Here is a 71846-nt window from a genome sequence, read left to right as displayed (position 1 = left end):
TGTAACACCTTTCAAGTTTAATAAAAGTTTTATTTAACTTGAAGTTTGTTTCACAATTTTATTCCGCATTTTATTCGAAGAAACGGTATTGTTTGCATTCAACCCCCCTTCTACAAACAAATTGGGACCTAACAGTGTCTTCACCATAGTGCGAGTACACAAAGTGCACTTTACTCTAAATACTTTGCCCATATAACATTCAGACTAAGCTGCCAGTTTTGTATGTTTAATGGTGTGAATTTTAAGGCTCCAGAGCCTAGTTGAAGTTTATTTGAGTATTATATCTGCAACATATTGTTATTCCCTTGTCAGATATTTACTCCAATCAAAGTTTCAAGCCTGTTAAACCACAATAGTTATGAGCAATTATCTATAGCTTAAATAGAGAACTCAGGATAAGTTGGAGCAGTGCTCTAACATCATTATCTTTTTTCAGTTTTTTGTTTTAAAAGTTCTTTCAAGTTGATAGTCTGTTGTTTGAGCTCAGTATGATGCTCTTTTTTAATGGTGCACTGGTACGAGAATGGGATTTTGAACTACTGTCCAAAGGTAAACCTTATTAGTTAGTTTCCTAACCATAAATATGCAAACTTTAATTTGCTTGATTATTATGTATCGCTGTAGATTTGGTGCAATCTACCACTCTTTTTAGGAGAGCTGCTGGAGTTTATCACCACTTGGCGAATGAGGTTCTTCCCTCTTTACAGCCTGCTCTGCCTCTAGAAAGGACACCAGAAGTTACATCATCCGTGTATTCTGTTATGGGCCTTCTTTGCTTGGCTGAGTCTCAGGTGAAAGTCTGCTTTCTCAAGTTTATTAGTTTGAAAACTTAAACTTTTTTGATAGTTTTATTTGCGGAGATAACAATGAACCAAAATTTTCTTTCAGGCTGTAATCATAAGGAAATCTGAGGAGAAACAAAACACACAAACTCTATTAACAAAGTTGCATTATGGTGATGTACAGATACTAGATGAAGCGATTGTTTCATTACAGTCAGTAACTGAAGATAAAATAAATATTTCAGTACGCTTTGTGGTATATATTCAATATGCATATCCATTCTTGTATTGGTTAATTGGTTAATTGGTTATTTTTTGTTTTTAATATCGTGGCCGTATCTATATAATATGGCTTGTCACTTTTCATGTCATTTATACTAGTTGATTTTTACCTACTACTGTTGAAGGAAATAATGGAAACTAAACATAGTTTCTAGTCGTTAGTCCATCTTTTGAAGAAATCTATCTATTTATAAAATTAGATGTTGAAGAAATCTATCAAATAGTTCAATTGGGGTTTTCGGAAAGTGCCCGGAATCCAGCTAGATATTTTTTTTAAACCTGGAAATACAAACTTACGACGCTTGTCCATCACATATTCCGTCGTAAATAGGTCCTAATTCCTAAAATACGACATTTTTTCTGTCGGAAATTTCTAACTTACAACACATTTTTATGTCGTAAATTATGTTTTATCTTATTAAAAGTGGGTCCTGTAAAGTAATATCCGACGTTTTTTCCGTCGTAAGTTATGTACTTACGACGTTATTTTCCGTCGTATTTTGATATCTTACGACGATATATTCCGTCGTAAGTAGATTTATTATTTTATTAAATATGTGGGCCCCTACTTCGTAACTTGCGACGCAATTTTATCTTGTGACGGAAAAACGAAGTTACTACTCGACGAAAAACGACGATTTTTTTCCGTCGTAAAAGGCTCAATTACGACGATTTCAGTTCAAAAAAACGGTAGTAAATGGCCAGATTTGTTGTAGTGTCTATGAAACACTTACTTGGCAAAAGAAAACGTTACGTACTCCCGATGAAAATTAAACTACTCAACTCATTATATGCACATTTCACTGATTATAGTTAGAAACACACGAAAATGACCTATGACCACGAGTTACTCTTGATATAGGCCAAAGTTCTATGGACATGGAGTAGTTTTTAAATAGAGTATTAATAGAAATACTATATGTTCTGCAACATTGTTTGCTTTAAAATATTGTAAAAGTATTCACTGAACTATATTGATATCTTTATCTCCGTCATTCTAAGATATAGTATATGCACATCGATGGGGACCTCTGAAATTAAGCAAACTGAATAGTCGTTCTATTTACCGAGCTATGTTACTGACGTGTCTTATTGTATAGGGTGTCAAAATTTTTAATGCCGTGTTACCGGGAGATCACCCTACCAGAAGTACATTTCTTTTGCATTTGAGTAGGAGTAGCTAAATTGCTGCAATCGAGCCTAGAGTGAAAAGTATAACCTGGTTGCTACTCGAGTACTTGCTAAGTTATAAAAGTTATCTGACATTATTTTAGGATCTTAGAGCGTCCCCGATGCTCCAAGACCATTTTTTCCTTTTAATGATCTCCATTTGTGCTACCTCACTGAAAAATGGACAATGGCCAAGTTCATATAATATAGGAGACTATTTACTAGTATATAAAATATTAAAAACAAACAGGAAAATACATCGGGGAGAAAACGAATTAAATTATATTAAAATATTAGTAGGAAATGAAATGGACAGTGGTACTGAAGTAGCCTTGTCCAATTTTATCAGATATTATATAATGTTATTTTTGTTAAAAATAGGTGGACAAGTCATTTTGACAGTGACAAGGCACGAAAATGACTTTCCGCCTTCTCAACTTTTAAGGAAATTTTGCAACTAAAATTATGTACAGATAGTGTACAATAATAATATCACTTGCAAGGTTTTATATCACTTTTTCTATAATGTACATATATATTTCGCTACAAGAAACATAGTATTTTGACCAACTCTTGTATGGAACTAAACCTGAATTATATCATAACGGTCGGATTAATCCTCTTATCAACTGTAACAAGAAGAAAATTGGAATAACATTAATAAAACAGAGTTTACTAACCAATTAAATTAGTAATAATTTTTGGAGATTATCGTGGGAGAAGGAAAAAAAGTTCAAAATCGACAGGTTACGAACTCTCTTAAATTATCAATGTACTAAAATTTTATAAATCAAAACTTCTTTGGAATCGAAGCACTGGGTGTTGACAATTTATACGTTGTCTCGTTTCAATGTACTAGCTAGTTGGTTGAAAGTTGTATCTTTTTTCAATTGATTTCTCAACAGAAATTTGGCTAATGACATGTATATTGAATTGATAGACTATTTGGCCAAGTTGGTTTTCAACATAAAAATCCAAGCAATCCCCGAAATTGTGTGATACGTAGTCTGCGTAGGGCAAACCAATGCGGTTTTTATATATGTGTTAATGTTATACAGGGAATTTACATTATAAATTGTTGTGAACGTGAACTTTACAAGTAAATAATTTTGCTTTACAACGTGAACATTCAAATGTTTATCCGTAATTGATATATTTTGATCAGGAAATTTTTCACGCCACATGAAAATTGAACCCTGAAGTTTAAATTTGATGGCAGCGCTGAAGCGCTTTACGTGATTAATCAAGATATTAGATACGTTTAAACTGTACTGAATACCTGATTAACAAGAAAAAAATTAAAAATGACTTGAAAGCCTTGGTGAGTTGAAAGCGTGGGTGGACATAGGATTGACGGATTTAAAAGTGTGTTGTTAACCCTCTATGTGATTAGTCCAGGAGCGTGTAAATTGGACCACACATAGGCTTAACAAAAGAAATAAAAAAAGGTGTTGAAAGCCTTTGGTGGACATAAGGTTTACGAATTCAATGGTAAAGTCTTGCAGTTTGAAATAAAGCCCTCGATTGAATTAAACTATATATCAAGGTTGCTCTTTATTCATCTATGGAATAGAATTAGACACATAATTTGATCAAATCCTCCATCCCTTCTCTGAGCGCAGCTGTAAGAATCTTTTAATACCGTGTTGTTTTTCTTCATTTAATAAGCGCATCTTAAATCTTATCATCTTATCTCGGAGTCAATATGTTTAGCAGAAACTAGAATGAAAAATATAACAATTGAGCCTGAATCGAAGTTTAATCTACGGGAGGAGATGCTTTTAGCAAATGGACTAACTGCTTTTATGTAGTTGATATTTCTTTTGGCTTGAAAGCACATTACTATATACAAAGATTTATAAAAACAAATTGATCAGAAGACACGAATCGAGCTAACTATAATAAATTCTACAAGGTCGATCGAACTTACAAATGAGTGTGCGAGTTTCTGTAATGTTTTTTTTAGTTAACCATTGCTATTTATACAAGTCCCGATCCTTTTTATCTATTTCCACCACAAGAATCTTGTGTTTGGCTAACCCAACACCTCTTAGTGTAGCAGTATCTTACTCGTTTTACAAGTCTTGACAAGATGCCCATTCCTGAAACACCTGCCTTTCTTTCCCACTTCCTTTAAAAAGTTTACCACACGTACACACTGATATGAATGCTTCTGTCCATTTCTTTACTAGTTTTGGAAACTACCAACACATTTATTATCGTCTGCAAGGAACATTATATAGAAAGGCAAAATATTGAGATTTAACTAATAACCGACCTTTTCAGAGTTGATTTTAGGAGACTATATGGCTAGGTTGAACTCAGTTTTCTATCTGAAGTCTGAACATAGTAGTATAGTACTGTCGGTATCAATTTTTCATGTACTATATATGTAGGGACTAGGGTTCATGTTCTCGGTCTCAACTCTCAAGTGACTTATGAACGAGATGTGACCACGTTAAATTTAGGCTTGTACTCAGTTAACACTTCGACAGTTCTGACTTTTTTCGAGTTTTAAAAATATTTTAACGCTGTCCAAATTTGACATAGTCCGATCTTGATATTTACTCACGTAGGCGAAAAAAATTATACTATACATGATCAAAAATTAATTAATCAGATATAGAACTGTATGTACTGGTGGGCTGGTAGCATAATAGAACATGGACATGCATGCTTAGAATATAGTGTGTGTGTATATAAAATAGAACACCGTCTTATAACTCTCATTCAAGAAAAAAATTAAGTAACGTTAACTGCACTCACACTCCAAATCTCACATGATACTGTTGACTTTGTAACATTTAACTTCTTTTCTAAACCTATCTGTAACTCTATTCACACTGCTCTGCAATACATATGACCTCCTACGACAGAATGTTTATACTAGTTCGGTTGTATGATAGAAAATTTCTTTAGTTTATAGTCTAGTTGAAACTTCGATATCTACCTTTACAGTATGTTAAGAATTCGAATCTTGTTGAAACAAGCAGGATGTGTGACTGTGTGAGTAACTAGAAAAAGTGAACAGACTCGGATAAGAAGACAAGGACGAAAAGGGAAAAGTAATTAATTGTTAATATAACAAGGAGATGAACAAACTTGAAAAAAAAGTTGAGCATTTCATCAAGATTTGAAGCTATTTTAGCTAGTTATGTCCAGAGAGACTCTCTCTTGGGAGGATCCTGCATTACAATATTGCTAGTAGTCGAACCAAAATTAAGGTACTGTTGTTGAAGAAGGTTATAGTCGAAGTTACTAGTCGATAAAAGAAGCGATTTCTCGTCCGGGCTCATCATCTGTTGGGTACTAACTGGTATGTTAGGTTGCTGATGATCTTGTTGTTGCTGTTGCTGCTGCTGCTGCTGCATCTGAAAGCATAGTATCTCTGCTTGAGCAACTGCAAGCTGCATTTGTAACTGAGAAACTTGGTTTTGCAAGTAGGATATTGCACCAACACAACCGTAAACCGGGTCTCGAGATCTTGCGTTGGCTTCAAACACCAAACTGCTCACTGCATCTCCCCTTTGTTGAACTGGAATCTCCTGCAACAAATAGCACTACATAACATTAATATTTAACAAAATAGTCACGTGTTAACCGATCATATATTTTCGATTGGTCAAAGCCTGTTTTATTGCAGTGTACAATAAAAAAAGAGGCCATAGAGGGAAACCTGCAACATCTTGCTGACATTGCTAGCACCAAAGATTTTATGAACAATTGCAAACTTATGAGGATCATCAGGAGGGAAATACGGGGCAAAGATGCAGTCCTTAGCACAACGACGACGCAACAACTTACACGAGGCGCACGGAGTGGCTCCTACCATGTCTGCAGGTTTAAATCAACACAAGCAGGTGAAATGAGAGAAAACAAGAGAAACTGGTAGAACAAAAGTAAGATTTATAAGGAGAATAACAAGATTGTATAGGTGTATTTATAAGGGTATTAAAGTATAAATTTGGATCCATAGGAATAGAAAAAATTATTAAAAAGAAGCTCATTAAACAAATAGTTATGTACAAGTAACAAGGTTGTGGGGAAGTTCTCTAAGAAAAACTGTTACACATTTGAAAGTTACAATTTTAGACATTGAAGTTGGTAAAGTGAATGTTATTAATGTGTGCTATAATTTATTGCCAATAAGAAAAAATTTAAAGCAGTGAATTAAGGGGGATATACAACGGGGCATTCCGGATTCAAAAAATTATCAATAATAAATCTGTCGCAAAAATTATAACAGACAGATAATCAACAATTGGATCCCTTTCGAATACATAACATCAAAGTTCTCATGTAAGGCTTGTAATTCGGGCCGAGCGAGCTGAGTTTTGAGTAGGACACAATTCTAATCGAAGTTAAACGAGTCGGACGAGTCGGCTCGTTAATCCTAATCGAGCCGGGCAGAAAACTTGGTTCGAACTTGACTCGTATCATCATGCCGAGCCGGGCCGTCATAAACGAGTTGGAGTTACAGCCCAAATACAGCCCTTCTCAGAGAAGCCGGCAAGGGTAGTTTGGTGAAGAAACAATAAAATGAACATGCACGTATAGAGTAGCATTGTGAACAATCAAGGTTAAAGTTGACCACCGCTTTGGCGCGTGATAGGTTGGCTAATTATCTATTTACAATATTATATGTCCCCACGTTCATGTTTGACTCTTATGGTAGTTGTGTATTTGTCTTTCAATCTGTGTGCTAATTAATTAAGACTGCTAGGCTTAGTTGTTAACTACTGTATGAATGTAACAGAAACAATATTAAATATATGCTTACACTACTAATTAAAGAACATATATATCTAAATCTCACTTCACAAGAGTTAAAGTCTCATTTGACTTTAAATTCCATTTTTATAGTATAATGTACAATTAGAATTTTAAAAGTATTTCTTATAATACAATAGTTATATTAACAGAGAGCTAGCTTCCACAATATCTAAAAGCAGATGAATGTTGACATTTTATCAAGCGCATTAGTTTTGACCAAATTTTTATGCATGTGTAGTTATAGAAAATTGTACTTTAAAAACAAGTTGAGGAGTGCATAATGTATTTTATAAACAAAATTTTATTATTCGTTCAAGTTTCTGTATATTAATATTTGAAATCTTAGAAAGAGAAAGAGGAAGACGAAGAGGAGTGGATCGATGAGGTGTAGATAACAAGGTGTAGCATAGGATGATGAGAAAGCCTAACCCAGAGGAGGAGGAGGAGGAAGATGGATTCGACGTGAATGTTTGTTTGTGAACATATATAGCCTTTTCATGGAGTATATTAATTTTTCTTTCATTAATTGTAGATATGCATGGTTATACGTTCAAATGGTGGACTCTCTTCCTCTTATAAGCTAGGGTGCTTTTAATAATAGATTACAAAGACAAGGTTAATTAATGCCATGTTTCTCAAGATTAGGAGTGCTTTTGTGTTGGATGCTTATACATTTATATACTAGTACTCCATTCACCGACCAAACCACTCCATTAAAACGCCACTCAACACCTTACATTTGTTTATCCGTTTTTCTTTTACACGCAATAAAAAGTGATTTGTCAAGTTTTGAATGATAACGGATAAATAACTGACACATGTATATAAAAAAAAGTACCCCACCCATAATAAAAAGTAACCTCATTCAATTAGTAACGGTGAACCCATCCTTCACAAACTCATATTTGATGAGAATCAGGAATAAAAAAAATAATATAAAAAATGATTGGGAATAAAAATAGGGAGCATATAACATGAGTTAATGAGAATGCCATAAAATAAAATTTGAAGGATTATGATATATTTCGTCTACAATAAAATTCACATTTCACACAAGTAAATTGTTAATCCAATTTACATGGGTATAATTTTCAGTTTCACTCATTGATCATGAAACAAACACACTTTTACATTTACTTACGATATTTCATGGAAGAAGGGCAACTGCATGGTCTGATATTATATAAAAAAATTGATTTGATATCTCTTAAAATAAAAATTTTGAACCGCCCACGATCACGTTAACTAGGTCTGAACTTCTGAGTGTATCATTTCTGTACTTGTATATCATTATATGATCACATTGTCAAAAAAATTCGAAAAATCCGATATTTGTCCGAAAAATCCGTGTTCATATTTAAAATAAAGCGGATATTATCCGTATCCGAAACAAAGCGGATATTACCCCTATTCGAATCCGATGATTGCGGATACTGATACGGATATAAGCATATTCGTATCCGAATCGGAATAAATATATTATATTTAAATATTTATATAATTTAAAATTTATTATATTAAATTTATAGTGTGTATGTGTATATAAATACACACATATATATAATTAAATATTATATTTATGCAAATTTTATATAATTGTAAAAATGGTATTGACATATATAAAAAATCAATTGAGTTCAACAATTTAAAGATAATAAATATATTGAAAAGATAAATAAAAATTAATTTTTGAATAAATTAAAATAGGATTAAATCGCTTTAACTCTTATTTTTATTTTTAAAAATGAAATTTTAATTTTTACTGTATTTTTTAATTTTTTTTAGAAACTTTAATATAAAAATAAAAAAATCTGATTGAAAATCGGATTGGATATTATTAGTATCCGGATAGTATCCGTTATCCGTATCCGGATAGTATCCGTCGAATCCGGATTCTGATATTATTTTTTAAATATTTCCGGATTCGGATAAAATGGGAAATCCAACTGGAAAATTACATTTTTGGAGTTATCATCCCAATCGTTTGCTTCAGAATGCATAGCTCCTGAAAACAACTTACATTGTTCATAGAATTCCATAATTGCAGTACGTGTTCTTTCGTACCCGTAAACGTTATAATTAAGCTATCTGAATTTTTATATACATTGGAGTATATATTATACCTAAACAATATTATTGAGGTTACTGTTAATGAGGTGTGCATAATTTTTAAAAATGAATTAAAATTAGTATGACACCAGTAGCATCAACTGCCAAGAAATTAATGCAAATGAGTCAATGAGATCCAGCATGAAGCTAAGGTCAAGAGAATTAAAAACGTAATTATACTATTATTTCTGACGACCAACTGCTAAATTATGAATTTTATAATTTCAGAGATAATTAAGTTTAGCTTAGCTTTGAGAGGTGAGGCCACATGCAACATGCAACATGCTTAAGAAGAATATTTAGCTAGCTTTAGCCTTCGATGGCACATGCAACTAAATTGAAGGCTACTTAAAGTATTATCTTGATTTATGATACAAATTTCATTATAAAAGGTCTAAAATTCATTCTATAAAATTTTTATAATAATATTTACTGATTACTTTTCAACAATCCTTTCTTTACACTTGCCTCATCATCCAAACAAGTTTACAAGTATTTGTTACTCAATTTGAGATGTGAAGTTCCTCTACCTACCACCTATCATTTTGAACTACATGTTTGTTGTGCAAAGTATAGAAGAAAAATATTTCTAACTATCCCAACTTCCTCACGAGGCCCTGCAACATGCAACACTTGCATTCATTTTCCGTAAGACAGTAAGTTTAGACACCTAACTAAAATTAAACATATAATACTAACATTTGTAGAAACCTAAAACTGACTCTCTCTCTCTCTCTCATTTAATGATTTCCACATGATTCCAAACTTATAATCTGTATTCCGAGAAAAACAGCACCTTTTCCCTAGTTGTCAATGGCAGTTGATACATGATTTCTGTACTACATTTATCTTATAAACCAAGGGTATCAGTCTGTTTTCTCGAAGAATCTTACTTTAGATTATAAAAATTCAGGACCTCTGTTAAATTTTAAAAGTTTGTAATAACTAGACAAGACGCGTACTTCCACCTTCTGTTCCAGTGTGGAGTTTCGAGCTGGATCTAGGAAGAAGAGATGTAGGCAGGGTAAGAACCTTGTAAGCATTCTTTAATAAGCATCACCAGTGTTTTCGAAGTTAGTTTAGTAAATAAAGTAGTACCAAGAAAAAAAACAGACATCTTTCACCATCTTAGAAGAAATAAAAACATGCAAGCTCCGATGCAAACATTAATTGCATGGGGTGATATGGAAGATTCGATTATTGGGATATGTATGTTTTCTATTTAGAAAATGGTGGAGATTCGAAATTATCTTCGACAATAGTGATCTCTCAATTGAGGGTGAATTGAAGAGAATCTTACCTGGGGTCCAGACGCATGAAAAGATTGTTATTTGATGTGGGTTGCTCTATTTAAACTGCATATTATATTAACGGTCTTTCGGCCACACATTAGTCACTAACTCTAATAACAAATGACCTTTTTTATTGGTGAAATTGATGTGAATGCAGGGGGTCATTAACAATTATTATTCAATGAGCATATTTTTATGGAAGTTAGTGACTATTGTGTGCCCTTGGACATATCATAAAAAATTCCTTATATTAATATCAAATATTTAGACGATCCAATTAAACCCTTCAATAAAGAGACTAGAGTTGGTAACTTAACATGGTAGCCGCACAACAACTTGGTACTTCACCACTACTGAAGTAAGATTTAGGCAGAGCTGCACAAGCAATAGGCATGTGAAAGGCTATTGGTTGCTGCAAATGCACCCTTTAAACTTGATAAGTTTGAATTATTATAAATTTTACAAATTTAGATACCAGCTGTATGAGATTATATGGAAATTATTCTTTTGTGAAATTGAAATATAGTTTCTGGCATCTACATATGTTCATAAAGCTGGAAACAATATATTTATAGTTCAGCAGAAATACATATTACTCAGAATTTAAGGGTAAAGCTGATGATTGCTAAGCCACAGAACAGCAATTCACCTGATTAAATCAAGATAAAATTCATAAGATATTGTAGCCTGGTGAGCATTTAAAAGCATACAGAATATAGAAGTGTAGAAGTTTCATTTCTGTGAAAAGATGGTTTCGTGAAAAGATGGCGAACATAATGATGCATCTAAAAGGAACGGAGTGGTACATATGCAAGCAACACTAATACTATTATTTTGAAATAATAAGGATATACAGAGGTACATTTTTAAGTCAGTTACTGTAAGCAAAGTATTTCCTAAGGCATCAATGTTTCCATCGAGCATCACAGTATATTGTAAGCAAGCAAATCACATTTGTTATCAATATCCCTAGAGCACAAAGGAATGTACTAATGTAGAGTAGACCTCAACATTGAGTGCAGGTGACTTGAGCAGGCTGCAGTGTGCTTGCAATTTTCGTTTGTTACGCTTCCTAATCCCACATCTGAACAGAGTGCTTGCAGATAATGCTTTTTCTTTAATTATTGGAGAAGTATTTCTTTTAAGCCCGAGTGTTTTCTTTTTCAAGTACGCCGCAGCCTGTGCCTGAACTGATTTCTCAACCCAGAAAAGAAAAAACATGAATAGCAACTGCCAGTAGATTAACCGATATATAGTTACTAACTGAAGTAACTACTTGTCTCACCAACATCCATCAGAACTGAGCACAATTTAAACAATCCATAAGACAGAGCCTGGAGGATTGAATGATGAACTACTTGGGCATTTTTCTTAACCTAATGAACTTCCCTTCTTCAGTGAATGTTAACTAAGATAGATTGCATTCCATGTAGCTTCAGTCTCATACAAAATAGATACAACAAAACATGCCAAAGAATCATTTTTTTTGTATGCTTATATTAGTTGAACTACTGGATACATTTGCCTAAGTTTACAACTCCATCCTAATTTTTAGGTGGAAAAACCCGTTTTGTATTCCTCTGATTTAAACTATGAACTTTGACAAATTCTTCGTTTAGTGGTAGATCTGCAAGTATTTCTAATGGGAACAACCTCATGCCAAATAGCACAACATATTTTTAAGGCTTTGTCATACAATAAATATAAGGATTGAATATTTATAGAAAATATTTGCGGACAGAAGGAAAAAAATTACTCATTAATGTTCAGGTTTATTTTGTTACCAAAATTAAAAGATTCAACCCCAACAGTTCATCAGAACATATTTGAGAATCAAGAAGCTGTTATCTAATTATGTTCAACAAATTATATATTTACATCCCATGTGATGTAAAGCCTGATCAGTCAAGCTCAAATTTAAACACCGCCATACATATATAAGGTTGTTAACATCTCAGTTGCATTTATTTGACACTGGATTATCTATAGAAAGCTCAATAAAAATTCTTTCCAGGCTTATGAATATAAATGTACATTTTTTCCCACTTTCCATTACTAAAAGCCAACACCTTTGCTCAGTGTTACAACTAACAAGCTAACAACTCTGTTAAACATCAGGTCATACCTACAGTCACGTTTCCAACAATCCAAACTTTGTAACTTTATATTAACGTTTCTGTCTATTAGTACTTGGCTGACAACAGCTTCAAGAACTAAGAATATACAAGCAAACAAAACAAACAGTTTTTGATGTGATCTCAACATGGTCCAAGGATGATATTATTCTCATGCTACAATGCTAGTTAGTACCAGAGCTACAACATTATTACTTGGCGTAGACCACATTAGATTAAGAACTTTAAATAGCATGCACTGATGTGTTCCGGAGACCCTTAACTATATATAGCTAGAGCAATGGTGCATACCTCATTGTAATTAAAATTCAAACTTATATCCAGAGTTTACAATAGTGTGTCAATTACATCATTTAAAAGGGTGAGAAAACACATAATTATCTCAGCGGCAATGGTTAAAGTATGGGAAGACTAACCAGATTGTGAGGCAGCAGAGGTGACAGCAACATTATTAAGTCTTTTAATTTTCTTGATAAATTGCTCCACTTCAATGTGGTCATTTGTTAGAGGCTGAATCACAGTTTCCATCTGGATGCATGAAAGTGCTTTTTCACTTGCCTACCAACGTAATAATCAAAGTAGAGGCTATTATTTGGTTACACAAACTTGACATACTAAAGAACCTATATGAAGTTAAACAAGTGATGTGCAATGCAGCAGAATGTATCCCATAAATAAGCTAACTGAAGAAGAAAATAAAATAAATACTAAGATTATGTCATACCAGCAGAGGTAGAATGCTAAACTTAATGTGAAATAAAATCCAATAATATGTTTTAGAATCCAATTCAGATTCTGAATCTACAGTGTTCTTCATATATAGTCTGCGGGAGGTTGTCATTGGGCATAAAGAAAAGCGAAAATTCTTTAGCTAGAGCTAGACTGATCGATCATTTTAGACAAACAGGACTCTCATTTACTTTGTATATGGTACTCCTAAACTAATTCTCCTTAGAACAGAACAGATAAGACAATGAGGAAGATACCGAGTTGCTTTACAATAAACTCAAATCTCTATCAATTATTAGTTTCAAGGTTTTTTGACAAGCACGCATTTTTTAGGAAAAAAAAAGTCCTGAACTATAACATATAACTCTGGATTACACAGTCTGGATAGCAAATTTGGCTGGAGTAGATACACTAAATGATGGCCAATTTCAATTTCAGCAAGGCCACTAAACATCGGTTTTAACCTTTAAATATTTGACTAAAGGACTATATTAAATCTTTAGCAATTAAAATTTGAATGTCATGCCATCTCATTTATTCTAGAACCTGGTTATCTCAATTTTATAACATTTTACCTTAATAGCAATTGTATAAAACCTGTTATCCAGACAATGCTCTGCAAAGGTGAACCACTCTCCATATGAAACATGTAGCCATGGGTTACTACTCGATTTCATCTCCCTCATGACCAAGGCCTCGTATCGCAGAGCCAAACAACTCTATCAGAATAGCAGCAAATATAAAATTCATCAGTATTTAACCACTCAAATCGCATCATCACTCATATATTCGTAACAGTTACACACAAATAAATAAAAATTTCACAAAAATAGAACTATCCACCTGATTCAGTAGCTCAATCGATAATCATCCGTACAACAATATAAACCACTTCACATCCAGAAACGGCCTCATAAAATGACTAACTTATCAATCTAGACAACAGAACAACTAGACATACTAACGAAAAAAGATTTGCTCAATCAGTTTTCAGTCAACTATAAACATATTAAACAGATGAAAAGCATATCTAACACACGGATCGTTTAAGATGTTCTAACAACTAAAACATGCTTCAACATCACCAGAACGAGCAATAGCACGAATGAGAGATATTAACTTATAGTTATGATGCTGCTTCGTAAATTGCCCAACTTCTCAAACTAAATTATCGAAATTACCTAACTTATCAAACTACATTATCGAACCAGCACATAAAATTTAATAGATAATTTGCTCGAATCAATCATAGATCAATAGAGACATATCTATTATCTAACAAACAAGATACGCGACAGAAGGACAAATTAAACACGGAGCAGTTATGCTGTTGGATCGAGTAAAACCTAACTCTCTTATCTATCTATACACTATAAATTTACATATGTGCGATTGCGTCAATGTTAAACTGTGATAAATTACATACCTCAACATCACCGGAGAGAGCAAAAGCGCGAACGAGAAAATCTATAATTAGGAGCTTCTGATCCACAGCTTTCTCGATAATTTCACGTATAATACGAAGAGACTCGCATCTCAAAAACTCCTTGAGCTGCAATTGAACTTCGAGTAACGATCTCAGATCTTTCGCAACCAAAACCGAATCCAAAATCCGTAGAGTTTCGTCGTCAAATCTGCAAAAACAAAAAAATGAAAGAAAATTTACAAAAAACTACATATTTAAAAGTTTCTACCTCTCTCTCTATCTATCTCCCTCTGCCTCTTTCTCTCTCTCTCTCTATCTATCTCTATCTCTTTCTCTCTCCCTATCTCTTTCTCTCTCTATTAAAAATTTATGTGTTTGATAAAATTGAAAAAGTGAGAGTTAGAAAAGTACTTTCTGTTGGTGATTTGGGCGCGAAAGAGTGAGATTTGATCAGCCATTATGTCGCTCATGTTTGAGAGTGGGGGTTAGTTTGTTTGTGATTTTGAATTGAATTAAAAATTAAATTGAGGGGGCTTTTATAGGCGGTTCGTGATTTGTGAAGAGTTCGGCCTGTTTTTCTTTTAGCCCGTTGGGCTGACTCTGTCGATTGGGATTTTATGCTTGAGAAACTTTTTTCTATTGAATTTTCAAGAAATTTAGATCGACACACTTTAATATTTTTAAAAATAATTAAGTAATTTTTTGTCAATAATAATAATAATAATGTAAATACTAAAAATTAATATGTTACGAATACAATTCAAACCATAAATTTGTGTTTTTGTTTATATAGCTAGTACTATAAATATTATATATAAATATGATTGTATTTTTTTTGAAAAAAATATATATGTGTTACGCCCAGATTCTTACGGATGCAAGAACGTTTTTCGGTCGTCTAAGATCAGCATTCGCCTTAAACTTGAAAGTAAAAAGAATGTGAGGGATGGTCCCTCGATTCACCTTCGGCGTGAGAATTAATATTTTGGATGTAGAAATGGGTTTGAGAATACAAGAAAGTAGAGAGAGCTTGAGTGTGTAGAGAATTCTGTCATTCTTAATTCTAGCTCCTATTTATACCCTCCAAACTTGTGGTTAATGTCCGTCCGTTATGCCAAAAATACGGACGAAAGTTGGAGAGGCAAAGGGGAGCGTTTTGATTCTGATGGTCTCCCAACGGTAGGATGCAATATTGGGCCTTCGGCCTTGAAAGCTATGTGGGCCTTCGGCCCAAGGTTCCCCCGGGGGTTGGGCCTCCGTTTATTGGGTCTTATTGGGCCTATAGCTAACATGTCCCTGTTTTTCGGTCGGCCCACGAGTCGGGCGGATGACAAGGTCCATCTTTGGGTATGAACCCTAGGGCATCTTTCAGTCGGTGGTTTATACGTGGTTAGTTATGTGTCTTCATTATGGGGAAGTGGGAGCTTTATTGATGATGACGGTTGTTCCACTATCGAGATCCATGATCTCATCGTGGCCCTTAAATCCCAATAGTCTCCATCCGAGCCATCGATTTTCAAAAACGCCCAGGGAAGATTTTTGGCACCTAAACGCTTTTGGGAGCCTATATAAGTGTTATCAGTCTATTTTCTTTCATTTTTTCATCCAAGTTCCAACAAAACACTCTCAAACACCAGTAAAACATTTCTCAAAGTTCTTTGGATTTCGTCGAGACGGGCAACGTCATTTCTACTTTCCCAGACCATCCCATCTCTCTCCAGCAACATCTTATAATGTTCTTGGCTTTCTTCTGTTTGATTTGAAAAGCTTTTTCTTGAGTTTGCATGCTTTATTTTTTAGCTTCTCTGTGAGTTTGGTTTTTGGGGGTAGTATAATGGTCTGGTCTCTTCTTTTTTCTAGGTTTGTTGTTTTAGGGTCATGAGTTCATTTTTCTCCCTTTTTGGGGTATCAACTGGGTTTAAAAAAGATGTTCTTGGGTAAGAACTTCCTTCGAGATATTCTTGCCTTTGAACATTCTTCGAAAACCGACCCCTGATGTTCCGATTTTTTGCCTGTTGGGTTTAAAGAAGGTATACGAGATGTTCTTGGCAAGAACTGTTGGAAAATGTGGGTATTGAGCCCCACATTGTCAAGTCATTTTGAGCCGTTCTTGAGTGGGTGACGCTTGGAGTATGTTCTCCTCAGTGAGAGCTTTCCGAGGTACTTTGAAAAACTCAAAATGGTTAAGGGATGAATGAGATGTGATCATCTAAAGTTGGTCCCTTGATGGTGGAAATGTAGAAAGGAAAACTTGTATCCCACATTGAAATGGAAAAGGGGTTTCCATTGCTTTATATAGCACAACACTTTAGTACTGTTTAAAAGTGTTAGTAAGGTGTTGCTCCATCTCCTACGTGTGCGCGCAGGGGGGTGCAAATTGTGGGATTTCGAGGGGTAATCTGAGGCTTGTGAAGCCTTCGGGCTTGCTCGCGTGTGCGACGTGTGAACACGAATGTAGCAGAAAATTGGCCTGAATAATCAAGGACTAGTTTTGCTAATTTAATTTCCACCGGGCTCTTAAATAAATAATCATTATTCGGTGTTTATTTTTATAAATACAAATATGAATTGATTTGACAGTTATAATTCGATTCAATTACGGATAATAATTGACTCTTGAATTAAATTAAATTAACACGTTAATTAAATAAGAGAAGTAGTGCACACGTTTCTCTAAGCCTATATATTTTCGCTAGAGGGTTTAGGGTTAACTCACTCAATATATACAACCGTCCTCCTAAACACAAACCCTACCTCTCGCTCTCCCTCTCTCTTTCTCGGTCGGTGATAGTTTCGTACTCGTTCAATTTCGCTGAAGGTGCTCGTTATCCGTAACGCCACCGCTACCTCGTTTTATCCTGGGAGGCTCTCGACTCGCACATACGGTGAGAGGCGAATAGCTTTAAGGAGACAGTTTCAACTGGACTCGAGGATCTCTCTTCTGTTTATATCTTTTCTTTCTCTGTTTGATTTCGTTTAATCACGCACACACTTGTTTGATTTATATGTATTAATCACAGATTATATTCACAATCTTAAAGCTATTTTTTATACATTTATGACTGATACATCTGTATCTGCTTATTTTATTGAGTGACAGATCGATGAAGAACCAAACTGTGATTAACGCTGGAAACATGATGGTTGATCTGAACGCACGGGTTGTAATACCTGATGGGGGTCACCAGAAGCCGCCTAACCCTAACGCACAGATCGTAGCATCTGATGGGGGTCAGCCGACTGTTGGACATGTGCCTTCAGGGCATGTGCTTATGGGACACACTATTGTTGGGCAGTTCAGTGTACCCTTTGGACAAACGTCGACAGGATACGTTCTGTCGAACGTACATGCGGTGCTACACCTGTAGTATAGACGCATGTTCCGACTGTCACACATGTGGTGCCTGCTGCACCTGTTATGCCAACTGTGCCTGCAGCGCATGCTGAAAAACCTGAGAAGTTCAACGGAACGAACTTCAAATGTTGGCAACAAAAGATGCACTTTTATCAGACCACGTTGCATATGGATCTGCTTACTGTTGAGAGTAACGTGCAGACTGTGTATGCTTCTGATGCTTGGAAGCACTTCGACTACATCTGTTGGAAATATGTGCTAAATTATTTGTCTGACTCATATAACGTGTACAACACGAAGCCAACAACTAAGGCCTTATGGGAGTCACTTAACCATAAGTATAAAACCGAGGACGTTGGGGCAAGGAAGTGGATTGTTCGACACTTTCTTGTTTATAAGATGGCAGACTCTAAGACTATGGTCAATCAGGTGCAGGAACTGCAGGTGATCATTCATGACATTCATGTTGAGGGAATGGTCATAAGTGAGTCTTTCCAAGTTGCTGCTGTTATTGAAAAGCTTCCACCTGGATGGAAATATTTCAAGAACTATCTTAAGCACAAGCGAAATGAGATGTCTATGGAGGATCTTATTGTTAGACTTCGTATTGAAGAAGACAACAGAGGGCCCGAGAAGAAAGTTAATGTTGCCACTGAGAAGGCAAACATGGTGGAGCATGCTCAAAGCTCCAAGCCCAAAAAGACTAGTTCTGGTAAAGGGGCAAAGCTGGCACCCAAGGTAGGGATTTCAAATTCGAAATTTCGAGGAAAGTGCTATAACTGTGATAAGGTTGGTCATAGGTCTTCTAACTGCAAGAAACCCAACAAGAAGAAAGAAGCAAACATGGTTGATAATATCTCCAAGGAGATGGGTGATATAGACCTCTGTGCTACGGTCTTTGAAGTGAACCTGGTCGGTTCTAATCTGCGTGAATGGTGGATTGATACTGGTGCTACTAGGCATGTTTGCTCAGACAAGGAAATTTTCTCTAGCCTCAAAGCTTCTGATGCTGGTGAGAAGCTCTACATGGGGAATTCAGCAACTTCTACCATTGAGGGTGAAGGCACGGTGATCCTGAAGATGACCTCTGGGAAAAATCTGACTTTGAAGAATGTACTTTATGTGCCTGATATTCACAAGAACCTTGTGTCTGGTTCTCTGTTGAATAAGCATGGTTTTCGCATTGTAATAGAGTCAAATAAAGTTATTTTATCTAAGAGTGGTATGTTTGTAGGCAAGGGTTATGTAACCGATGGGCTTTTTAAGCTCAATGTGATGTTCATTAAGGACGATAATGAGATGAAGAATTCTTCTGCTTACTTGCTTGAGTCTCCTAATTTATGGCATGCTAGATTAGGACATGTAAATTATGACACTTTACGACGTTTAAGTGCAAAAGAATACATACCAAAACTCACTATTGATTCAAAACATAAATGTGGGACTTGTGTTGAGACAAAATTTACGAGATCATCATTTAAACGTGTGGAAAGGAACACCAAAGTGCTAGACCTAATACATAGCGATATATGTGATTTAAAATTTGCTCCAACAAGAGAAGGAAACAAGTATTTTATTACATTTTTTGATGATTGTACAAAATACTGCTATGTATATTTGTTGAAAAGGAAAAATGAAGCTATAGATAAATTTAAAATTTATAAAGAATAAGTTGAGACACAACAAACTGAGAAAATCAAATCGATAAGAAGTGATCGTGGAGGTGAATATGTTGAACCGTTTGGGGAATTCTGTTCACAACATGGTATAATCCATGTGGTCACTGCACCATACTCCCATCAGTCAAATGGTGTGGCTGAGAGGAAGAATCGCACTCTGAAAGAGATGATGAATGCGATGTTGTTAAGCTCTGGGCTTCCACAATCGATGTAGGGAGAAGCCATCTTAAGCGCAAATAATATTTTAAATATTACGATGCCCAAGAATAAGGATGTAAGTCCTTATGAAATGTGGAAAAAAAAGAAACCAAGTTTCCAACACCTGAAAGTGTGGGGGTGCCTTGCAAAGGTACTAATCCCTACACCGAAGAATGTGAAGATAGGTCCTAAGACTGTGGATTGTATTTTCATCGAATATCCTCCACACAGTACTGCATATCAGTTTCTTGCTCATGAATCCAAGATTCCTGATATTCAAAAAAATACCATTATGGAATCAAGGAACGCCTCATTCTTTGAGACGATGGTTCCCTATAATCCAGGAAACCAACAACCTAGGATGTCTAAACGATCTCATGAGTCTGTAAATGACGATAATGAGTGTGACGAAAGTGAAGACGAAAATGTGGGGTAGTGAGAAGGAGCAAAAGACAATGAACGGAAAAATCCTATGGGTCTGATTTTATTACCTATTTGCTCGAAGAAGGTGACCCAAAAACCTATAAGGAGGCGGTTACCTCACCTGATGGGCCTATGTGGAAAGAGGCCATCAAGAATGAAGTTAATTCAATTATGCAGAATCATACTTGGGAATTAGTGGACTTGCCAACTGGTTGAAAGCCATTAGTTAGCAAGTGGGTTTTCAAGAAGAAGTTAAAAAACTGATGGCACTATTGATAAGTATAAGGCCAGACTTGTAATTAAAGAATACAAGCAACAAAAAGGCCTTGATTACTTTGATACATATTTTCCTGTAACGAGAATAATGTCCATAAGGATGATATTTGTTATTGTTGCAATGCGTAATCTAACTGTACATCAAATGGATGTGAAAACAACTTTCCTAAATGGAGACATAGATGAGGAAATCTATATGGAACAACCTGAAGGGTTTGTTGTCCCAGGACAAGAAAGGAAAGTTTTTATATTGGTGAAATCATTGTATGGTTTGAAGCAAGCGCCTATGAAATGACATGAAAAATTTAACGAGGTCGTGCTGGCCAATGGCTTCAAAATCAATGAATGTGATATATGTGCCTATTATAAGGTTAATGAGAACAGCTATGTCAAGGAGAAAGAAAATGGCTATATCATGATGACACTATATGTAGATGATCTACTTATTGCCTGAAGCAATGATAAAGTGATCAAATCTACAAAGGACATGTTGAAATCAAGATTTGACATGAAAGACATGGGACCAATAAATGTAATTCTGGGAATTCAAATTTCTAGAACATCAGAGGATCTCGCATTAAGTCAACCATATTATGTTGACAAGATCCTTGAGAAGTTTCTTAAGGATGACTTTGAGAAAGCTAGGACACCTATGGATATGACTTTGCACCTATCCAAGAACAAATGTGTAGTTGTTTCCTAATTGGAATACTCGAGGATAATTGGTAGTCTGATGTACTTCATGAGCTGTACAAGACCAGACATTATATACTCAATTAGCAAGTTGAGTAGGTTTACGAGTAATCCGGGAGCTGATCACTGGAAAGCGATCATAAGGGTACTAAGGCACTTGAGGGGAACTCGAGACTATGGATTGCACTATGACAGATACCCAGCAGTATTAGAAGGATATACTGACGCAAATTGGATATCTAGCAAGAAAGCACTTAAGTCTACAAGTGGATATGTGTTTACATTAGCTAGAGCGGCAATATAATGGAAATCCTCAAAACAAACGGTGATAACTAATTCCACGATGGAAGCTGAGTTTGTGGCACTTGATAAATGCACCGAAGAGGCTGAATATCTACGTCAGTTTTTGGAGGATATTCCAAGATGGCCAAATCCTGTAACTACAATAGGGATTCACTGTGATAGTCAATCCGCTATTGGCAGAACACAGAGCACGATATATAATGGAAAGTCTCGTCATATACGACGACGACACAGTTCCATTAGACAATTGATCTCAACCGAAATTATCATTATTGACTATATACCATCAAAAGATAATATCGCGGATCCACTAACCAAAGGGTTATCAAGAGAAGTGGTTGAGAAATCATCGAGAGGGATGGGCCTTAAGCCTATTGCTTAACGGCATCATGGTGGACACCCAACCATTGCTGACTGGAGATCCCAAGAACTTGGTTCAATGGGAAAACTAAATAATGATGACCAAATCACTATGGGGGTAACCCCTGGCTTGTTCCTGTGATGAGGAAACAGTGAGACCTGTAAGGTACGAGGTTAAGGTTTGAGTTTTTAATGATCTTTGATGAATACATGGAGTTCAGGAGTGAATGCATGGAATTCAGTTGAGTAAACGCGGGTTACTCTATAAGATAAAGATCACCTATGTGGGAGAGAAGTGGGGCAGCTTCAAAGGAGAATTACAAGGCACAATTTTTAGAAACTCCTGCAGAACCAGGACGATGTTTCATGGCCAAAATTGACATACTCATGAGAGCTAAACGAGTCAGAAACGATATAGTGATAAGTATATCATCTTTTACATAAACGGTCGAACAGTTCAAGGACAAGCACGTCTACTGTCTACCAGTAAAGTCGGTATGCTTATTCGAGCGAAAGTTCAAGGAGCATTCTCTACCTATCGTATGCTATATCTGATTGAAGAAACTATCACCAAGTCAAACTCCGTGTCTGTCTGTCTGTCTGGGGTGTTCTACTGAAATATTAATCACATCCATGTGGGGGATTGTTGGAAAATGTGGGTATTGAGCCCCACATTGTCAAGTCATTTTGAGTCGTTCTTGAGTGGGTGACGCTTGGAGTATGTTCTCCTCCGTGAGAGCTTTCCGAGGCACTTTGAAACACTCAAAATGGTTTAGGGATGAATGAGATGTGATCATCTAAAGTTGGTCCCTTGAAGGTGGAAATGTAGAAAGGAAAACTTGTATCCCACATTAAAATGGAAAAGGGGTTTCCATTGCTATATATAGCACAACACTTTAGTAGTGTTTAAAAGTGTTAGTAAGGTGTTGCTCCATCTCCTACGTGTGCGCGCGGGGGGGGGGGGTGCAAATTATGGGATTTCAAGGGGTAATCTGAGGCTTGCGAAGCCTTCGGGCTTGCTCGCGTGTGCGACGTGCGGACACGAATGTAGCAGAAAATTGGCCTGAATAATCACAGACTAGTTTTGCTAATTTAATTTCCACCGGGCTCTTAAATAAATAATCATTATCCGGTGTTTATTTTTATAAATACAAATATGAATTGATTTGACAGTTATAATTCGATTCAATTACGGATATTAATTGGCTCTCAAATTAAATTTAATTAACGCGTTAATTAAATAAGAGAAGTAGTGCACACGTTTCTCTAAGCCTATATATTTTCGCTATAGGGTTTAGGGTTAACTCACTCAATATATATAGTCGTCCTCCTAAACACAAACCCTCTCTCTCTCTCTCTCTCTCTCTCTCTCTCTCTCTCTCTCTCTCTCTCTCTCTCTCGGTCGGTGATAGTTTCGTGTCCGTTCAAGCTCACTGAAGGTGCTCGTTATTCGTAACGCCGCCGCTACCTCGTTTTATCCTGGGAGGCTATCGACTCGCACATACGGTGAGAGGTGAAATAGCTTTAAGGAGACAGTTTCAACTGGACTCGAGGATCTCTCTTCTGTTTATATCTTTTCTTTCTCTATTTGATTTCGTTTACTCACGCACACACTTGTTCGATTTATATGTATTAATCGCAGATTGTATTCACAAGAACTTCCTTCGAGAACCAACCTTTGGCATTTCCCTGGTCTTCTGTCAAAGGGCACGTTCATTCGGTCAAAGAACATGTACTCAGCTTCTTTCTTTTCTTTGCTTCTTTTTGTTTTATGTCCGAGTACATGGACTAACAGTCTCTTTATTTTTAAATACAGGGATATGGACCGAGCGAATACACTAGCGGGAACCTCTTTTTCACAACATGAACGGGGCGAAAGTTATTTGGGTCTGTTGCTTCGTTTTCGGCGGCCAATAATCAATCGAAATTGTCGAAAGGGAAGGTGGAGGGGATGTACATGAGTATATGTACCCTCGGGGTGTATATTGGTTGTACGATGCGGACGAAGATGATATAATCTTTGATACCCCGGGGATTCTGAAGGGATACAGAGATAGGGTAGTCGGTATCTCTGAAGCTGCCTTCAGGTGTAGCTTCCGGGTCTCGTTGTTGAAGATTTTAAGATATTTGTTCTCCTATATGGTCATCATACTGGGACAGATGGACCCAAATGGGTTTATTCACATCAACTATTTCCAGAACCGCTGCTTACAGGCGGGGTGAAGCCGTTCACCCGACTCTTCTAGTTCTAGTACGATTTTTGTAAAAATCCTAAGAGTCCAAGCTTCTACAACATCATCCGCAGGGCGGGTCGTCCGGACTGAACCGCCATAAATTCGAACAACAAAATGACCCATACCCACTGGTGTTTCATCAGTGGCCCAAAGCTTGGTAAGTTTTTGACTTGGCGGGAAGTTGACCCCACAAAACTCCTCATGCCTAATTTAAGCAAGGAGGAGAAGGACCTTTATACTGCCTTGGTCAATGCTAAGGTGGCGAAGCTAACACGAGAAGAGTACCGAAGCTAGGATTGGATCTATGGTTTATGGGGTGGGGTAACGAATCTTTGTCCTTCATTCTCTTACTTTTCTTATATACATTGGCTTTGTTTTAGCTACGTCTAATTTGTTTCGCCTAATCATCCTTTTGTTTTATTTTTAATGTCTTTCATGAAGGCTCTCTTGGAGAGGAAGCGGATGAAGGAAGCTGCAAAGAAGGCGGCCGAGGAGGCTGCTAAGAAAAAGGAGGGTGATCATTCCCAGAAAGAGGTGGAGAAGGAGACAGAAGCTAGGCGACAGGAGCCTCCTTCTTCGGTCGAGGTTGAGGAAGAGGGACATGGCGACCATGATGGTGTGGAGCAAGGCAACAAGCGGCAGAGGGTCTGAGACGGGGTCATACAGACATACGTCCCCAATTGGGGATACTGACGAGTGACCATATGGTCTATCCAGTGATGACGATGATGAAGGAAGTTGCTCCGAATCTCTATCGAGTGTTCCATCTGATAGCTCGTTGTATTCCACAGCCACTGAGACGGAGGCGTGCACGGAGCTGATGTCTTTTCTCTCCTTGGTAAGTATTTAATTTTTTTGGATTTAGTTTGTCCTCTGGTTAGACAATTTATAACTCACTATCGTTTGACCTACCTAAGTTTTCTGTCTTGTCTTGTTTCAGGCTACCCCTTGGGCCGCTGCTGTTGCGGACAAGGTGCAGAATATGTAGGACCGAATGTCCAGGGTCGCAAAGCTTGAGAGAAGGACTCATGCAGCCGAGGAGGAGCTCTGAAGGTTCCATTTGTAGAACGAGATCCTGGACGGTCAGGAAAAGGTGATGATTAGGGACAAACAGTGGCGAAGGCCAACAGGCGGGTTGACGGAATAAATGCCCAGCTAAAGAAGGCTCAGATGGAGCTTCGAAAGAAGCAGAAGATGCTGGATCTGATTGAGGAGTGATGCTTCCAGTTCAGTACCGACCATGTGCTGAGGAAGGCACATGAGCTTGGTTGAGATTACAAGCAACTCTTTGATGAGTCTCTTGAAGACTCCATCGGTCGAACCGATGATGCGAAACCCCTGGTAGTCTCTTCCGGTAAAGATGAAGATCTTTCAAACCCCGAACTTCAGTCCTAGGTTAGGACTTGTATTTTTTTTTCTTTGTATATACTATTACCTTCGGGCTTTTCAACTTTAACTGCTTTCGGCCGAATCATCTGATGGCCTTCGTGCCTTATAGTTGCACCTTTGGTTTACTTCCCTTAGCCATTTATAGCTTATTATATTGCATTTTTGACTTTGTTCTGCCTTAATAATATTTTTGTTGTATACTTCAGTATTGCATCTTTACTTTCATGTTGGCTTTAGCAATTTTGTATATTTCTGCCCTAAGTGTTGAAGGGACAAGGGTTTTTCCTTCGGAAGAACATGAGCTCGATTCACCTTATTCCGAATGGTATGCCTTGTGTCTTGAAGACTTGAAAACCATCGGAAACGGGCGTCCCCTAAAATAGTTTTAGGGCGAGTGAATGAACCTTCTTCTTAGAGATCATCCCTGAAAAGGTGTGTTGTGAATATGTTGTGTACTTGATGATTACCTAAACAAAACATCTAAGTAGATTTTACTTAGTGAAATAATGTAGCACTCGACGGATAAGAATTATAGTCCCAACGGATAACTCATTATAGTCCCGATGGATGATTAACTTATTATCCATCGAGTGAGTAGCTTATGTAATAATAAGTTTGTAGCACAGTGTTGTATGCACCTTTGTATAGAATCTGGAGTAGCATATAAGTCATGTTGACTTTAACTAGATATGCAGAATAGGTTGATTAACTGTACATAAGCAATTTCTTGTAATTTTGTATAAGTGAAATGAAGTCAAGTGCCAAAATAGCTACCAACGGATGATTAACAAAGCTTCGACGGATGACCAAAATAGCTACCAACGGATGCTTAACAAAGCTTCGACGGATGATCAAATGACTATCAACGGATGTTTAACATAGCAGTCGACGGATGATCAATTAAGTCATCGACGGATGATCTGAAAGTCGACAGATGATCATATCAAGATTCAAACATCAGTTGAACAGTGAAAGCTGACACACAGCCGTTGAGTTGGATACAAGTACACTGTGGAAGCCCATTAACTGGGTAATAGAGGATGAAAAGCAGCAAATATCAAGACTGTTAGATTTTATATTTGTTCAGTTCTTTTGACTTTGTAATCTTGGTAATATATAAACCAAGATAGTAGCAAATAGAAAAATAACTGAGATAGCTAAGAAACAACAACAGAGAAATCTTTGTAAGCACTATCTTTAGCATTTCCTGTGTTTTTAGCAGTTCCATTTTGTAAGCAGCTGTGAGCATTTCTGCACACAGAGTCCTCTCGATATATTAAATATATCTCTGGTGGAATTGTTTAAATCCACCAGAAAGTTTTTAAAGCCTCTTGTTTTTAATTACTTATGTTTTGATTCATTCAAGTTTACATTCCGCATTGTGCTAATCAAAACAAATATATCCATAATCGAGTTGAACATTTTTATTTCAAGAAAAAGTTTCAAGAATTCCATTCAACCCCCCTTCTGTAATTCTTGCTATATTGTTAAGGGACTAACAAGGTGTTCGATCGTCATTTTATCTTGATGGACGAAGGGCTTATCTTCTTTGGAATCTCCCCTAGATAAGGCCTCATTCGTACCTTCATTTATATAAATGACTTGTAAAATGTTAGTGAAAGTTTAAACTAGAAGACGAAGGGTAATATCTTTTTCGGGATTATACCCACATATTTTTCATTCATTTCTCTCTGATGTTTAAGATATATTTTAAATATCTTTATAATAGGACGGGGATAAGAATAGTTAGGCAAATGACATTATTTTTATAGGATTGCCCCTAGATAATGTTCATTCGTCTCTTAATGTAAATAATTAAATGGTGGTGGACGAAGGGTTTATCTTCTTTGGGATCGGCCCTAGATAATACTCATTCGTTCGCTCAACATGTCCTTATAATTCCCAAGTTATAATTCCCAAGTAAAAAGTGGTACGAAGGAAGTGTATATTTATCTATCAATCATCTTTTACACATCTTACAATTCTTCGGATTAAAAGTAAAATACAATGAGAAAATGTAAGATATTTTCTTACTGGTAGAATTTCGGAAGGCGAATAGCATGCTAAGTATTCTTGATTATTTCTCTAGCCAGCATTTCCAACTTATAAGTCTCTGGGCGAACTACATCTATCACTTTTTAAGGCCCTTCCCAGTTCAACTGAAGTTTTCCTTACTTCGTTGGCATAGACGTAGCTACCTCCTTTAGGATGAAGTCCCCAATACCAAATGACCTTTTTTTATGCCCGAACCATAGTGTTGTGCATCCTACAGTAGATATTTTACATTCCTTTGGTGAGCTGCTTCTCTTTCTTCTTCTAGTAGGTCCACATTCGTCCTTATGCCAAAGTTGTTGATTTTCATGTTGTAGACCTCCGTTCAGTAAGATTGCAGACCCACCTCAACCGGAACCAAGGCATATGTTTCATAAGCCAATCTGAAAGGAGTTTCTCATGTAGAAGACCTAGGCATTGTTCGGTAATCCCATAAGATCCAAGGTAACTCTTCAACCCGTCTTCCTTCGGCTACGCCCAATCTCTTCTTGTTAACTTGAAAAATTATCTCATTGGCTGCTTCGACTGCCACATTTCCCTGTGAAGGGGCGACCGACCTGAACTTTTGTTGAACTACGAAGTGATGGAGGAATTTCGTGAACTTGTTTCCTACGAATTGCGTGCCATTATCAGAGACACATACTTTCGTAATTCCGAATCTCAAAATAATTTGCTCGACAAAGAACTTTTTCGCTACTTCTTCGGTTATGGCAGATAGTAGCTTGGCTTCTACCCACTTTGTCATGTAGTCAATGACAATTATGCAGTATTTTGCATGCTTACTACTGGTAGGTTAAATTCCTACAATGTCTATGACCCACATTGCAAAAGGTATGAGGCTAAGAACCAAAGACATTTCTTCTGAAGGCTACTTGTAATATCCGGGATATATCGTCTAATTATTTTTATCAATAAATAACTATTATGTGGTTATTATATGAATTTTGGTGAATTATCTGTTAAGTAGTATCTGTGTTTGGATGTTTAAATATGATAAAATTTGAGTATTTTAATTTTTATATGTCCAAAATAAAGTATAGATAATTGTGATATTTTTCTATTAATTTTTATGTTATTATATAATTTTATAAAGGATTTATGAATTTAATAAATTATTTTTCCGAGTAATTATAAACTATTTTGTATAATCGGAAACCAACCGACTTCAATCATTTGTACGTTTTTACAACCCGGAAGTCTCGGAAAAACTCCTTTCTAACCTAATTGCAATATTCCGAGTATTTTCCATATTTTGACTTTAGTACGATTTTCCCTGTGCGGGTCCCGATATAAAATTTTTGATACAATATTCATTTCGGTAAATCGATAAAACCCGTAATTTCAAGAAATGAGATATTTTGATTAAACTATTATATTATCTTCTCATAATTCGTGTAACCAAAGCGCTGAGACCAAGTCTATATTTACAAAATGCTTAGTTTTGGATAATTATCCTAAAACCGGTACCGATTTGGAACGGTTTTATAAAATAAACATTATATTTTATATCCGATATGATCCAACGGGGTACTAATATTCCGTAAATATAAATAGCATTTACCGTATTTTATTTTGTACAAATAATCATTTGCAAACAGTTAAATATATAAATTTTCAGAGAAAACCCCTAAATTCATAAATTCATAGTGTTCTTCGTAATCAAACCCAAATTTCAAGGCGTTATCGATATCCGATTTTGGAGTTCAAGTAACCAAATTGAAGGTATTGAAAAATAATTTCAGAATCTGTAAGGCATACAAGCATAATCAACTGGTAATTTTCTATAATTTTTATTAATTTCAAATTATTTTGAATTTAATTATGAATTTAATTATGAATTTTTGAGTTTGATGTTGTTTGTATAATTTGATGATTGCATGTTGTAGATAATTTGATTCTGATCATTTTGGTATATCATAATAGTCATTTGGATTTCAATAACATGTCCAAAATATATGTTTAATTTTCAAATTTCAAAATTAGGGTTTAAAACTCGTATGAATGTTCTTAATTGAATTTGTGGGTTTTTTATTAGATTGATTAGTTGGTATGGATGTGTAGAGCTTGAAAAGAGCAATCGATTGGTGGTGGTCTCGTCTACAGACGATACCGGAATCGAGCTGGCCGGAGCCACGAAGAACTCGTCTTCTGGCGAGTTTTCTTCGAGCTTTTCCGGTCAACTCAGGGGTTATTAGGTTGTTTTTATTGCATGAATAGATTCCTGGTATCTAGAGATGTGATGTGGAGGAGATGGTGGTGTGAGGATTCCGGGAACGTGTTCTCCGGCGTAGCCCGACTTTTTTCGGCGAAGCCATGTTCAATTTGCAGTTTAGTCCCTATTGTTTTGAAAACGATACAGTTAGGTCCCTATAGTTTCAGAAAATTGCAAAAATAGGATTCCTATTTTAAAATTATTTAAAAATTATATTTTCTATTTATTTTAATTTCAAAAATTCATTTTTAATTATTAAAAATTCCAAAAATCATTATTTTAATTCCAAAAATTATTTTTAATTCAAAAATAAATCTGAATTATTTAATTAATTAATTTTAGTTGATAATTAATTAGTTAATTGGTCAATTAATTTGAATATTAATTGAATAATTTTATTTAATTAATTATTAATTGATTATTTAAGTAGAATTAATTATTTATTTTGATTTAAAAATTTCAAAAAATAGTTTCGAGCTTTAAAATATTATTTTAAGTTATTTTCAAGGCTCGATAATTATTATAAAATAGTTTTAAAGTCAAATTCGGGTATTCGAACCCTGTTAATTATTTATAAATGATTCAACGACCCGTTTTAATTCCAAAAAATATTTAAAAAATCGTATTAAATACCCAGAAAATTATTTTAACCCTGAATCTTCTTTAAAAAAATTATTTTTATCGAATATCTTACGTGCTATGTGATATATGTGATCTGATTGATGTAGGATATGCTTATGTGTGTATTGTTTAATTATTTTAATCATAACTTTCCATCCGTAAGTCGGATTCGGGTGAAACAAATGGTAGACAGAAGCTTATAACGAATAGAATAAAGTGAGAAAGAGTATTAATAGATACTTGTGATGTCTAGCAGAGGAAGCGAGGCGTATAAAGGGGAAGCAAATAGTCAGTGATTAGGATTCAGTGGACAAAAGCAAAGAGAAGCGTTAGCGAGTCAAGATAAGACAAGTATTCTCGAACTATCTTGTGATATATGGAAAGTGTTCTGAACCTTCTCAAGATATGTTGCAAGTAATTGAATAGTTCTGTTTTATATTGCAAGTGCTTTGAAGTGTTTAACCCTGATTCCAGTTATTGATCTTTGAGTCGTAAGCTTTATTCTTTGTAAACCATTGATTGTTGAATACCCATATACGAACCACATATATACGATAATACTCTATAAATACATACAAACTAAATACCGATCAATGAACCGAAATTGTTTAACATACAAACTTCATATCTTATACATCAGAAGACTAATCCCTATAACCACGAGACCTTGATTCTTCTATTATGTGATTCTTTTACTTGCTAATAGCCAATCTTTGTACTTACCTTGTTGTTTCCTATTGGTGATTGCAAACCACCTTATGCTTGAAGACCGGTGTTGTTTATGATTCTGTTTATTGATTTACTTTGTTTATTCTGTTATTGTTATAGAATTGTATTGTTTTATAAATGTGGACCAGATTCGTGGTCAGACCAGATTGGTGGTCATGTTAGGCCAATATGTGCCTTGGATCCAGTAATTAGAGCAGTGTTGTGTGCCTTGCTTGGGGTTAAAGCGTGACAGATCAGCAGCCTAACCTTGGTTTTTTAAAATTAAAAAAAATTGAATATCCAATTCTAATCATTGCTTATAAAAAAACTTGATATCCTAAATCATTTTACTTGATTATTGTTTAATCTCAGTATTGTCACTATGACTTGTTGAGCTAGTTAGCTCATTTGTGCGATTTTGTTTATATTCATTTCCAGTTAAGAAGGAGCATGTTGGTAGCGAGGATCCTCAATCAAGTATGCGAACTAGGATTCCAGGTCGAGTGGAATAAGCTAGCTGAAGACTTTTGTAATAGTTTAAGTTTGAAAGTTTGTAAGAATGTTTAATATTCAGATGTAAGTTTACTTGTTGGGATTTGGAACGTTCGTAATATAAGTAAGTTGTGGCTTGTGTGCATACTTTAACCTGTTGCGATCCATGGATATAGGTAACTAGGGTCATTGCATATTATTTTTATTATTGTTATAAGCATGTATATATATTGTGTGTGTTGTGAATCCCAAACTTCTGACCTGGGTTTGGAGGGCGTCACAGTTTTGGTATCAGAGCTACATGTTATAAGTCACTAACATAAGCCTAGATTGTCGGGAATGGGTAAAGGGTTAGGATTAGAAGTTATGAATAGAAATATAGATCGTCGAGAGGTTTAGTGCGACTGTATAATAGGTGTTAGTATGATTCGTGTTGTGGTTCGAGATTCTTATCTTGCGATATGATTTTCAGATAGCAGCGATGACAGATTCCTTTATTCCAGTACCAGCTGATCATTCTGAGCCTTCAGTCGGAGGACCGCCATCTGATCCACGTCCCGCTCTTCCACCGGTGTCAGCTATCCTACCTCCTGTTGTGATGGCTGCACCACTGCAAGCTATTCCACCCCCTGGTATGAGACCACCTATCCGAGGACCCCCACCTGCTGATTCTGACTCTACTGGACATTCAATTGCGGGTTCATCATTCCAGTTTACCCCACATCATATTCCTTACTATCGGTATGAGGCTCTTCTTTTGGAGCGAGAGGCTATGTTAGCACAGATTCAGGAGCAACAACACATTGTGAGGACTATAGATGTTGACAGGAGTGCGAGGGATCTTCGATAGGAGATTCATGTGACCCGGAGGTTTCTTGAGGCTAGACTGTATGGAGCTACTTGTGAGTATGCAGGCCCTGGTGCTCTTATGGGTTGGGCCAGAGAGGTGTTAGAGGATCTTGCGAGGCTTGGTGGACCAGAGTTTCCCTGGAGTTAGAGACAGAGATGCAGAGACAGAGTTGATGTGGCAGCTGTTATATGTACATTAGTGTGTAGTGTGTATCAGCAGACTTTTGGCTTGTACATATAGACCAGACTTGCTGATTAGTATGTAGGCTGGTTGTACCTTTTTATTTTTGTTGAAGTGTTTTCATGCTTGTACTACCAAAACTTTGATATATATATATAGGGGAATGATCAAATACAAACTAAAATTAAAATAGAAATTAGAACTAATCTAAGCCATTAGATCTACCTAATCTAATGGTCCCCCTAAATCACACCACCCAATTATCCTGCACCCTCCCTCACCCAATTTCAGCTTTTCCCCTCCGTTTTTAATTTGATATTTCCCGTCAAAACATAATTGTTTTTTAAAATCCGATTTCACTGCATTTTTCTACATCTCTCAACGATCGATTTGCATACCATATGTATTATATTTCGAATTAATTTTAAAAAAAAAATTATTTGATTTCTAGTTTCCATTCTAAATTGGTTTATATTGGAGTAGCCCCTATATATATATCAGTACCTTTTCTTTTTCAGCATTTTCATTACTGCACCTGTTTTATCTTACTTTATTTACTGCACCAGTTATAAACTCATGTGATCCCATGTACCCTATCCCCATAACTGTTTCCATTCTGTAAAAAAACATGCAATTTACTTAGTTCAACTATTACAAATATTTTCAAAAAGAGATATTTTTGTTTTACAAAAAAATTTCATAAAAAGAATTTGATTTAAAGGCTAAATAAGTTGTTTGATTCTTTCCAGAAAATGTCTCCCAGAAGAAATACCCGTTCTACCAACCAGAATGAAGAAACCAACCACAACAACCAAGACAACAATAACCAGAATGCAAATCCAGGTCCCAGAGACCCAACAATAGCCCAGATTCTTCAGATCTTGGCGCAACAAACAATCAACCTGACTCAACAACAACAAAGACAGACCAATCATCAGGTAACTTTTAAGACTTTTCAGGCGGTAAATCCACTGGAATTCAAAGGTTCTTTAGATCCGATTGAAGCGAGAGTTTGGTTAAAGCATATAGAGAAGTCATTTGTTTTGGTTAAGGTGAGAGAGGAACAGAAAGTTGAGTTTGCAAGTTATTATTTGAAGAATGAAGCCACCTACTGGTGGAAGACTGTTAAGACATTGGAAGGGACGGATGTTATTACTTGGGAAAGATTCAAGGAGTTGTTTTTAGAGAAGTATTTTTCTCGGTTTGTTCAGGATCAAATGAAATTGAAGTTTCTGGAGTTAAAGCAGGGAAATATGTCAATAGCGGATTATGAAAGTAAGTTTGAAGAATTGTCAAGGTTTATACCATCGTACGTGGATACTGATAGGAAGAAGGCTAAAAGATTCCAGCAAGGTCTTAAGTCATAGATCAGAGGGAAGTTAGCCATATTTGAATTGGACACGTATGCAGGAGTTGTACAGAAGGCCATGATTGCAGGGATGGAGAGTGAAATGTCACAGAAGGAGAAGGAGAGTAAAAAGAGGAAGTTTGAAGGAAATGAGGGACAGTTACAAGCAGGGAAGTTTCCAAATTTTTATCAAAGGAAAGACATGTTTCAGCCAGGGAGAAATTTTAGTTTTAAGAAGTAAAATGCAGGCGACGGAGGATAAGACAACCGTCCAGCCACTGGGAACCAGCCAAAGATTGCCAGGTATACATGAAGAAACATGGAGGAGTTTGTAACAAGTTGAACGTGGTTTGTTATAAATATAATCAGAAAGGGCACTATTCAAGGGAGTGCCGTAATCTAGCTAGCTTGTAAATTATCTATTATTATTTTTTCTCATTAATTAACCCGGTGTCATCCTACGTAAACTCGTAACTGAATTTTTCTAGCACCGCATATTAATGCTAATGTACCAATGCACGCCCGTAGCTACAATAAATAAAATATCGTCCACTAAAAGGTGAATATCACTCATAAACATTTATCTCCTAGATATTTATGTATTACCGGTAAACTTGTGAAATGCAAGACAAGATAAGTTACGAGTATGGTAATTTTATTCATCCATGTGACCTGATATGATTTTAGATGTACTCGTAAAATTTTTATGTGCCAACTATAGAGGCTGAAATCAAATTTTTACAATTCTCTCCATCAATGACTAACTTCCGTAATTCTTAATTACACGTGACAAATATTTGAAAGATGGTTGTTATCTTTTAATCATACTTTTCAATTTTGGGACAGTTATGATCAGATTACCATAACTTTTCAATAAAAATGATACAAAAAATGATGTTCATGCTTACAGTAGAAAAAATCTCTAGATGAACTGTACAATTATTGATTTTTTACTAATCAACACAAATATAACAACTCATACAACTAGTATTTAAATAGAACTGATTCTTGAGACAAGAATTTTTTTTTCTCAAGATATACTTAAAAAGATATAAGATCATGTAATGATAAGACTTAAAAATATTACTCTAAAATATATGATGGCATTTTGAATTACTCGGATTGTCACCAATTTATAATCATAACATAACATAAACAATCTTTATTTTTTATCGGATTATTATTATTTATTATTTTAAGTGCTTCCATAACCATTCAAATTCAAGAAAATTGTTTGAAATGAACATCAGAAAAATAGATGTAAAAATTCACTCCAATATTCTATGAAATAATTTAACAAAATCATAATATTTTGATATATACCAAACATATGTCATACTAATATATAATTATATTTGTATATATGCACATAAATTTCTTCTATTCTGTCCGTTCATTTTGTTAGAAAGTTCTTCAACAATTGTTCATAATAAATTTTGTATAAAAAATCACAGGTTCAATATCGCAAATTCCCATGTATTTTGTCTTGGATTAAGTGATAGGTGTTCAGTGAAACAATATCTTTTATTTTCAAAATACAAATATAATCCACGTATATCTTACATTCATTAAAAACCGCTCTAAATAAATGCCATATCGTGAGTTTGTTTATTTTGATGTATTAAAATAACATAAGAAATTCATTAACCAAGATACTATATTCAATTCAAAAAATTATCTCTTCAATCAACCAAACACCCCAGCTTGCCTATATTTCGAATTAAACAACATTATTTATTAAATAATTAATAGCAATGAATTTTCAGGTTTTCACAAATATTAACCTTTTAGTACCAAACTAAAGTAAACCATTTTATTACAAAACACACCGGAAAACCCAACACAAATACACAATGGCCGGAAGAAACCTCCACCCCCACCACATCCTCCGACCCGACCCGACCCAAATCTCCTCTCTCCAACACCGTCAAATCCAATCTCTCTTAATCGACAACCAACGTCTCGCCGCCATCCACGTGGCACTCAAACAAGAACTCGCTGTATCTCACCAAGAGCTTCGTCATCTCTCTTCAACTCTCTCAGCAATCAAGCTCGAAAGCGACGCGAAGGTTCGAGAAGTTCTCGAAAAGGCTGCGAAGATAGAGGCTGAAGTGAGAGTGATTAGAGAGATTAAGGGTGAGGTGGAGAGAGTTAGAGAGAGTGTGAGGAGAATGGAGATTGATAGGAGAGAATTGGTGGGGAGTTTTGAGAAAGTCGAAAAGGAGGTGAGGGAAGCGAAAGGGGAGATTGAGGAGGCTGAGGCTGTTAGAGAGGGGATTGTTGTTATGAGGAGGGAGATTTTGAAAGGAAGGTGTGTTTTTTCGAATTTTTCGTGTTTTTAGAAGTTTTCTTGTTTTGGATGAAAAATGTGGCACTTGTAGAATCTCGATAAATGGATAATAAATAATCTCGATGAATTTGATCATTTGTGAATTCTATGGGTTGGGGGGGATATGTATCTGTGGTTTAATTGTGGTTTGGTTGTATGTAATTGGTGAGGTTGAGTGTGTTAGAGAGGGGGTTGAGGTTATGAGGGAGATTTTAAAAGGGAGGTTTTTTTTCGAGGTTTTGGAAGTTTTCGAGTTTTTGGATGCTTTCGTGTTTTGCATCAAAAATGTGATTTTTTTGGGATCATTTTGCAATGCGTGGATAAATGAATATACGATAGATGAATTATGAATAATCTCGATAAATTTAATATTTTGTCAAGGGGAGGTGAGTTTTTGGAAGTTTTCGTGTTTTGGGGTAAAAATGTGGCATATGTGTAGTAGAATCTCGATAGGTGAATAATGAATAATCTTTGATAAATTTAATATTTTGTGAATTCTATGGTTTTAAAGTATTTATTTGTTAAGGTTTGATTGTATGCATGTATGTTATTGGGGAGGTTGATTGTGTTAGAGAGGGGATTGAGGTTATGAGGAGGGAGATTTTTAAAGGGAGGTGAGTTTTTTCGAGTTTTTGGAAGTTTTCGTATTTTGGATAAACTGTGGTATTTGTTTCGGATTAATTTGGAATGTGTCGATAAATGAATGGTGGATAGATAAATAATGAATAATTTCGATAAATTTAATATTTTGTGAAGGGGAGGTGAGTTTTTTCGAGTTTTCGTGTTTTGGATAAAAAATGTGGCATTCTTAATATAGAATCTTGACAGATGAATACTAAATAATGAATAATCTTGGTAAGTTTAATATTTTGTGAATTCTATGGTTTTGGGGGTATTTATTTATCGAAGTTCAATTGTGGTTTGGTTTGATTCTATGCAATGCATGTATGTAATTGGGGAGGTTGAGTGTGTTAGAGAGGGGATTGAGGTTATGAGGAGGGAGATTTTAAAAGGAAGGTGAGTTTTTTTGAGTTTATCAAGTGTTTTTTGAAGATTTCGTGTTTTTGATGAAAAATGTGGCATTTGTTTTAGATTAATTTGGAATGTGCAGTAGAATCTCGACGAATATCTGATAGATGAATTATGGATAATCTCGATAAATTTAAAATTTTGTGAATTCTATGGTTTGAAGGTATTTATCACTTATGGAGGTTGGGTTGAGGTGAATTTTTTTCAAGTTTTTCAAGTTTTTGGAAGTTTTCGTGTTTTGGATGAAAAAATTTGTATTTGTTAGATTAATTTGGAATGTGTCAATAAATGAATACCGGATTAATGAATAATGAATAATCTCAATTAATTTAATATTTTGTGAATTTTATGGTTTTGGTTTGTGCATCGAGGTTTACTTGTGGTTTGAGTTGATTGTATGCCTGTATGTAAGTGTGAGTTTGAGGAAAAAGGATGCATATATTTGAAGGTGATTCAGTTTGATTGTTATAATAAATATATGTGTGTATGAATGAATTTGTTTTGTTTGGGATGAATTTGAAATGTATTTTGTTTTGATAGTTGTAATAATTGCCTACGTGGGTAAAGAAATGCATATGCTATAGTGTCTCATAATTTAGACGGGCATGTAATATGAAATGTAATTCAATTTGATTGTTATTAATGAGAATATATATAGGCAGAAGTTAATATGAGTGCACTTTCAAAAATGGAAAACACAGTTTAAATTCCAGATTGTAGGATTATCTATTTATAAATGGTCCAGCTTTATTATAATTTTGAACCTGTATTTAAGCGTTTTTACTAGTATGTTTTGATCATAATTCCTATCCTGATCTTATATTTTGTTGTAATAGTAAAATGTCGTCACTTGTCAATTTATGTGAGATGTACATTAATGACTTATCCAACAGTCTACAATTTTTAATTATGAACTCAGTACTCTACTTAACCACTGTTCCCCCATGAACTTTACTTTATACATGTATCAGGTATGTATGTATGCAATTATGCATTGAGGTAAAGTGATACACATATTATACAAACTTACAGCGTAATCAGTAATGTGAATCAGGAAACATTGCCAAGGCCTTGTGGAAAATAAGACTTGAATTATTTGTCGCACTTCTGTTTCCCTAGGGTTTAATAAGTATTAGTACTACGGTAGGAATACAGGAAAATTACTTCATTAAGTCCTCAACTAATTCAGTTATGTTCTTAATAAGGATATGCATGTGAAATTTTGTTCTTAAAAAGTTGGTTCCTTATTTTGTTTATGAAGAACTGAATGGTGCGTTTTGGGTCTTGTTAACAGTGGAAAGCAAGTGGCTTATGTTTATGTTTTGTTTCTGCTTTGTTCGATTAAGTGGTTTGCTGTTTTATGTATGTCTCTTTTCGGATGTCGAGAGATAATGCGTTCTTGGTCTTTACATGTGATTGTCATAGTTCACCTCCGCCTTATGGATATTATGGGTTAGCGTAGAGGGTGAGTCCTGTCTTTATTGCCCTTTTTGAGGTTTTTGACTTTAGTTTGGTGCTTATAACTTGACTAGGGCTGCTGTTGAATATGAAAAAAAGCTGCATGCTGCCAACGTTGAGTTGGGTCAGGTTATGGAGGAAAACACGATTTCCATGGCTCGTGAAATTGAGAAACTCCATGCTGAACTTGCTAACGCGGAGAAGATGGCAAGGGCAGCTGCTGCGGCTGCTGCAGCAGCACATCCTGGTAAGTATTTGTTACCATGTATTTTGTTCTAGTTTTCTACTTATTCTTACGAGTGAACAAGTTTTTTTTAGCATGAGTAGGACTTCGGATGATATATCTTTATCAAACCTTGATGTTGGAATCGTTCTTGTAGGGCCTGCATACGCTTCTGGGTATGGGAATTCTGATGTGGGATATACTGCTAACTCGTATGCTGGTCCATATGCAGCACAGCAGGTTTGTGCTCCCTCCTTCCCCCTCCCGACCACCAACACAATATAACAATGTCTACAGAGATAGCTCTGGCGAAAACCATGAGATAGGCCTTTCAACAATGACATTAGATGATACTCTAATAACTGGGATAGCCACATAGCAATTTCTATATGAAAAGGGAACTTCCCACTGGGCCCTGCCAAGTAGGCAATGATATATAGGACTAAAAGCTATTTGTGAAGCTTAGTACTTATTGAGTCATGGACTTGAGGGATTGTAGCTATCTACATTTCTGTATCAACTGTAATATAAGATAATAAAATAAAGATATAACGCAGAATTAATGCAGACATAAGATAAACTAAAGGTACAGTGTACAAATAATGAGTAGGTAAGCTACATGTTATGTGCTTATCTAAAACATGGAGGTTAGGTAGTCACCCAACTGAGGTTCTTTAGTGTACAACTTCTTCACTCCAGTTGACTGGACTGACACAAAAAACACTGTCAATCTAAGATCTTTTGCTCGTGCTGGGATTATTATGTTCACCTTCTCAAGTCCTGCTCTCTCTTCAGTATATCATCCTCGCTTGAGTTGAAACTTTGGTGGTGTAAATGCTTAATGTTAGCCAATCAATTTTTCTTAACTTATCCTTTTATATTAAAATCTTGTTCCTCCCCATTTCCTGCCACTGATCGTTATCTCAGTCAGAATTCTCATCAACCCTTCACTTAACTTTCCTGGAGGCGTGTTTCTTGTTAGCTATAGGTACTTGTGAAAAACTTATAATTAACCTCATGTCCTCACATGACCTGATTAGAAATTTGAAGACTTTTTGTCGTAATTTCAAACAATTATTAGGTTTCTGCACATGCTGCATTATATTGTATGAAGACGTTATTTAAGAAGAAAATGAGATGGCGCAGGACCTTGGTACCTGATAATTCAGGTGACCAACCTAAAATCTTCTCTCCAACTGACTTTATAGTTTCCATGGCAAGTTCTTTCATATCTTATCTACCGACTATCTCCTGTCTTGGGTTGGTACTGTGTAATATGATACTTCTAGGACTATAATTATTGTTAATTATTAGAAGCTACTCCCTCCGTCCCATTGGATTGTTAACATAATTATTGCCCAACATGAAGTCAAGTGTTTTACGGTACTGAAGGTGAAATCGACACTCGGGCTAATTTTCATATGAAAGATCAGTGTCTCCTACATGGTTGAATAAGTGTCGCCTCAGGTGTCTTTCATGTTTAAGATGCAGTTAGTTGGACGATCTTGTGATTATTTGCTTGTAAACTGAGCCTTATTTTTGTGTACTTGGTACTTTCTATTCCACTTCTCAGTTGATGAGAATTTACATCACCAAGCTTCTTAACAGGGAATAATAACAACTTTTCTTTCTATGTTCAGTTTCAGGGCAATGTGGATGGTGGTTCGCAGTATGGTACTGGAGCAGTAGCTCATAGTCATTACGGCACACAACAGAACCATTTACCATGAAAGATAAGCCCATCCTAAGTTAATGAAAATAGTTGCAAGCAAGCTCAAATAGAACTATAGAAGCCGTACATTGGATTGCACAACATCGCTTGTCATTGAGAAAACACTGGCCTTGGCCAGGGCCAGTCAAGGGCAGGGCCAGTCAAGGCGACATTAGAAGATTTAGCAGTACAGACTAGTCTAGTTACAGTAGTTTTTCATCCATGGCTTACATTTTAGCCTGAAAGGTGATGTTTTTCGATATGAGGAGGTGTACAAGTTGTGCATTACTGTACAAGTGTTGCATGTGAATAGTCAATCTTCGAGTCTGCATGAAATGTGCATTCTACCGTAACTGCTTTAAAAAAGAGAAAAACAGAAGCTAGAATTTCTCATTTTCTTAGTTCAGTTCAATCAAAAGCATATTAAACTTCAATTTTGATGCAACTTCGAGGAGTACCTTGGCATTACAAGTACATTTTCGCCATTTTTTCCAACGTATTAACCATATATTAAGTTTCCTAGAATTATTTAGCAAAAAGAGAACAAAAAAAAAGTAGTTACCTAGAATTACACTTTTTTTTAATTATCCATTATTAATCACACTTGTCGAAGTTGCATCTACTTGTATTTATATTTTACCCTATCAACGAATCGCACAAAAATATTACACTCTTTATATAAACTAGTTATCTTGCCCGTACTACGCATACGGGGTTTAGTTATATACGATCTATTTTTAAATTTTAAAGATATATATTCATGAAGTTAAGAAGTTGCGACATTGTGTGCCAACATTTTTATACAAATATCATTATGTGTAAACAATAACAACAAATCATTCGATAACGTCTCTTTTCTTTTTCTGTCTTTGACAAAGAAATTGTATATTATTGTCGTCAAATAATACGAAAAGTTTTATTTTTTGTATATAGTTTAAGCACGTTTATAGTATAAAATATAACCACATAACGGAAAACATAATTATCTAATTACTAGACAAACTACCTGCCATTAAAAATTATTGTTGCATTAATTTAAAAATTTGCAAAAACATGAAGAACATCCAAAAGTTTCAACTTCACCGTCATGCAAAATGTTACTGTTTGCAAAACAGTAAACAACAATGGAAATAAAAATTAAACATAATTATTGAAGTTCTGAAATGAAAAAATGTGATAATCTTCATTCAAGATTCCTCGAAACGAAGCGATTATATGAATCTCGAGTCCGGTACCAAAATGTTTTACTTTTCCTGCATATTGGAAATTGATATAATGTTAATGCAGTATGATTTAACAAACAACTGTACGTATATTTTGTATGATAAATCACATCTAATAATGGGTAATTATACAATCTACCGACCTTTTTAACTCGTTTCCTAGTCGATAGAGCTGAACTGCCTGCACCATGCGATAGACTGGGAACACTTATCTGCAATTTTGGTTATAGTATGAAAATATTTATAAATTCAAGAGTTAACAAATATCTTTAGGATATATAGTATTGTAGGTATATTATGAAATAAGCAGGAAATTTTTAAGATGTGAAACATGAAGCTAACATTTGTATAATTAGAAACTGAAGTCCCAGTATCAATGTCTTCAAGCACAGGAGAAGTGCTAACTGAACATTCATATGCATCCACAGCATAATATATTGTGTTGCTAACTAATATGTTATCATCAGTGAGCTCAACTTTAACAGTAATTTCTCTTCCTGCAATTTGCTTCAATGGTGGAGGATATGATGCAGGATCCTACAAAGTTACAATCAGTAGACAACTTGATATAATCATAAAAACAGTAACATATGTTTCGGATAAAATAATTAATTGACACTAAAGAGATTAAAGTACTTTACATTGTATCCTTCAACCATCAGATTAGTTACTGTTTTACCCAACAGTCGTTTCACGGCACGATCATATAAAACAAAATTAAAAGCTTTTGTGTCATCTTCAGCAAGAACAACGATCTTGAACCTGCAAATAAGATATATGAATTATTGGAGATTTTTTAGGTGGTCAATTATTTGTTCATATATACATTTAACTTTACAGATTTATATTGATAAGAGTATAGACTGAATTTGTTTCTCGATAACCTCTTTTGTGGTACTGGATAATTCTTCTGGCATCTGGCACATCGATACTTTCCTTCGAACTTTATAACTTTTTCGTGATAATCATTCTTGTTGCAGCTACCATACCACCAGTTGTCACTTTCTTCAACGGATTTAACCTTTACTTTGCACATAAAACTCATCTACACATTCCATTAACATGTTTTCATTTATTACATTCACAAAAAACTCTACTTCGTATTTATGCATGCAGTATTAATCAAATACAGAATGTATTATATGTGAACTTACACATTGATCTTAAATTTGCAGCATATAGATAAATAATACCTTCAGAAAATCAGTAGAAGTTTTCTCACTTAAATCATTTAGTGTAACCGTTTCAATGACAGACACCACCTCCTTAACATATGTCGTAGTTGGAGAAGAAGTTGTCTTGTCAGAAGGTACATAACCTTCTTTGCGAAGCCTGATACAAATATGGATAAATGATTTTGAACTCTTCAAAAAATAATTAACTAATCATCTAAGATATATAGATGAAATATAGTTGATGAAAATGAGTGTACCTCTATCTCATAGCAAAAACAAAATCATGATCCAAATTGATGTATATCTTAGACGCAGGCAGTGTGCTAATCTGAACAGAACCTGTATATACATATGAAATGAAATCATGTTGAGTACATGTTAATAATCTCACACTTTACTACTTTAATATTGAATTTTATAGGACTTACTCTTCCAAATCTTAAGCTTTGTACTTGACGCTATAACAATTATAGGCTCCTCCTCACCATCTTTAAATCCTGCCTTAACCTCTCTAACACGTGCATCAGTAGTCACGGCAAGATTACCCCATACAGTGACCTTATGAGAATCTCTGTATATGTAAGTTCAAGATTATTAAATAATACAAAAGCCATTTCTATAAAACAGAGTTTGATCAACAATAAATCTTAGCCAATGAGAAGTCCAATATAAACCTTCCATCAGTAATCCTGAACTTGCAAATATCCTTCAGACCGTACATAGTTTTGATTTTCCATACATGCTCAAAATCCACTAAAACACCAATCACATCTACATACCAAGGCCAATTATATATGTTGGATTAATAAGTGTATAAAATGAAATAATTTGCGAGACTAATAAAAAACTTAATTTGTTAGACTTATTGATACATAAGTACTTGAAAAATAGTATAACCTGTTGAATAATCGGGAGAATCAGGTTTCTCATATGCGTTTGCAACAACAAACAAATCGCTCAAATCAACAAATTCAAACTTGTGCCTGGCTATCATGAAGTCGTCTTCAACTCTTTCAACATTAGTCGATGGCGAGAAGTTGATGCGAAATTTAGAGCTCACTGGTCTGAGAGAGCCCAAAGCTTCTTTTGTGTAAAAATTCGAAAAAACAAAGACTCCACCTTCTACTATTTTGTGAGCATGATATTTCCAGTTATCAGCATAAACAAAAACATGAACATGACTGTTATGGATAAAAAACCAAGGTTATTACTTGCTGTATTTAATACTAAGATTCGGGAGCTCAAGGCCTTTAATGGCTGCTCTCGTGCTTCGTGACTCAATATGCCTTTACGAGATGCCTACGTATCTCTGTGAATTAGAGAATCAAGCCAAAAAACGTAGTTCTGATTGGTGGGGGTGAGACCCCTTATATAGGTGTTGGGAGTCCTTGAATTGGACTTGGTATAGGAGACTTGGTGGGCAAGTCTCATAATTAGAATGGACTTTGGAGTCCTAGGTAGTAGGAAACTGATTCCTTATCCTTTTAGGTCCCCTTGAGGCTAATCTCCAAGGATTTATATCCTTATCGGGACTCTTTTCAACATCTGATTTATCCCTTATTAATTAATTACGAATTTAATTAATAATCAGGGCTTTTGGGCCTTTTTTATTCCATCAGGCCGGATCTGGTCCATCAGGTTTAACCTTTCTGGTCTGAGTATCATATATCTTTTTATTGGGCCTAGCAGCCCACAGTTTGTACAATTAATGCAGTATTTAATTATACAATCATAATTTATTTATCCCTATCATTTGCCCCCCAACTTTTGGGAAACATTGATTAGGTTTCGCAGAAGTTAAGTCTATTTGTTCCCTTACATGGTTTCGTTTTTTCGTAAAGTGTGGAGCGACCTACACATTTACAATGAATTTTTCCTTTTATTCAGGAATTATCTTAATTTCCAGGAATTTTTCTCTTATTTCCGGGATTTTTCCCTTATTTTCTGGATTTTTCCCTAATTTTCTGGGATTTTTCCCTAATTTTCTGGAATTTTTCCCAAATTTTCTGGGATTTTCTGGGATTTTTCCTTATTTTCTGGAATTTTCCCTAATTTTCTGGGATTTTTCCTTATTTTCTGGAATTTTCCCTATTTTCTGGATTCTTCAAATTTCCAGCCCTTTTTTCGACCAGGATCCTAGTCGAAATTTCGACCTGGATCCTAGTCGAAAATAGGGGCCAGCCTTGTCATCCTGGTCGAAAGAATTCGACTAGGATCCACGACCTGGAATTCGACCAGGATCCTAGTCGAATTTTCGACCTGGATCTAGGACCTGGAATTCGACCAGGATCCTAGTCGAAAATTCGACCTGGATCGAGGTCGAAAATTCGACCTGGATCGAGGTCGAAAATTCCACCCCTTTTTTTTTTTTTTTAGCTTCTTGTCATGAGCCTATCGACTAGGATTTCGACTAGGATTCTAGTCGATATTTCGACCTGAATCCTGTTCGAAAATTCCTTGATTTTCTTGTTTCCTGGTCGAAGGTTTTCGACTAGGATCCACGACCTGGAATTCGACCGGGATCCTAGTCGAACTTCGACCTGGGTTTTTAATCCCCATTTTTTGAAAGATGCTTGGTTTATTCGACCTCATTCCTGGTCGAAGCTTCGACCTCAATTCAGTCCCGTTATTCCAGCTATTTTCGGGTGTCTGCTCGAAAGATTTCGGGCAGGATTCACGACCTGGAATTCGACCTGGATTCTGGTCTTTTTTACCCGTTATTTTCGGGTGTCTGCTCGAAAGATTTCGGGCAGGATTCACGACCTGGAATTCGACCTGGATTCTGGTCTTTTTTACCCGTTATTTTCGGGTGTCTGCTCGAAAAATTTCGGGCAGGATTCACGACCTGGATTTCGACCTGGTTCCTGGTCTTTCACTAGCCTTCTTTATTTAGCTTTAATTTAGGGTATTGTATTTTCCAAATCCTAATTGGATTTGGGCCTGGCCTTTTTTGTTGGGCCTTATTAAAATTTTCTGAGCCTCTATTATTGGGCTTTTCAAATCTCATTGGGCCTCTTTTATTGGGCCTTTTCAAATCTTATTGGGCCTCTTTTATTGGGCTTTATCAAATATTGTTGGGCCTCTTTATTGGGCTTTGTCAAATATTGCTGGGCCTTCTCACACCCCGTTTAGAATGCCCTAGAATTCCTAGGTATATTCTGGAATGTTCTTTTTTCTAGGCCTCTTCTTATGGGCCTTTGTTCTTAATGGGCTTTTCGTCCCTTCAACTTCTTTTTCCTCCTATATAAAAGAATGAGGAAAGGCTATTACTCATCACTTTCTCATTTCTTAGTTTTCTTCTTTATCCTCCTGCTAAGATTCTCAGAGCAATAACAGCAAGTCGGAGCTCAAAGCCTTTTTCAGGAGTGCTTCTTTAGGTAAGATTCCTCCCTTTGCTTTTCGTTTCTATTTTTCCATTGTGTGCCATTTTAAGATAGCCTATTTACGTGCCTCATACTTTTTTCAGATGGCTGACAAAAGAATGACTCGTTTGGCCAAAATGAACGTGGCTAGAAAGTCCAATGATTTTCCTATTCGATCGAGGTATACTTCCTTAATCAACATGATCAACACTCGAGGGGATGAGTATCCGTCTGATGCGCATCTGGATGCGCACGATCATATCAGTGCTTTACGGGATCCCAAGGAGCTGGAAAAGTTGAGCAGCTGCTTCAAAATCAAGGAGCCTTTTAAGCTGGTTCTTGCGGGTCCGGCCGACAGGGCCTGTCAGTGGAAGAAGGACGCGCTATGCGTCTATAGGGATACTCTGAGGGCAGGTATTAGACTCCCTTTTCATCCATTCATTCCTTTGCTACTGGCTGATGTGGGCATCAGCCCTTGCCAACTTCCCCCTAATTCCTGGAGGTTGATTCTGTGCTATCTGTCGCAATGCGCCAAGCACAACGTCCCCACATCTGTTGCTGTCTTCCGAAAGATTTTTCAGTTCAAAAACAGCCCTGATAAAAGTCCGGGTTGGGTTTCTATCAACCAGCGCCCCACTATCCCCCATATCGTGAATGGGAAGTCCATCCCTGACAACAACTTGGGGTGGAAGAAAGATTTTTTGTTTGTTATTTGGGAAGGTGGAGATTGGGGCTCCCTGTTTCGATCATCCTTTGGGTTGGCCGTAGACGGGAGCCCGAATGACATAACTTTGTCTGAGGAGGAGGCTAGAGGTTTCAACCTCCTTACGCAAGACAACGGCACTTCCCATTGTTGGGACCTTATCCGGGAGACCGTCCTGGTAGAACGCGGCCTTTCGCCCGTTAATAAGAAAAGTAAGTTCCCTTTCTTATCTCCTTTATTTCCTGCACTTTTATTTCATTAATTTTCAACTGACTTTGTTTGTTGCAGTGGCTGAGAAGATTGAGGAGGCTACCAAGCCGAAGGACCTGGAGACAACCAGGATGAAGAGGGCCGGGAAGATCTTTAAGGACCCTCGACTGGGTGACCGCTTCTCGGAGTTCCTTCTTCAGGCAACGGAGCCAGATGAGGAAGGCCCCAGCCAAGTTCTGCACACCAAGCAGAGGCCAGGTGCCTATTTTCAACCTGCTTGGGGGATCCGGGGCAAGGACTCAATTGTGGGCAGCACGGCCCTGTCCAAGGAATGGTCTAAGCATTCCATTTCCCCGGTGGATTATCAAGATTTTGTCCTTCAACAGGACTTGGAGGGGAATGAGCTGTTTGGAGCCCAAGCTCTGGCGACGGTACGTACTTTACTTATGCTTTTTACAATTCTCTTTTCTTTCTTTTCTAAACCTTTGCTGTTTTCTCTTGCAGGCTAACGCCCATTTTCAAGGGGCAATTCACCAAGCCAAGGCTTGGAAGGTTGGCCTGGAAGATGCCAACAAGAAGTTGGAGGAGGCCAATCAAAAAATTGAGGCCCTTGAAGCTCAATTGGCCTCTTCCACTTCTGACCTGGAGACGGCCCGGGCTGAAAATGTCATCTTGAAGGCGCAAAAGGAAAAAGCCTTTGATGGCTGGATGGACACTCAAGAATTCAAAGACTTGATGATGGAGCATGACGCCCTTCTTCATCCTGTTAGCTATAAGGAAGGCTGGGACGCTGCTGTGGAGGCCATCCAGGATGAGTTTCCTGAGGTCCTTGAGCAGTCGCCCTTTCCTTGCCCAGTGCGGGTTCCAGAGCTTGGAGGTGTTACTGAAAAGCTTGCTGGCATGATCAAGGATGGAGAGGAGGAAGATTCCTCCGAGGAGGAATTCGAGCCTGTCGCTAAGAAGGCCAGGGTGGAAGAACCTCCCAAAGCAGCGCCTCAACAGCCATCATCTCCTGCTGAGGGAACTTCTACAGGGACTTCGGAGGGGACGACCGAGACGTCCGAAGAAACGACTGAAACTTCCGAAGAGACTTCGGATAGTGGTTCTGAGGAATCTCAGCCTTCCAAGGCCTAGCTTTTTATATATCTTCTTTTTGAACTTTATTTATATCAGAACTTGTTACCCTTCGGGGTTATGTTTTATACGTTGCTTTTCTTGCCTTTTTCTGTTTTAACTTTACAATCTTAATATGCATTTGAACCTTAAACATCCTTGGATTGAAATAATTTCAAGCTCTTTAATATGAAGTCTGGTTTTTCAAAACCTTACACGGCATGGGTTCGACCCTAATCAATAAAACATTGTAAATTCTACTAAAATTCTACGCAAGCAAAGCTTCCAGGTGCTTTTAAACCTATTTGTCACAATGACAAGTGAGAATCGTACTTAGCCTATCTTACACGTAGTAAACCTTCAGGTTTTGTGCATGCCAGGTCCTCGGGACTTCAAAACCATCCATAGTTTCTAGCTTGTAGGTTCCTCTACCCTGAACGCTCTTGACTCTGTACGGCCCTTCCCAATTTGGGGCGAGCTTTCCTTTCTGTCCAACACCAGAAGCCTCTATTTTTCTCAAAACTAGATCACCTTGTTTAAAAAACCTCTCTTTAACCCTTAAGTTGTAGTAGAATGAAGCTTTTTTCTGATATTCTACTATCTTTGCATGTGCTTTATCTCGCACTTCATCGATTAAATCCAGGGCTAACTTCTGCCCTTCTTCATTTTCTTTTTCATCAAAAGCCTGAATCCTTGAAGAGGAATGTGATATCTCCACGGGAACTACTGCTTCTGCCCCATATGCCAACATGAAAGGAGTTGCATCTGTCGTGACTCTACAGGTAGTTCTATAGGCCCATAATATGGGAAGTATCTCATCCACCCAATTATTTCTTGACTTTTCGATCCTCTTCTTTAGTCCATCCAGGATTATCCGATTTGCTACCTCCGCTTGCCCATTGGCTTGCGGGTGAGCCACAGAGGTGAACCGTAACTCAATTTCATTTTCTTCGCAATACTTCTTGAATTCCTCGTTGTTGAATTGTGTTCCATTGTCAGTGACGAGGATACGGGGAATTCCATATCGGCACATAATGTTTTCCCACAGGAATTGTGCAACCTGCTTAGTTGTGATTTTGGCCAAAGGTTTGGCTTCGATCCACTTGGTGAAATAATCAATGGCTACAATCAGAAACTTCCTTTGTGCTGTGGCCATAGGAAAAGGCCCTAGAATATCCATCCCCCACATAGCAAAGGGAATAGGTGAGTTGATAGAGGTCAGCATCTCGGGGGGTTGTCTGGCGACTGGTGCATGCTTCTGACAGCGATCACACTTCTTTACATATTCTTTGGCATCAGCCATCATTTCTGGCCAATAGAAGCCTAAACGGGTTATCTTATGAGCCAAGGCCCTGCCCCCCAAGTGTTGCCCACAAATACCTTCATGCACTTCCTCAAGAGCTAAGCGTGCCTCATCGGGCCTGAGACACCTCAAGTAAGGAACCACGAAAGATCTTTTATATAGAATCCCATCTATGAAAGAGTACCTTAGTGCTCGAACAGTTAACTTCCGTGCCTCAACTGCATCGCTTGGCAACCAACCGGTCTGAATGTGAGCCTTGATGGGATCAATCCATGACGTCCCCAAGCCTACGGGAGCCACAAGCTTAACATCTATGCTTCGTGTCTTCAAAACACGGAAGTACACACTTCCTGAACTTTCTTCAATCTCAGATGAAGCAAACTTTGATAGCACATCTGCTTTAGCATTTTCTTCCCTTGGAATGTGTTCAACATGGCATTCATTAAATTGGGTCATCACAGCCCTTACTAGGCGAACATACTTAGCCATCGTATCATCCCTTGCCTCAAATTCTCCCTTTACCTGGGATATGATCAGCTTCGAGTCTCCACGGACCTTTAAGTTTTTGACTCTAAGTGTCCCAGCTAGACCAAGGCCAGCAATCAGGGCTTCATACTCTGCCTCATTGTTTGTGGTTGGGAAGTCTAGCTTCATGGCATACTCAATTAAGAATCCATCAGGGCTTTGCAAAACCAACCCTGCTCCACTGGAATTTGTTTTTGATGCTCCATCAAAATAGAGAACCCAATATTCTTTCTCCTTGTCCCCATTGTCGACTCCCTTGTCTTGAGGTATGGTATCTTCCTGCCCCCCGACTTCTTGATTGGGTATGGTACATTCCACCACGAAGTCAGCTAGTGCCTGGGCTTTTATGGCCGTACGTGGCTTATACTTGAGATCGAACTCTCCCAACTCTATTGCCCACTTAATCAGTCTCCCACTTGCCTTGGGACTGTGAATGATATTTCTCAGTGGCTGATTTGTGAGCACTTCAATTTGGTGAGCTTGAAAATAAGGACGCAGCTTTCTTGAAGCCATTACCAAGGCTAAAGCGAATTTCTCAATGGCTGAATAATTCAACTCAGCACCATGCAAAATTTTGCTGACATAGTATACGGGTTTCTGGACTTTCAGTTCCTCCTTAACCAACACGGCGCTCAAGGCGCTCTCTGAAACAGCCAAGTACAAGAATAAAACTTCATTCAGAACTGGCTTGGCCAACAACGGGGCCTGGCCCATATACTTCTTTAACTCTTCAAATGCCTTCTGATTTTCCTCACTCCATACAAAGTCTTTGATGTTCTTCAGTGACTTGAAAAATGACAAGCACTTGTCTCCTGACTTGGAGATGAATCGTCCTAACGCAGCAACCCTTCCTGTGAGCTTCTGAACATCCTTGACAGTTTTGGGGGGTTCCATGTCCAGGATTGCCTTTATTTTATCGGGATTTGCCTCAATTCCCCTCTTTGAGACCATCAATCCCAAGAATTTTCCAGATCCTACTCCGAAAGCACACTTCGTCGGATTCAACATCATCTTGTGGTACCTCAGGACCTCAAAAGCTTCCCTTAAATGGGCTATATGATCAGTCTTTACTAGACTCTTGACTAACATGTCATCAACATAGACTTCCATAGTCTTACCAATAAGATCCTTAAAAATTCTATTCACCAACCTTTGATAGGTGGCTCCTGCATTCTTGAGACCAAACGCCATAACAAGATAACAATAGACACCAAAGTCAGTGATAAATGATACCTTTGGAATATCATCCTTATGCATTTTGATCTGGTTGTATCCGCTAAACCCATCCATAAAACTCAGCATCTCATGTCCAGCGGTGGCATCAATCAAAGTATCAATTCTAGGCAGCGAAAAACAGTCTTTGGGGCATGCATTATTCAGATCGGTGAAGTCTATACACATCCTCCACTTTCCATTAGCCTTCTTCACCATTACAGGGTTTGCTAACCACTCCGGAAATTGAATCTCCTCAATGAAACCAACCTCTAAGAGCTTTTCCACTTCCTGCTTTATAGCCTCTTGTCTTTCCGGGGCAAAAATTCTTTTCTTTTGTTTCACTGTCTTCCGGCTTGGATCTACGTTTAGCTTGTGAGTAATTAACTCCGGGTCTATGCCTGGCATATCAGCTGCTGACCATGCAAACACATCACTATTTTCTTGCAAAAATTTCACTAACTTCCCTCTAAGGCGCTCCTCTAATGTGGCTCCAATGAAAGTCGTCCTCTCAGGATTCTCGGGGTCTAAAGGAACCGAGACCAATTCTTCTGTTGGCCTTCCTCTATTCTCATCATTTTCTCGAACATCCATATCTTCAATAGGAAGAACCTGCCCCCCGACTCCATCTGCCCTCAAAGAGGCCACATAACAGCTTCTAGCCATTTTTTGATCTCCTCTTTCTTCTCCAATCCCGTTTCGGGTGGGAAACTTCATGACTGAATGGTAGGAAGAGGGGACTGCCTTGAAGGCATGTATCCCTGTTCTCCCCATGATAGCATTATAAGTCGAACTAGCCTTTACCACCACGAAATCCAGCATCTGCGTTGCTTGCCTTGGCTCCGTACCTATGGTGGTTGGCAATTTGATTATCCCTTCCACAGGACATTTTACTCCAGCAAATCCATATATCGGCATGTCGGTTGGTGTTAACTGGGAGTCGTTATACCCCATCCTTAGAAAGGTGTCGTGGAGCAAGATATCCACAGAAGCACCATTATCCACAAGGACCCTCTTAATCGGGCTATTTCCTATTATTGGTGTTATGACCAGCGGGTCGTCATGGGGAAACTTCACACCCTCTAGGTCGGAATCATCAAAAGCCAATGTTACTTCTGTCCTGGCCCTCTTCGGGGCTTCTCCAACAATATGCATAACCTCTCTAGTATATGCCTTTCTGGAATTTTTGGACAATCCAGCAGCAGTTGGACCTCCAAAGATCGTGTTTATCACAGGCCCTCGAGGTCTCGGCCCTCCATAAATGGTGTTTATAACTGGTCCTCTAGGCTGGGGGTTTCGCCCCTGATCGTCTTGGTCCCTCCTACGATCTTCAAAGTTCTTCCTTCCATTATTATTTATGTCCCCTCCATCTCCAGTATACTTGTTCAATCTTCCTTTTCGAATCAAAAACTCAATTTCATCTTTCAATTGCCTACATTCATCGGTGTCATGGCCAACATCTTTGTGAAACCTGCAATACTTGCCCTTATCTAGCTTGGCGGGATCAGCCTTCAAGGGCTTAGGCCAGCGAATATCTCTGTCTTTTTCAATCTCCATCAAAATCTGACTTCTGGGAGCATTCAGCTTAGCGTATTCAGTGAACTTTTGCCCAGGTCCTCCCTTCTTGGGGGTTGAATCAGGGTTTTGTTCGGTTCTAGGATATTTGTCCTTAGCAATATACTCCAAATCAGTTTTTCGTTTCTTGCCTCCAGTGGGCTCATTACTTACTACGGTCTTCCTCATACTTTCTTCAACCTTGATATACTTCCCTGCCCTCTCTTGGAGCTGCAACATGCTCTCAGGGGGTCGTTTGGCCAAAGACATCTTGAAAAACTCATCCCTAGTTCCTTGTTGCAGTGCTATCATGGCTACCTTATCATCAAGGTCTGGGACTTTTAAAGCCTCCTTTGTAAAACGATTCAGGTAATCTCTTAAGGATTCCTTAGCTCCCTGCACAAGACTCATAAGAGATGCTGAACTTTTCTCATGGACTCTTCCACTGATGAATTGCTTAATAAAAGCCTGACTTAATTCTCTGAATGATCCAATAGAATTTGGGGGTAGGCGACTGTACCATCTTTGAGCCATACCCGACAGGGTTTGAGGGAAGGCCCGACATTTTATAGCATCATTCACGGGTTGCAGCAGCAGTGCATTAGAGAATGTCCTAACATGATTAGCGGGGTCTCCCGTGCCATCATAGGCTTTGATAGTGGGCATCTTGAATTTCCTTGAGATATGGGCATTCATTATCTCTTCTGTGAAGGGTGGAGTTGGATCATCAGGATCTCCAAGGGGAAGGAGATTGCTTGGATCAGTTCTTGGGACAGCAGCCCTTCTTCTTACCAGACCATCCAGGTCTATGATAGGAGGAGGATTTCTCCCCCTAGGAGGTATGTGGGGTCTGGTGGCTTGGTGAGCCTCCAAATCACGCCTCAGCCTTTGGATTTCAGCCTCATAAGCCCTGATCTTTTCCTGCACTTCTTGGGGATTCGCCCCTGGGGTGCTTTGGGGGCGTTGCCTTCCATCGGCCATTGGCTCTTTTCCAGAACGCCTCCTTCTCGGGGCCACTTCATCATCCGAAGATTCAGAGTCTCTCTCAGTGTATGGACCAGAAAATTCCCGATCCTCAGGGATAGGATCCAAACCTCGTATATAGGGGGGCGACCGCCCTCGTGCTTCGCTTCGCCCAGCATATCCGCTTCCTCCAACCTCAGGGTGAAGGGGCATCCCATAAGGGGGGTTAGTAGTAACAATAGTTGAATATTCATACCCGACGGGTCGAGAATTCACAGGTATATGTATTTGTTGAACTTGAGGATTCGTACCTTGAATAGTCAGGGGAGTTGTCCCTTGTGGCTGAGGATGAGTTGCCCCTGTCTGGGCTTCCCCCTGAGTAGATGCATAAGTTGAATGGGGAGGAACCTCCACGGTTGATGAAATCACCTGGGTTGTCTCTAATGGTGTTCCTTCCTCTAGAGCTCCAATTGTTCTCCGTGTTCTCGCCATGGTTGTTGATGTTTTTCCACAGACGGCGCCAAATGTTATGGATAAAAAACCAAGGTTATTACTTGCTGTATTTAATACTAAGATTCGGGAGCTCAAGGCCTTTAATGGATGCTCTCGTGCTTCGTGACTCAATCTGCCTTTACGAGATGCCTACGTATCTCTGTGAATTAGAGAATCAAGCCAAAAAACGTAGTTCTGATTGGTGGGGGTGAGACCCCTTATATAGGTGTTGGGAGTCCTTGAATTGGACTTGGTATAGGAGACTTGGTGGGCAAGTCTCATAATTAGAATGGACTTTGGAGTCCTAGGTAGTAGGAAACTGATTCCTTATCCTTTTAGGTCCCCTTGAGGCTAATCTCCAAGGATTTATATCCTTATCGGGACTCTTTTCAACATCTGATTTATCCCTTATTAATTAATTACAAATTTAATTAATAATCAGGGCTTTTGGGCCTTTTTTATTCCATCAGGCCGGATCTGGTCCATCAGGCTTAACCTTTCTGGTCTGAGTATCATATATCTTTTTATTGGGCCTAGCAGCCCACAGTTTGTACAATTAATGCAGTATTTAATTATACAATCATAATTTATTTATCCCTATCAATGACAGTCCTGATCATACAATAAAATAGACAACATCATGTTGTATAAATCAGTCAATATGAGTCTAATTAATTGTAAAACCTAAGAAAGTAAATTATAAATTTAGAGGCTTACAGCGTCATCCAGTAAAACTAAATTGTATCCTTTCATTGTTTCAGTCCCATTATATGTGACAGAAACAGAAGGCCACATTCTGGTAACTCTAGCCTTTATCTTCCATGTGGTTCTAGAAGCGTCAATAAAAGAGAGCTGATCAAACATTGTGGATAGTTATCTGTATTATAAGACAAAAACATTAAGTACAGTAGCAAGATAGAAGAAAAGGACGGTGGGATGTGATTGTTTACCTATATGAAGTCGATTTGTATGATGTAGAAACCGAATATGGTTTGCTAAGAAAGAAGAAGCAGTTTATAGAAGAAAGTGATGGTCGAAAAGGTAGGAGTAAATATCTCTAAGCAAAAAATTAGGAGGAGTAATCAGTTTATGTTTGTTACAAATCATAAGATATGACAGATAAATTGATTTATTGTAAAGATATTTTAATGATATACATTACATACCTATATCAATCTAGAAACATAAAATTAGGAGGCGAATTAATCATATGATCTCTGTATAAAATAAAAAGATATAACGTGTTTTAAAAATATAAAAAGCAATAATATTAATATAGTGTACTATTATATTACTAAAAATACTATTTAAATATTTAACTCACTTATACGTTATTAATTCCAAGCATGCATCCAAAATGGTTGTTAAAGAAAAACTTTTACATATGGATTTATTTGAACCGGATAATTAATTGTAAGCATGTTTCCTGAATGGTAGTGAATTAGTTATGTATTTTAGAGTTATAGAAAGGCAAACTTGTTGACAATAAAATTCTTTATTTATTTTAGATTCAAAAGGCCATCTTGTAAAGATTGGTTCGATCTCTATACTTGAAAAAAGATTATTTTGTCTCTAAAATTATTGTTGTACACCTACCAATTGGATATTTTCGCTTTATAATTCACCAACATTATTGTCGTGTTAATACAATTTTTTATGGAGATATATTTATCATTGCTGCTATATAGGATTTTCAATAATCGCACAAATGTTGATATTTAAATGGGAGAAATATTAAAACTAATGACAAATCAAAGTTAAAAGGACACAATAAACCATATGAAAAACATTGAAAGCTAACAATTACAATAAGTTCACGGATAGAATTTAATATTCGATCATTAAGTTTCGAAGACCGAATGTCCTAACATTGAGCGACATTTCGGAATTAAATAATAAAACAGATGAAATAGTGTCTTATTGATGAATAGAATAGTAAATTCCAGCAGCCATATCTTTCTTCAAGATATTTCATCATCAAGGTGCATGGGCAGCAAGGTAAGCCATATCCTCCAACCTACACGATATTCTTAAATAATTCAGAAAAAATCATTGATAAAATATTTGAGTTGTCTTATTGTCTTTCTTAACTACATTAAGGGGTCATTTGTTAAATCTGAACGATAATTTCTGAATAGTCAAGATTTCTGAACGATAACAAATCTGAATATGAATGAATAATGTTGTTTGGTAAAACAATCTGAATGACAATGTTTATATTCTATTTATTGAAAAAACTAAGGTATATTGACAAATATTTATACGGTAATATAAATTTATACAAATAAAATAGTAATATATAATATAAATTAAACCACATGAAAAACAAGTAAATTTCAAATTTCAAAAAAATAATAATTAAGAAATTAAGAACATAATATTGGTAAAATTAAAAATATTTTTTAGTTATTTTAAATATTACAATAATCATATGATAAATACAAAATATTAATATAAAAATTCAAACAAAGCAAACATGTGAAAGTAACCTAGAATAAAACGGTAACATTATAAAATAAGGTATGATATAAGCTACTGAAGTGTTCAGCTAAGAATTTATGCATGAGTCGTCCAGAAGAATTTGTCTGTCGTCCAGATGCCACAACTTTAGTCAAACAATCTGAACAATAATGAATGGAACAGTCTAGTTCAAAATGATTCATTCACTTATTAACAAATGACCCCTAAGTATCGTTCAAAGTTTAATGTACCTCTGTCGTATGAGGAAAACTTGTGGATCATCAATGTTGATATAAATCTTGGTAGACGGCAGATTACCAATTACATATGTATCTAAAATATTCCAAATCATAGTTAACTCATGAATAGAATAATGCATGTGAACTTTTCAAAATATTGAAAATAGGTATGAAATGCAAAAATGTACTTCAAAATACTGAAACTCTGGTTGATGCCAATATAACAATAACAGGATTCTCCAGCTGAGTATCATACAATGCTTCATAATGTTCAGGAAATGGAGAATAAAAGGATACACATTGCCTATTCATGTGAATTGTGTAAAGTATAAGGAGTTATAACATTGAATATACGCAAGCAAGACACACTGAATTAAATCACACTCACAGTCCGTAACTAATATTGAAGCGCATAAGATCCCTTGAACCATGTCGGGTCTGCACAGTCCTCATGGCTTCCAGATTATCAACAACTCCAACGACATCTGTTAATTTAGACATTCAGCCATAAGTTCAATACATAATATAATAACAATTGGTATTGCTAAATCTTATAAGTTACCTGTAGAGCACACAGGATGGTTTTCAGGTCCATAAAAATAGAAAGAATCGCGAAGCTCGTTCAATGGTGTGATATGAAACTTATGCCTCGGGATGAAGAGATAAATGTTCAGGTCCAATACAACAGTGGTGGATGCAGTAAAATGAATCATATCCTTCGAATGTAAAGGCCTAAACAAACCAGTAGCTGGGGAAACATTCATGTTTCTGATGCAATAGATGGTGCCTGGAGTAATAATACCAACAAAGAGATTCCAAAGCTCTGGAGCGACAACCGCGTGCATATGGTTATTCTGAAAATTGAATAACAGAGATAGGTAATGTATTTATATAAAACTAAATGCCACATTTAGAAAATATAAAAGTTTATGCAATGTTGTAATGAATCATATTGTAACGAATCAATATGGCAGAGCTAGTAGTATTGTTCAAAATATACAGATTTGTTGTAACATACCTCACAATCTAACAAAATCATATTATAACGAATCAAAATGCCATAGCTAGTATTGTTCCAAATCCCGGTGACACGAACTCTCAGGAACCAATCATTCCGAGTCTCATTCAAAGCAGACAAATGACTGTGCATCTCCATATCTGCAAAATGTTTAACAAATAATGAGTATAAAAGGCTACATAAGAAATCACTAATGTGTTTATAATGGCTGTTCTTACCGGTTGCAAAAAAACTATTGATCAGTGGTAGTGAACCAGGTATGCGTGTTTTTTATTCTCATATAAATGATGTGATCGTGTCCTATATAACTACCATCTTTCCACGTATCATGGTTCACAATTGATTGTTAGGATATTGATTTGATAACTCCTGGTGGCGAGGCTACTCCTTCGACGCCGTGCCTGGATCCTTAGCCGCTTGGAGGTGTAGCCGTGGTGGGGTTCCTACAAAACAACACCAGAAGGGGGGTTTGGGTCCCGCGGCGCCTCCGGTGTGAGAGTAAGAACTCACTTTTGGGGAAGATGAAGATAGATATGAATGCAGGGTGGTTGTGTGTGTATATGAGTATGAGAGAGTGATTAACCCCAAAACCTCACCTTCTTGGGCTATTTATAGCCCAAGGGTAGGGTTTTGGGGTTGGTACCTTTAGATCATAGCCATTGGTTTTGGGAGCGGAGGACACCTGGCTGGAGTGGATGCTTTACACGTGTCAGTGCGGGACTGGCTGGGGAATGTTCTGAGTATCTTCTGACACGTGCCCTGATTATTCCCATGATTGATGTGTGACAGTTATCCCCATCATGTGCTTGGGCCAGTGTCTCACGTGCTGGGATTTACCAAGGTTGGGCTTGCGGGACTTAGCTGGTTAGGGCTAGTAGTGTGCAGGACTAGTCCTTCCAGGAGCTGCGTAGAGTTAGGAGTAGTCCTTCCAGGAGCTATATTGCCTAGGAGTAGTCCTCCCAGGAGCTAGTACTATCATGTACCCCCCACTCCCTTATGCAGATTTTCTGGATGGGGGAGTAAATTTGGGTTTGTTTGTAGGACATGAGCTTTTGATTGTTTTGTTTAGAAGCATTTGAACTTTTCTTGCCCCCAGTCCGGATTGCTTTGAGTTCGGCGAATCAGGACTAAGGTAGTTGCCTTTAGCAGGAGTTGAGCTTTTCTTGCCCCCCAGTCCGGATTGCGCTGAGTTCGGAGAATCAGGACTAAGGTGGCTGTCTTTGGAAGAAGTTGAGCTTTTCTTTCCCCCCAATCCGAATCGGTCTGAGTTGGGCGAATCAGGACTAAGGTCGTTGTCTTTTGGAGGAGTTGATCTTTTCTTGCCTCCTATCCGGATTGCTTTGAGTTCAGAGAATCAGGACTAAGGTGGTTGCCTTTAGCAGGAGTTGAGCTTTTCTTGCCCCCCAGTCCGGATTGCGCTGAGTTCGGCAAATCAGGACTAAGGTGTTTGTCTTTAGAAGGAGATGAGCTTTTCTTGCCCCCCAGTCCGGATTACGTTGAGTTCGGCGAATCAGGACTAAGGTGGTTGTCTTTAGCAGGAGTTGAGCTTTTCTTGCCCCCCAGTACGGATTGGGCTAAGTTTGGCGAATCAGGACTGAGGTGGTTGTCTTTGGGAGGAGTTGAGCTTTTTTTGCCCCCAGTTCGGATTGCGCTGAGTGAAGGAGTCCGGACTTGGAAGTTGAAATGGTTTTTGGGATTTCCCCCCAATGATTTGAATTGTTACAGTTGTCTTTTTTCAAAAGACGTGCTGTAATAATGACTCTTCATTAATCACCATGTGTGATGGGTGGTCAGGATGTTGCCACGTTGCGTGGCCTTTTTATATATACCACGCCTGTAAAAGGTGCCCCTGCTTTCTCACTTTTCTTTTTACCTTTCTCTTACTCGAATTCTTTTCTCTATTTTTTCTGTTTGCTTTGAAGCTTTTCTTCGGGTTTTGTTGTTGTTGTGCCTCCGTTGATCGATCTTCTTCAGTCTCTTCGTAATTCCTTCATCTGTAAGTACTTCTGCTTTTCTCTGCTTTTCTTTTTGTTTTGCTTTCATCGTGATATTTTGTTGCTTGTTTGCTTTGGTTTGTATATTTCATTTGTCTTCGCATTGTTTCTTGTGTTCATAGGTTTGTATATATTCTTGTGTACGTATGTATATGTTTTGGCATGTTTTGGTGTTATGTTTTTGGTTTATAGTGTTTCTGGAATTAGGGTTTTTGTTTGGGTTCGGACTTGGTTACCTAGTCCGAACTAATGATGTTGTTTTTGTAGTTTGTAATTGGTTGTTATTTTTGTGTTATTGTGACTTCTGGATTCGGAGTAATAGGCTAGGTTTGTAGTCCGGAGTGTTAGTTTAGTTTCAGGGTTTTTGTTTTGTCTTTTGGGTTGGGTCTCCGGACTGTTCAGTTTTAACTTGAAATAAAATTGATCATAGGATAGTCCGGACCATGTAGCTTTCAAGGTAAATAAACTGTAGGGATTTAGGCTAACCTTTATCACTTGTTTTAGGTTTATGGTCTGGACTAAAGCTCGTGCCAAGGCATATATAACTTGCTACCCGGGGCCTTCAGGTTCGGATTTGGAGTCGTCTAGTGATTCTGAGCGTATAGAGATGGGGAAGAAGGCGTCTACCTCAGATTCTGAAGCCATAACCAAGCTATCCGTAGCTCGGGTTTCCTCTAGGAAGGTCCCTTGCACTCCGGAGGGCCTGTGGGTTGAGACTCTGGGGTACTTCATTACCAAGAGCGATGAGATCGAACACAGTTTCTATTATAGGAGTATCAGGTCCGGGTACGCTAGGCAGCCTAACACGGGTTCGGGGCCTTACAATAGGGAAGCATTCGACAGGAAGTTTACGGATAACATAGTGGCTAAGGAGCACTATGAGCTAAAGGATGAGTACGCTGCTTTAGATCACGCGGCCAAGGATTCGTTTATCCGGGCTGCTTTTCAGTTGGATCCCCGGGTTGAGTGGAGGTGGTCGAAGCCGGACGAGCGGATTTATCACAGGCCGGCTGATGGGTTTGTTCCGGTGTGGCAGGAGCATCTCCGGTCCGGATGGAATCCGCATTGACACTTGTTTCTCAAGCACTTGTGTAAGTATGTATATAAGATTTCTCCGATGCAGATAACGCCGAATGGTATAAAATGGATGACTTGGTTTATTGCTATGTGCAATCAGTTTACAGTTCAGCCCACCTTTAAGCTATGACATCATATCTTTCATCTAGTCTGGTCCAGCCAGTTTCCTCTATATGAGCTTCGGTTCTGGGCTCCGGAGTGTGGGTACGGCGGCTCCTACAGGCCTGTAATCCAGCAGTCTTTGTTGAAGTACTCGAATGGAGAGCTGATCATGCTTAGGGGTTTGGACTTGTATTATCTTCCCCATATTGCTTCGGAGGGAGTCCGAACTCGGATCCGTAGGGATGTGCTCCGGGGTGAAACTATCCGGTGGATGTTTGCTTTTTGTGAATGCTTGGGTTTTCAGATGACCCGTGATACTTTTATGATTCATAGGACTATGCATAGGCTAGGCTGTAAGTAGTTTCCTTTTTACCCGGTCTCCGTATATGTTTTCTTGTCCGGACTTGTAATATGTTTTCTTCTGTTGTGACTCTTCCTTAGTTTTGACTTGTGTTTTTGCTCTTTTTCAGGTTTGCCGCATTTTAATCCGGTCATGTCTTCTTCGGCCTACAACGACGCATTGAAATGTTTGGGCAAAGCTTTTAAGTTGCCGAAGAAAGCTGCTGTTGGTGGCTCCGGGTCCAATGCTTCTGCTGAGGAGGGATCCCAGAGTAATGCAGTTTCGGGACCGGAGCCTGAAAGGCATATGGCATAGCCTATTTGTATATTCGAGGATTTAACTCAACTCAAATAAGAATGTAATAAGTAAATAGTGGATCTATCGTCAGAGAGATCTCATATAGTAACATCTGTCAAAGGGTTAAGAAACATTATTCATCTACAGACTTGAAGACTTAATTCACTGGAAGAAGCTCAAGAAATTGATCAAGCCTCAGTGATATAAATCAGGATTGTGGATTTAATCAAGTGACAGAGATCTCGTCAGGGTATCAATTAATTACAAGGATTTAGTCTGAAGAAAATCAAGAGTATCAAGGTCAAGACTTGAAGAAACGTCACGGAAGTTAGTCACTCATGAACCAGACAGTACATCGAGTGTCAACATTGAAGTGGTGGAATTGATTCATACTTGACAGTAATTTTCAGAAGAATGGTTGCTGCTCAAGATTAATATTAATTCTCTATTAATTAATTAAGTCATATAATTTAATTAAGAAAATAAATTATATCTGCAAAGATTAATTTATTGATTAATTGAATTAATTGATTAATTAATTCAGAATTAATATTAAGGATTTTCAGAATTATTATTAGATTAAAATCTATTAATAATTCAGTAAGACAATTTGATTTGAACTACTATGACAATCGGTATGACAATTGATAGTCATACCAAAAGTCTTGCTAGTTCATTCTGATTGTCTTGCTAGCTATTGGGATTGTCTTGCTAGTTCAAAAGGATAGTCTCACCGAAAGTCCTACCAGTTCAAATGGATAGTCATACCAGTTCATTTGATTGTCTTGCCGAAAGTCTTGCTGAGTAAACTAGATGGTTTTGTTTACTTAAACAACAAAACACAGCAGAAGACAATAATGCAACAATTCAACAAAAACACAAGTCAAGAACTCAGCAGAAAAAAAAAAGGCTCAACATTTTATTTTTCATCTGCTTTATTCAAGATCAAAATTCTAGATTGAAAAGTTAAATCCAATCCACTAGAATTATTTATCTTGTTCTTGTGTATCAATCTAGCGGATTAAAATCCCTAGAACTTAATCTCAAATCGCATTTAGCATTTGATCTTTTAATTGCACAAATAGAAAAAGTTCATGTCGAATTTATTCTAGATTTGTAATAATTGATTTGAGATTAATCCCTTGTAACCGATACCGTAGTTGTAACACCTTTCAAGTTTAATAAAAGTTTTATTTAACTTGAATTTTGTTTCATTTTTTTATTCCGCATTTTATTCGCTTAAACGGTATTGTTTGCATTCAACCCCCCTTCTACAAACAAATTGGGACCTAACAATTGGTATCAGAGCCTTCTGATTAACGTACAAATCTAGATCCTAGACTTTTGTGTTTCTTTCACTTCTTGAATTTTTTATTCACTCAAAAATTCATAATGACTACACAAAAAGTTGGAACCGTTAAAATTCCACTTTTCGATAAAGAAAATTATGTTATGTGGAAGAAGAAGATGCTACTATTTTTACAGGTTGCTAATCCCAAATATTTGCAAGTGTTAAAGAAGGGTCCAAAAATTCCTATGGTTATTGAACCAGAGGTAATAGAAAATGATGTGGTGATCACCAAAGTGAGAACTTATGTGAAGGATCCTGAGGACTTCTCTCCTGCTGAAATAGAAGAAGCCTCCCTGGATGCTAGCCTTCAATTAATCTTAGTAGATTCCCTTAATCCCTTGATGAATAGACATGTGATGAATTGTAAAGATTCCAAACATATCTGGGAAACTATTGAGATTATTAATGAAGGCACATAGGAAGTTAGGGAGAACAAACTAGAAATCCTAACCTCTGAGTATGAATACTTTAAATCCAATCCAGGGGAAGGAATCACTGAAATGTTTGAGAGGTACAATGCATTGATCAACAACCTGAACATTAATGGTAAATACTATTCCATCAGGGAGGTCAACAAAAAGTTCCTTTTAACATTGCCAACTCATCTCGAACATAGAATCACTGCCATAAGAGAAGCAAGAGATCTGAGTGAGATTTCTTTGGAAAGGCTCTATGGTGTGTTAAAGACTTATGAGTTGGAGCAGATTCAGCAGAAGGAAGTTTACGGGAAAGGAAGAGTGGTCAGCACGTCTACTGCTCTAGTAGCTGATGAACAACAACAACAACCACAATATCAACAACAATCTCAATAGTCAGAAAGAATGGTACAGTCTTCCAAGGTTGAAGATAATGTGATAGTAGCAGAATTTGATTCTCCTACTACAAATCAATCAGGAGATGATTATTATTCCTTGGAAGAACTGGAGCAATTGGAGGATGAGTCAATGGCCCTGATTGTCAAGAGATTCTCAAATGTCAGATTCAAAAGGAATCCCAAGTTCAAGTACAAGTCCAACTACAACAGATTCCAGAAAGGTGGATCTTCATCCTCTAACACCAGCAGTGGTGGGTATAAAACAGGGATGGTTGATCGAAGCACCATTCGATGTTTCAACTGCAATGAGTTGGGACACTTTGCCACAGAATGCAGGAAGCCAAAACAAGCTAGGAAGAACTCTTACGATTCTAATCAGAAGAGTAAATCTGAAAGGGCTTACCTGGCAAAGGGAAGAAGCTGGGATGATACTGACAGTAAAGATGAAGAAGTTGGGAATCTTGCTCTCATGGCTAGTGATGCAAGCACCTCATCGTCAAGAAAAGAGGTAAAATTTACTGATGCTGAATTAGTTTATCATCTAGGAGGTTCCTTAGATTGTGCTCGTCGTGATAATGAATTGTTAAATCAACAAATCAAAGACCTTGAAAAAGAGGTCAATGAATTAAGACTTGTACACATTAATCAAGATAAATTAAAAGATCAAGTGTCTTTTCTAGAGAATAGAGTTGACTGTTATAGAAAACTTGAAACTATTCTTAAAGACAAGATCACTGGTCTTGAGGCTAAGGTTAAAGCTTACTTTAATTCTTGTTCGAAGTCCAAAGAGTTTTACAATAAGCAAGCTGTTAATCAAACATCTGGTATAGGTTATGATTACAATGCTGCTATTGGAAAATTAGGCATAAACTCCCCTCCTCATGTCTGTGCTAAAGGCAGGGAAGTACCACATGTGCTTAAGGGTGTTGATGAACCCCTCTATAAAGAATCAATTGCTGAACCATTTGATGAGACCTCTTTTATTATTCAAGAAGAAATCCGTGCTGAAGATAATGCTAATGAGAAAGCTGTCTCCAAGTCAAGTGTGTCAAAAGTTCCAGTCAAGGTTGTGAAAGCAACGGAGACTAACTCAGACACACATGAGTTGGATAACACAAATGCCATGTCTACCATGCATAAGTTGCCTATTGTTAATCCTTCTCATAAAGCATGTGGTGTTCCTGATTGTATGTCTTGTGCTTTTAATCTGATGTTTGCTTATTTTAATGGTAAGCATGTTTCTAATGATAAGACTACTCCTCGTCAGCATGTGAATAATAGAAAGCATGATAGGTCTAAGACTGCTAGTCCTCCTAAAGCTAGAAAGGAGACATTTGTGCCTAAGCCTAAACAGAAATTTGTCAAGGCTGTTCACAAGGTCAAATGTTTAGTCATTGAGAACGTTGAGAATATTAAAATTAAGAATGTTGTTTTGCCTGATAAAGGCCAATTTTACAAGTATGCCGGACCCAGCCAAGCTTGGGTTCCGAAGAAGGTCTAATCCATTTGTATTGCAGGGCATTAAACAGGTACAACCGGTAGTGTGGATTCTTGACAGCGGATCGTCAAGACATATGACCGGAGATAGAGCCCTGCTATCAAATGTGGTTGAGAAAGCTGGCCCAGTGGTTACCTTTGGAGATAACAGCAAAGGTTTAACGGAGGGATATGGCTGTTTGCTAGCTGGAAATGTTATCATTGAAAATGTATATGTTGTGCAAGGACTTTAACACAATCTGCTTAGCATTAGTCAGTTCTGTGACAACGGCTACAATGTTTTATTCGACAAGCTAAAGTGTCAGATTCTGCACAAGAAAAGTGAAAAACCCTCCTTAATGGGAATCCGGAAAGGAAATCTGTTCGTAGCTGACATGAACTCTGGAAGCAATCCTGAAGTCAATTGTTTCTATGCAAAGGCATCATCAGATGAGAGTTGGCTATGGCACAAGAGACTTTCTCATCTCAATTTTAAAACAATGAATTCTCTTGTAAAAAGAGAATTGGTAAGAGGTCTGCCTCAGCTGGAATTCTCTCCAGAAGGACTATGTGAGGCTTGCCAGAAAGGAAAGTCAAAGAAAGCAAGTCACAGAGGCACTAACACATCTTCCATAACTGGTGTTCTGCAATTATTGCACATGGATTTATTTGGACCAGTTAATGTCCTTTCGATGTCAAAGAAGTGTTACTGTCTTGTGATAGTTGATGACTATTCCAAGTATACGTGGGTTTTATTTCTTCACTCTAAGGATGAAACACCACAAGTTGTGATTGATCATATCAAGATGATTGAGTTAGATTCTAACGTCCCTGTTAGAGCAATAAGGTCAGATAATGGGACAGAATTCAAGAATGCACTTCTCAATAAATTCTGTACAGACAAAGGGATTACCAGACAATTTTCAGCTCCTAGAACCCCTCAGCAAAATGGAGTGGTAGAAAGGAAGAATCGTACATTGATTGAAGCTGCAAGAACGATGTTAAGTGAATCCGGTCTTCCAATGTACTTTTGGGCTGAAGCTGTCAATACTGCATGTTATACTCAGAATCGAACTCTAATTAACAAAGACTTCATGAAAACTCCTTATGAGATTTTGAATGAACAGAAACCTTCTATCAAATACTTTCATGTATTTGGTGCCAGATGCTTCGTGCTCAAGGATGGAGATGAGCGTCGTGGTAAATTCGAGGCTAAGGCATATGAGGGTATTTTTGTTGGATATGGAAGAAGATCATACAGAGTGTATATCATTGATCAACACAAAGTAACTGAAAGTGTCAATGTTACATTTGATGACACTAAACTCCCTAGCATCCAAACTGAAGATCCTTCTGAGAAACTGAAGTTTGATAATATGTCAGATTCAGAATCAGAACATGGTCAAGAACCTGAGGTTGTTGTTGGTGAAGAACCTGTTAATCTTGATGATACTCAAGGTAATAGTGATGGAAACTTTGGCAACAATGTAGATACCACTGCTACTGATGGAGAATCTTCAAGTCAACATGGCAACAACTCAGGGGGAGATGCTGAAGGATCATCTAGTAGGACACAACATCACAATGAATTTCAAGGCGAATCATCAAGATCAAATCTTCCAAGACAGACTGTCTGGAATAAAGCTCACCCTTTTGAGTTGATTATTGGTGATCCAGATGTTGGAGTCAGAACTAGATGTGCTACTCAAAATGAGTGTCTGTTCTCAGGATTTCTTTCTGAGATGGAACCTAAGAAGATTGAAGAAGCACTAACTGATCCAGATTGGATGATTGCTATGCAAGATGAACTCAATCAGTTTGAAAGTCAACAAGTCTGGAAACTGGTACCTAGACCTACACACAAGAAAGGTGTTGGTACTAGGTGGGTATTCAGGAATAAACTAGATGAAGATGGTGTGGTTACAAGAAACAAGGCAAGACTGGTAGCAAAAGGGTATTCTCAAGCTGAAGGCATTGATTATGATGAAACCTATGCTCCAGTGGCTAGACTTGAGGCCATCAGGATATTTCTGGCATTCGCAGCATTCTTAAACTTTAAAGTTTATCAAATGGATGTCAAGAGCGCCTTTCTGAATGGAAAGTTGGATGAAGAGGTATATATAGAGCAACCTCCTGGTTTTGAAGATCCAGATCATTTGGATTTTGTCTTCTTTCTTTTCAAGGCTATCTATGGGCTCAAATAGTCTCCAAGAAAATGGTATGACACTCTCTCTGAATTTCTTATTGAAAATAGCTTTATTAGAGGTGTCATAGACAAAACTCTCTTTTCAAAAAAACATAAGAATGATACTATATTAGTCCAAGTCTATGTGGATGATATAATATTTGGGTCTACTAATGATAATCTCTGTAAGAGATTTGCTAAGTTAATGAACAGCAAGTTTGAAATGAGCATGATGGGAGAGCTGAAGTTCTTTCTTGGATTACAAGTAAATCAAAGGTTAGATGGAACATTTATTTGTCAATCCAAGTATCTGAAGGAACTCCTCAAAAAGTACAATCTAGAGGATTCTGCATCAGCAAGGACTCCATCAACTACAGCTGTCAAGCTTGGACCATGTGAAAACTCCATTAAGGTAGACGTCACAAGCTACAGAGGTATGATTGGCTCGTTACTCTATCTTACTGCAAGTAGACCAGATATTATGTATGCTACATGCTTATGTGCAAGGTTCCAAGCGGATCCTAGAGACATTCATCTCGTTGCTGTTAAACGAATCTTAAGATATCTTAAGGGAACACCAAATCTAGGTATTTGGTACCCTAAAGAATCTGGTTTTAACCTTGTTGGATATACAGATTCAGATTACGCAGGAAGTGTTGTTGATAGGAAAAGCACCTCAGGGAGTTGTCAATTCCTAGGAAGCAGGCTAGTCTCATGGTACAGCAAGAAACAGCAAACAGTTTCCAACTCAACGGCCGAGGCTGAATATATTGCTGCTGGAAGCTGCTATGCTCAGATCTTGTGGATTAGGAACCAGCTTCGAGACTATGGCTCTGTATTGAACAAAATTCCTATTTTATGTGACAATACAAGTGCAATAGCCATCACCAACAACCCTGTGCAGCACTCGAGGACAAAACACATTGACATCAGGTATCATTTTATTAGAGAGCACGTCTTGAATGGTACTGTTGAACTGTTTTTTGTTCCAACAGAAGAACAAATAACAGATATTTTCACTAAACCACTTGATGAATCCACATTTACCAGATTAGTTGGTAAATTGGGCATGTTGAATAGTTTTAGTGATTAATTTAGTTAATATCTTAGATCTGTTCTTAAATGAATTTACAAATGAATTTTTCATAAATGAAAAATTCATTTGCAAATTTTTTTTATCATTCTATCATATTTCTTGCTTATTTCTATGGAATTTTTATTATCTTATCGGTTTTATTTACTCGACTTGTTAACTTCAAATATCTAAAAATATTTTATTTTCTCTAAAAATATTTTTCTATGAATTTAATTTATTTAAATTCAAAAGAAATCTATTTTTGGACTGAAAATATTATTATCTCTGAAATATTTTAATTATTTTAATTTTGTAAATATTTTCTGATATTTTTACTAAGTTATATAAGTCTTTATTTCAGTACATATTTATATATGTGTGTTTCTGTGTTTAAAGCTGATATGACAATCGGCAAGACAATTGAAATTGTCTTGCTGAAAGTCATTTCAGTTTAAATTTTGTTTATTATGTTATTCAGTATAGGTTTATACTGGCAAGACAATCGGTATGACTATCAATTGTCTTGCCAGTTATAAACCTTATATATAATTATTTTCCTTTTATTATTATACTGGTATGACAATCGGTATGACTATCAGATTGTCATACCAGTTATAAATTTAGTGTTTATTCTTTTATTTGTTTTCCTTCTTTTACCTGGTATGACAATCGGTATGACAATCCCGGATTGTCATACCAGTTATACTACTTAATGGTTTGTGTGTCTGTTTTTTTTTTATTTTCATCAGTTCATTTTATTTCAAAATTTCAACAGTCTTCTTCTCTTTCTCTCTCTCTTCGAACTGCTACTCCAAAGTCACCATTGTTTCTTGCTCGAGTTTTTACTCAGCATAGAAAAATCATCACTCCTGTGATATATACATACAAGTATATACATACAGAAGTGTTGTTGGATTTTTGTTAAAAGAAATCAAACAAATCAAAATCAGTTTTTGTTTTTTGATTTTGGGTATTTTTTATTTTATTTTATTTTTAATTTCTGATTTGTGTCTTTTGGTTTTTCAAAACTGTGTTTGTGAGTTAGGAATTTTAACGAGATACATTCCTGTCTAAATTTTTCGATTATAATTAATTTAATTCGAATTATTAAATTAATTTAATTAATTCGAATTTTTTTAATATTATTCTTAAAATTCTGAAAGTGTGTGTCTTATTATTATTTTATAATGGCTCTCAATTTCCAAATTGTCGCGCATAATCAGGTTGGTTATTTTAATCCGGAAAAATGTGTTGTGGAAAAATTTAAGCCTTGGATTAGATTTTTAAATGACCATTTGATTGTTAGCTCTGCTATTAAATCAAATGTGATTTTAAATGTCGATCTGCTTAGACTGATTTGCACAACCTCTACTGTGGCCGATGATTCAAAATCTTTTTCATTCACCGTGGCAAACACACAGTATGTGGTTGATGAAATAGTAGTCAATCAGGCGTTAAATTTTCCATTGGACAATTTCTGTAATTTACCCTCTGAAAATGATATCACAAACTTTTTCCATGCTATTCACTATCAGGGGGTGATCAATTTAACCAAACTTTCTAAATCCAATTTGGTGTCTGAATGGGATATTTTCTTCGATACACTTTCTAAAGTGTTTGCCAACTGCACTAAATCCAACTTTCACAACATCACTTCCACTCTGCAGTATATTGGTCTTGCGGTTGTTTTCAATCAAAGGATCAATTTTGGCAAACTACTTTTTCCCATTCTCTTGAGACGTCTCACTACTGCTTTACGTGATCATTTTACAAATCGTAGGGTATCATGTTACTATGCTCGTTTTCTCATGCTTATAGCAGATCATCTTCTCACACCTGAACACAAAGCCCTTTTTGCTAACTCTGCAGTAACCGAACCCCCTCCAGTAAGCAAAAAGATTTACACCCGCCAAGACACAACCTTTAAATTCATGCAAGTTCCAGTACTTGTATCTGCTTTCATGGCCACTTATATTCCTTTACCTATTTTCAATCTTCCCGGTCATGAACAGCAACCTCAACCTCCAGTGGTTCAAGCCACCCAGGCTCCTCCAACATCAGATGCTCTTCCATTACAGGTAGTAATTCCTCACCCTCACTCCACTCCTACTTCTGTTGAAAGACCCCCAGTGGTTGATAGGGCTGACCATGAAGTTGTAGAACCACAGCTTCAATCCCAGGTCATAGAGCCAAACACAGAGTCACATTCTATCTCAACCTCTCCCCCACTGTCTAAAATGTTACCCAGAAGATTAATAGGAAGTAGTGCATTGTTAAATGTGAGGAACCCTCAGCTCTGCCTCCTCCAAAGAAAAGAAGAACTTATACTGAGGCATCTGAAAGCCCATCCTTGTCCTCCCAACAGGACATGGACTTTGAAATGGCCAATAAACAGTTACTAGAGACATTCTTTCAACAGGATGAATCTATTGAAATTCGTCATAGGGCCATGGCATCTTGTACTGAGTCAAGCACAATTCCATTACTCACAATGGAACCATACATATCCATAGATGATACTCAGGACACAGAGCGAGGAGCGCACATAGAGTCTGTTACAGTGCCTGCCATAGTTACGGCAGAAGAGCAGTCACATGCTTCTGAGGGAAAATCTGACTCTCAGCCACCCTTAATAGAGTCATTTTCTCCCCTCCCAGATCAAACACCTCTAGCTCCCTCAAGGGATTCTCCACTCGCAGATTTATCTGGAGAAAGTGGAGGGCAACTCGGTCAATCTATCCCTGAAGCAATTCAGACATCTA

At 37.1% G+C, this 71846-nt stretch overlaps 5 protein-coding genes across 5 annotated transcripts; 2 read left to right on the top strand and 3 right to left on the bottom strand.

The window, feature by feature from the left end:
• Positions 1 to 187: 187 nt before the first annotated feature.
• Positions 188 to 1086, top strand: LOC141691597 (uncharacterized). The gene is made up of 3 exons (XM_074496365.1): positions 188 to 549; positions 625 to 791; positions 889 to 1086. Exons 1-3 carry the CDS (start codon positions 489 to 491, stop codon positions 1084 to 1086), a joined length of 426 nt encoding a protein of 141 aa, XP_074352466.1. The 5' UTR covers positions 188 to 488.
• Positions 1087 to 5325: 4239 nt separating this feature from the next.
• Positions 5326 to 6156, bottom strand: LOC141689359 (LOB domain-containing protein 12-like). Its single transcript, XM_074493635.1, has 2 exons — positions 5911 to 6156; positions 5326 to 5779 (listed from the first exon to the last, which is right to left on the bottom strand). The coding sequence occupies exons 1-2, from the start codon at positions 6064 to 6066 to the stop codon at positions 5387 to 5389; spliced, it is 549 nt and encodes a 182-aa protein (XP_074349736.1). The 5' UTR covers positions 6067 to 6156; the 3' UTR covers positions 5326 to 5386.
• A 5068-nt stretch (positions 6157 to 11224) lies between these two features.
• LOC141689358 (protein DOUBLE-STRAND BREAK FORMATION) lies at positions 11225 to 15181 on the bottom strand. The gene is made up of 5 exons (XM_074493634.1): positions 15110 to 15181; positions 14699 to 14906; positions 13848 to 13991; positions 12960 to 13101; positions 11225 to 11598 (listed from the first exon to the last, which is right to left on the bottom strand). The coding sequence occupies exons 1-5, from the start codon at positions 15166 to 15168 to the stop codon at positions 11378 to 11380; spliced, it is 774 nt and encodes a 257-aa protein (XP_074349735.1). The 5' UTR covers positions 15169 to 15181; the 3' UTR covers positions 11225 to 11377.
• Positions 15182 to 35845: 20664 nt separating this feature from the next.
• Positions 35846 to 41138, top strand: LOC141693889 (uncharacterized). The gene is made up of 4 exons (XM_074499077.1): positions 35846 to 36382; positions 38962 to 39134; positions 39268 to 39350; positions 40751 to 41138. The coding sequence occupies exons 1-4, from the start codon at positions 35925 to 35927 to the stop codon at positions 40838 to 40840; spliced, it is 804 nt and encodes a 267-aa protein (XP_074355178.1). The 5' UTR covers positions 35846 to 35924; the 3' UTR covers positions 40841 to 41138.
• Positions 41139 to 42065: 927 nt separating this feature from the next.
• On the bottom strand, positions 42066 to 60471 carry LOC141691593 (replication factor A protein 1-like). The gene is made up of 16 exons (XM_074496363.1): positions 60378 to 60471; positions 58374 to 58513; positions 57918 to 58209; positions 57744 to 57840; positions 57554 to 57659; positions 57442 to 57449; positions 44117 to 44400; positions 43894 to 43990; positions 43648 to 43790; positions 43497 to 43558; positions 43238 to 43408; positions 42929 to 43089; positions 42686 to 42806; positions 42387 to 42581; positions 42188 to 42256; positions 42066 to 42074 (listed from the first exon to the last, which is right to left on the bottom strand). The coding sequence occupies exons 1-16, from the start codon at positions 60469 to 60471 to the stop codon at positions 42066 to 42068; spliced, it is 2049 nt and encodes a 682-aa protein (XP_074352464.1).
• Between the last annotated feature and the right edge of the window lie 11375 nt (positions 60472 to 71846).

Source organism: Apium graveolens, chromosome 10, assembly GCF_009905375.1.
Source record: "Apium graveolens cultivar Ventura chromosome 10, ASM990537v1, whole genome shotgun sequence".
NCBI lineage: Eukaryota > Viridiplantae > Streptophyta > Magnoliopsida > Apiales > Apiaceae > Apium > Apium graveolens.
The sequence above is the reverse complement of the archived record's forward strand: the minus strand, read 5'-3'. Positions and strand labels throughout refer to the sequence as shown.

What these genes read in the sequence shown, in the direction of transcription:
- LOC141691593 (XM_074496363.1), bottom strand. Translation starts at nt 60,471, where the DNA reads ATGCGAAGACAAATGAAATATACAAACCAAAGCAAACAAGCAACAAAA. An exon ending in TTCAATATTAGTTACGGACT is followed by an intron (nt 57,660 to 57,743) that starts GTGAGTGTGATT and finishes TCACATGAATAG; the next exon opens with GCAATGTGTATCCTTTTATT. An exon ending in CAGTTTCTAATTATACAAAT is followed by an intron (nt 42,257 to 42,386) that starts GTTAGCTTCATG and finishes CCAAAATTGCAG; the next exon opens with ATAAGTGTTCCCAGTCTATC.
- LOC141691597 (XM_074496365.1), top strand. Translation starts at nt 489, where the DNA reads ATGATGCTCTTTTTTAATGGTGCACTGGTACGAGAATGGGATTTTGAA. An exon ending in TTTTGAACTACTGTCCAAAG is followed by an intron (nt 550 to 624) that starts GTAAACCTTATT and finishes GTATCGCTGTAG; the next exon opens with ATTTGGTGCAATCTACCACT. An exon ending in TTTGCTTGGCTGAGTCTCAG is followed by an intron (nt 792 to 888) that starts GTGAAAGTCTGC and finishes ATTTTCTTTCAG; the next exon opens with GCTGTAATCATAAGGAAATC.
- LOC141693889 (XM_074499077.1), top strand. Translation starts at nt 35,925, where the DNA reads ATGGCCGGAAGAAACCTCCACCCCCACCACATCCTCCGACCCGACCCG. An exon ending in AGGGAGATTTTGAAAGGAAG is followed by an intron (nt 36,383 to 38,961) that starts GTGTGTTTTTTC and finishes TAACTTGACTAG; the next exon opens with GGCTGCTGTTGAATATGAAA. An exon ending in GTCCATATGCAGCACAGCAG is followed by an intron (nt 39,351 to 40,750) that starts GTTTGTGCTCCC and finishes TTCTATGTTCAG; the next exon opens with TTTCAGGGCAATGTGGATGG.
- LOC141689358 (XM_074493634.1), bottom strand. Translation starts at nt 15,168, where the DNA reads ATGAGCGACATAATGGCTGATCAAATCTCACTCTTTCGCGCCCAAATC. An exon ending in CTCTCTCCGGTGATGTTGAG is followed by an intron (nt 13,992 to 14,698) that starts GTATGTAATTTA and finishes CTATTCTGATAG; the next exon opens with AGTTGTTTGGCTCTGCGATA. An exon ending in CTCTGCTGCCTCACAATCTG is followed by an intron (nt 11,599 to 12,959) that starts GTTAGTCTTCCC and finishes TTGAGAAATCAG; the next exon opens with TTCAGGCACAGGCTGCGGCG.
- LOC141689359 (XM_074493635.1), bottom strand. Translation starts at nt 6,066, where the DNA reads ATGGTAGGAGCCACTCCGTGCGCCTCGTGTAAGTTGTTGCGTCGTCGT. An exon ending in ATGTCAGCAAGATGTTGCAG is followed by an intron (nt 5,780 to 5,910) that starts GTTTCCCTCTAT and finishes TATTTGTTGCAG; the next exon opens with GAGATTCCAGTTCAACAAAG.